General features: G+C 44.9%; 3 protein-coding genes across 3 annotated transcripts; all 3 read right to left on the minus strand.

The window, feature by feature from the left end:
* Positions 1–5,859: 5,859 nt before the first annotated feature.
* LOC141194467 (uncharacterized) lies at positions 5,860–35,003 on the minus strand. Its single transcript, XM_073662391.1, has 7 exons — positions 34,939–35,003; positions 12,642–12,723; positions 12,333–12,512; positions 12,126–12,249; positions 11,945–12,042; positions 11,656–11,746; positions 5,860–9,626 (listed from the first exon to the last, which is right to left on the minus strand). Exons 2-7 carry the CDS (start codon positions 12,717–12,719, stop codon positions 7,525–7,527), a joined length of 2,673 nt encoding a protein of 890 aa, XP_073518492.1. The 5' UTR covers positions 12,720–12,723; positions 34,939–35,003; the 3' UTR covers positions 5,860–7,524.
* Positions 35,004–54,171: 19,168 nt separating this feature from the next.
* LOC141194431 (uncharacterized) lies at positions 54,172–63,788 on the minus strand (the record flags this gene model as incomplete). The annotated part of the gene is made up of 2 exons (XM_073662343.1): positions 54,172–56,281; positions 63,692–63,788. Coding segments are annotated over 2 exons (1,134 nt in total), but the record flags the coding sequence as incomplete, so codon positions are not given.
* Positions 63,789–64,322: 534 nt separating this feature from the next.
* LOC141194432 (oocyte zinc finger protein XlCOF29-like) lies at positions 64,323–66,105 on the minus strand. Its single transcript, XM_073662344.1, has 3 exons — positions 66,037–66,105; positions 64,677–64,826; positions 64,323–64,547 (listed from the first exon to the last, which is right to left on the minus strand). The coding sequence occupies exons 1-3, from the start codon at positions 66,103–66,105 to the stop codon at positions 64,323–64,325; spliced, it is 444 nt and encodes a 147-aa protein (XP_073518445.1).
* Positions 66,106–72,089: the final 5,984 nt, after the last annotated feature.

Raw genomic sequence — 72,089 nt, forward strand, 5'->3', positions numbered from 1 at the left:
GATACATTAGTGGTTCCCCAAACACGACATTGCATCAGCTAATTATTCAAGCAAATTTTAAATTCAGAAAGTCAAATGGTGCTCCTTCCCTTCCGAACCCTGCCATGCACTCAATCCGTGGTTTTGCCCCACATATGGGGTATCGGCTAACTCAGGAGACATTGCACAACAAATGGTATTGTGCAATTTCTCCTGTTACCTTTACGAAAATGCAAAATTGGGGGATGAAAAACATTTTTGTGGGAAAAATGAGAAAATTTTATTTTTATGGCTCAATGTTATAAACTTCTGCGAAGCACCTGGGGGTTCAAGGTGCTCACCGCACATCTAGATAAGTTCCCTGAGGGGTCTAGTTTCCAAAATGGTGTCACTTATGGGGAGTTTTCACTGTTTAGGCACAGCAGGGGCTCCCAGAACATGACATAGCATCCGCTAATTATTCAAACAAATTTTACATTCAAAAAGTCAAATGGCGCTCCTTCCCTTCCGAACCCTGCCATATGCCCAAACAGTGTTTTTCCCCCACATATGGGGTATCGGTGTGCTCTGGAGAAATCGCACTACAAATTTTGAGGTCTATTTTTTCCTGTTATTCTTGCAAAAATAAAAAAAAATGTTTCTAAAGTAACATTTTTGTGAAAAAAAGTTAAATGTTCATTGTTTTCTTCCGCATTCCAAAACTTCCTGTGAAGCACCTGAAAGGTGTCACTTCTGGGTATTTTCTGTCATAATGGCTCCTCGAAGTCACTTCAAATGTGATGTGGTCCCTAAAAAAAAGTTTTTTTTAAATTATGTAGGAAATATGAGAAATCGCTGGTCATCTTTTAACTCTTTGTAGGGTAGCGCTATTCATCACGCTGGGGGTACTCGCTTCACCGGATCAATTAAAGCACACATGCAACATTTTCCGGTAATATGAAGACCAGCAGTTTATTACACATCATAACATAGTCCATCTCAGTGGCTCGCGGGAATGTTACACATGTATCCTAGAGCCTTTTCAGTGGCAGCTATGCCCGCTTGGCTTCAAATACAGACTTCAGCAAGGTACAGCAACAATATTCACTTAAAGCGCCGATTTACCTTTGATGGGTCTCAACTGCTTCTATCAGCTTGGTTCTGCCACAGCTGTGGCTTTAAGGCTTCCCAGACGTAGTCTGTAGGCCACGTGCCTTCCAAGGCTACTGGTATCCCAGACACAGGGATCCAGCCTCTGCCTTCCAGGCTAATGGAGTCCCAGACACAGGGACCAGGCCTCTTGCCTTCCAAGGCTACTGGTATCCCAGACACAGGGATCCCTCCTCTGCCTTCCAGGCTAATGGTGTCCCAGTTACAGGGACCAGGCTTCTTGCCTCACCAGGCCTCCCTCTCTCTCTACTAATTAAAAAAACCCACCAGGATTTATATATCCTTTTGTACACACAGGACCTGTGATTATGTCACAGTCATTTGATCAGTCACCTGAGGGGGGAGGTAAAATGGTTAGCCAGAACACACCCCCTGGACATTTTAGCAATGCAACAAGCCGCTGAATTACACCTTATAACTTAACAAAAAAAAAAATTTGGGTTCAAAACTTGTGCTGATGTAAAATAGACATGTGGAAATGTTATTTATTAACTATTTTGTGTGACATAAATCTCTGATTTAAGGGCATGAAAATTAAAATTTCGCCAAATTTCAGATTTTTTCACAAAGTAACGCAAGTCACATCGAAGAAATTTTAACACTATCATGAAGTGCAATATGTCACAAAAAAATAATCTCAGAATCAGTGAGATCCGTTGATGCGTTCCAATGTTATTACATCATAAAGTGACAGTGGTCAGAATTGTAAAAATTGGCCTGGTCATTAACGTGCAAATCACCTTAGGGGGTAAAGGAGTTAACACAACAAAAATAAAAATTGAACGAAGCAAGTAATATATATCAAACCAAAGGAAAGTATCTACGTATCAGACAATTGTCTAGTACCAATAGGATGGTGATATATCTATGCTAGGATATGAATGGCAGACCATTTGGGAATAATCAGAAACCCAAAGCAGAAACACCAAACACGAGTTTGGTCAAAAACCTTTATTTCACAAGCAATTGGTTACATGGTGGCACTGCAGAAGCGGGAGACCACACTACATAAAATACAGTGATTGTATAATACACAAACCGTTATATGTACAGTAGGTGATATCCAGAAGACTATTGATCCTATTCTGAACATTATTGGAGAGTTTGGTGAATGGTCAGGACTGTCCATTAATCGGGATAAGTCGGTTATTCTACCATTTGAGGATATCCCTGATTCAAGCATATTAGAACATACACAAATACAAATGGTTGAGAAATTCTAATACCAAGTATAAGTATAACAAAAAGATCTCCGGATTACATTGCACTGAATATACAGTACAGACCAAAAGTTTGGACACACCTTCTCATTTAAAAATTTTTCTGTATTTTCATGACTATGAAAATTGTACATTCACACTGAAGGCATCAAAACTATGAATTAACACATGTGGAATTATATACTTAATAAAAAAAGTGTGAAACAACTTAAAATATGTCTTATATTCTAGGTTCTTCAAAGTAGCCACCTTTTGCTGTGATGACTGCTTTGTACACTCTTGGCATTCTCTTGATGAGCTTCAAGAGGTAGTCACCGGAAATGGCCTTCCAACAATCTTGAAGGAGTTCCCAGAGATGCTTAGCACTTGTTGGCCCTTTTGCCTTCACTCTGCGGTCCAACTCACCCCAAACCATCTCGATTGGGTTCAGGTCTGGTGACTGTGGAGGCCAGGTCATCTGGCGTAGCACCCCATCACTCTCCTTCTTTGTCAAATAGCCCTTACACAGCCTGGAGGTGTGTTTGGGGTCATTGTCCTGTTGAAAAATAAATGATGGTCCAACTAAACGCAAACCGGATGGAATACCATGCTGCTGCAAGATGCTGTGGTAGCCATGCTGGTTCAGTATGCCTTCAATTTGAATAAATCCCCAACAGCAAAGCACCCCCACACCATTACACCTCCTCCTCCATGCTTCACGGTGGGAACCAGGCATGTAGAGTCCATCCGTCCACCTTTTCTGCGTTGCACAAGGACACGGTGGTTGTGAACCAAAGATCTCAAATTTGGACTCATCAGACCAAAGCACAGATTTGCACTGGTCTAATGTCCATTCCTTGTGTTCTTTAGCCCAAACAAGTCTCTTCTGCTTGTTGCCTGTCCTTATCAGTGGTTTCCTAGCAGCTATTTTACCATGAAGGCCTGCTGCACAAAGTCTCCTCTTAACAGTTGTTGAAGAGATGGGTCTGCTGCTAGAACTCTGTGTGGCATTGACCTGGTCTCTAATCTGAGCTGCTGTTGACCTGCGATTTCTGAGGCTGGTGACTCGGATAAACTTATCCTCAGAAGCAGAGGTGACTCGTGGTCTTCCTTTTCTGGGGCGGTCCTCATGTGAGCCAGTTTCTTTGTAGCGCTTGATGGTTTTTGCAACTGCACTTTGGGACACTTTCAAAGTTTTCCCAATTTTTCGCACTGACTGACCTTCATTTCTTAAAGTAATGATGGCCACTCGTTTTTCTTTACTTAGAATTTGTATTATGGCAAGAAAAAAGCAGCTAACAGTCTATTCAGTAGGACTATCAGCTGTGTATCCACCTGACTTCTGCACAACACAACTGATGGTCCCAACCCCATTTATAAGGCAAGAAATCCCACTTATTAAACCTGAAAGGACACACCTGTGAAGTGAAAACCATTTCCAGTGACTACCTCTTGAAGCTCATCAAGAGAATGCCAAGAGTGTGCAAAGCAGTCATCAAAGCAAAAGGTGGCTACTTTGAAGAACCTAGAATATAAGACATATTTTCAGTTGTTTTACACTTTTTTGTTAAGTATATAATTCCACATGTGTTAATTCATAGTTTTGATGCCTTCAGTGTGAATGTACAATTTTCATAGTCATGAAAATACAGAAAAATCTTTAAATGAGAAGGTGTGTCCAAACTTTTGGTCTGTACTGTATATCTTCTTCTGGAAAAGTATAAAAAGAAAATCGATGCGTGGTGGAGATTACCATTATCAGCTGTAGGAAGAGGGAACTTATTAAAAATTATATTGATGCCCCAACTCTTATACATTCTGCATAATGCCCCTATTTGGATCCATAATTCCCATTTTCAAAAAATTCATAGCAAGTTTCATTCTCTTATATGGAAAAAGAAATCGGCTAGGATAAAATGTGAATAACTACAAAGTGACAAGGAATCTGGTGTTTTGGCAATTTTTAATGCACTAATATATAGTGGGGAGAAAAAGTATTTAGTCAGCCACCAATTGTGCAAGTTTTCTCACTTAAAAAGATGAGAGAGGCCTGTAATTGACATCATAGGTCGACCTCAACTATGAGAGACAAAATGAGAAAACAAATCCTGAAAATCACATCGTCTGATTTGGAAAGAATTGTTTTTCAAATTTTGGTGGAAGATAAGTATTTGGTCAATTACAAACAAACAAGATTTCTGGCTCTCACAGACCTGTAACTTCTTTAAGAGGCTCCTCTGTCCTCCGCTCATTACCTGTTGTACTGGCACCTGTTTGACCTTGTTATCAGTATTAAAAACATCTGTCCGCAACCTCAAACAGTCACACTCCAAACTCCACTATGGTGAAGACCAAAGAGCTGTCGAAGGACACCAGAAACAAAATTGTAGCCCTGCACCAGGCTGGGAAGACTGAATCTTCAATAGGCAAGCAGCTTGATGTGAAGAAATCAACTATGGGAGCAATAATTAGAAAATGGAAAACATACAAGACCACTGATAATCTCCCTCGATCTGGGGCTCCACACAAGATTTCACCCCGTTGGGTCAAAATGATCTCAAGAAAGGTGAGCAAAAATCCCAGAACCACACAGGGGGAACCTAGTGAATGACCTTCAGAGAGCTGGGACCAACGTTACACAGGCTACCATCAGTAACACACTACGCCACCAGGGACTCAGATCCTGCAGTGCCAGACGTGTCCTTCTGCGTAAGCTATTACATGTCCGGGCCCATCTGAAGTTTGCTAAAGAGCATTTGGATGATCCAGAAGAGTTTTGGGAGAATGTCATATGGTCAGATAAAACCAAAGTAGAACTGTTTGGTAGAAACACAACTCGGCGTGTTTGGAGGAGAAAGAATGCGGAGTTGCATTCAAAGAACACCATACCTACTGTGAAGCATGGGGGTGGCAACATCATGCTTTGGGGCTGTGTCTCTGCCAAGGGACCAGGATGACTGATCCGTGTATATGAAAGAATGAATGGGGCCATGTATCGTGAGATTTTGAGTGCAAACCTCCTTCCATCAGCAAGGGCATTGAAGATGAAACGTGGCTGGGTCTTTCAGCATGACAATGATCCCAAGCACACCGCCAGGGAAACAAAGGAGTGGCTTCGTAAGAAGCATTTCAAGGTCCTGGAGTGGCCTAGCCAGTCTTCAGATCTAAACCCTATAGAAAACCTTTGGAGGGAGTTGAAAGTCTGTATTGCCCAGCGACAGCCCCAAAACATCACTGTTCTACAGGAGATCTGCATGGAGGAATGGGCCAACATACCAACAACAGTGTGTGCCAACCTTGTGAAGACTTACAGAAAATGTTTGACCTCTGGCATTGCCAACAAAGGATATATAACAAAGTATTGAGATGAATTTTTGTAATTGACCAAATACTTCTTTTCCACCAAAATTTGAAAAAAAATTCTTTCCAAATCAGACAATGTGATTTTCAGGATTTGTTTTCTCATTTTGTCTCTCATAGTTGAGGTTGACTTATGATGTCAATTACAGGCCGACCTCATCTTTTTAAGTGGGAGAACTTACATAATTGGTGGCTGACTAAAGAATTTCTTGCCCCACAGTATTATATGGCAGCGCAATTGCAACATTTGGGTGGGTGGCAAAGCGCTGCAAACCCAAATAGTATTAAGGGGTTAATTACCTCAGGAACACCGTGGAATATTCCTATTCATATAGTGGAACTGAATGACCTCGCACACAAGAAATCAATATACCCTACACTTGCTCTACTCTACAAGGTCTGGGATAGGGGTAAAGATATAATGGAAATAGGAGACTGCAATGAATCTACACCTATATGGTTTAATAATAAATATGCAGAGGTCTATAAATTAGAGGGATTCCGGAGTTGAGTGGATAAAGGAATATATACAATATAACACATATATATGATATAAAACATATTGTCTGAAGGAATACTTAAGTCCTTTGATCAATTAAAGGGGGGATTTGGGATGACAAACAATTGTATAAATATCTATAGTTTCGGCATTCATTTAATGCACAATCAAGATGGACGCCCTTTTGGGTAGAAAATAATACTTTTGTTAAGTTGGTATTAGAGAAGGGAAATCCTAAGGGTCGTATTTCTGATATTTACTGAGTCCTTCTTGATAATTATTTAAAAATATTTCCTTCTCCAGCTAGACAAAAATGGATGGAGATATAGGTCCAATTTCTGAGGATCAATGGAGAGCGGTATTAGAACTGGTACCCCAATTATCTTTAAATGAGGCTCAGAGATTTTCCCAGATCATATTAATACATAGGAAATATAAGACGCCTAGATTCCTATGTAACATAGGATACCGGACTGCGGCTGAATGTCCAGGATGTAAAATGGATGCTGCGGGCCTATTACATCCGCTATGGGAATGCCGGGAGATAGGTAAATACTGGAAAGGAGTTCTGTCTATTATAAAGAGGGTATATAAAATAGATATTCAACCAGACCCCAAAAAATGCCTATTAGGTATATTAGAGGATGATATGGAATTTAACCCAATGTCAATAGGGATTTCACATATTTTATTTCAAGCTAGGAGACATATTGCATCCAAATGGATTAACCCCTCGCCTCCAGAAATTAGTGAACGCAAAAATAGGATAAATAATATTATCAGATTAGAAAAAGGGGTATATAAAAAACAAAACTCAATGAATACATATGAGAAAATATGGGGCTTATGGTTGGAAACACCTGGAATGCCATCAAGGGGGATATTGTAGGAGAGACAATGACTTATGGGGGAAGGGGGGTATTGGCGAGGTCTAATGTTTCATTGTAATGTGTATTGGAATTCTCTAACATGTGGTATGGGTAATATAGCACACCTATATGTGTATAGGATTATAATGTTTATTACAATATTATGGTTATATAAGAGATTTCAAGAATGTAGAATGTTAATTGTTAGATATAGTAACTGCAAGTTATCAGACGGTAATGGGCAAGCTATAAGGATATATAGGAGAGATGCATGTATCTCATCCCTATGGTATGTTATTTTATTATTGTATGTACTGGTTTATTGTTTTGTAAAAAAAAAACTAATGAAAAAATCTCAATAAAAATGTCTTGGATTAAAAAAAAAAGAATAGGAAAAAGGCTTCTCCCCTGTGTGGGTTCTCTTGTGTCTCTTAAGAATCATTTTACAATTAAAACATTTCCCACATTCTCAACATGAAAAAGGCTTCTCCCCTGTGTGAGTTCTCTGGTGGCTATTAAGATGCGCTTTCTGGTTAAAACATTTCCCACATTCTGAACATGAAAAAGGCTTCTCCCCTGTGTGAGTTCTCTGGTGCTTAACCAAAGCTGATTTCTGGTTAAAACATTTCCCACATTCTGAACATGAAAAGGGCTTCTCCCCTGTGTGGGTTCTCTTGTGGTTATCAAGAATCATTTTACGATTAAAACATTTTCCACATTCTAAACATGAAAAAGGCTTCTCCCCTGTGTGAGTTCTCTGGTGATTAATCAAATCTGACTTCTGGTTAAAACATTTCCCACATTCTGAACATGAAAAAGGTTTCTCCCCTGTGTGAGTTCTCTTGTGATTATCAAGAATAATTTTATGATTAAAACATTTTCCACATTCTGAACATGAAAAAGGCTTCTCCCCTGTGTGAGTTCTCTGGTGCTTAATCAAATCTGATTTCTGGTTAAAACATTTCCCACATTCTGAACATGAGAAAGGTTTCTCCCCTGTGTGAGTTCTCTTGTGGTTATCAAGAATCATTTTACGATTAAAACATTTTCCACATTCTGAACATGAAAAAGGCTTCTCCCCTGTGTGGGCTATCTGGTGGTTAACCAAAACTGATTTATGTCTAAAACATTTCCCACATTCTGAACATGAAAAAGGCTTCTCCCCTGTGTGGGTTCTCAGGTGTATAACAACAGCTGATTTCTGGTTAAAACATTTCCCACATTCTGAACATGAGAAAGGTTTCTCCCCTGTGTGAGTTCTCTTGTGGCCATCAAGAATAATTTTACGATCAAAATATTTTCCACATTCTGAACATGAAAAAGGCTTCTCCCCTGTGTGAGTTCTCTGGTGCTTAACAAAATCTGATTTCTGGTTAAAACATTTCTCACATTCTGAACATGAAAAAGGCTTCTCCCCAGTGTGGGTTCTCTGGTGGTTAATCAAATCTGATTTCTGGCTACAACATTTCCCACATTCTGAACATGAAAAAGGCTTCTCCCCTGTGTGGGTTCTCTGGTGATTAATCAAAACCGATTGATTGTTAAAACATTTCCCACATTCTGAACAAGAAAAAGGCTTCTCCCCTGTGTGGGTTCTCTGGTGGTTAACCAAAACTGATTTATGGCTAAAACATTTCCCACATTCTGAACATGAAAAAGGCTTCTCTCCTGTGTGGGTTCTCAGGTGTACAACAATATCTGATTTCTGGTTAAAACATTTCTCACATTCTGAACATGAAAAAGGCTTCTCCCCTGTGTGGGTTCTCTGGTGGTTAATCAAATCTGATTTCTGGTTACAACATTTCCCACATTCTGAACATGAAAAAGGCTTCTCCCCTGTGTGGGTTCTCTTGTGGTTAACCAAAACTGATTTATGGCTAAAACATTTCCCACATTCTGAACAAGAAAAAGGCTTCTCCCCTGTGTGGGCTATCTGGTGGTTAACCAAAACTGATTTATGTCTAAAACATTTCCCACATTCTGAACATGAAAAAGGCTTCTCCCCTGTGTGGGTTCTCAGGTGTATAACAACAGCTGATTTCTGGTTAAAACATTTCCCACATTCTGAACATGAAAAAGGTTTTTCCCCTGTGTGGGTTCTCTGGTGCTTCACAAAATCTGATTTCTGGTTAAAACATTTCCCACATTCTGAACATGAAAAAGGCTTCTTCCCTGTGTGAGTTCTCTGGTGCTTCACAAAATCTGATTTCTGGTTAAAACATCTCCCACATTTGGAACAAAAAAATCTCTTGTCCACTGTGTGAATTTTTTGATGTTTAAGAATAGACTTTTCGAGGGTAAAACTATTTTCATTTTCTGAAAGTGAAAATGACTTCTTTCCTTTATGAGCAGTTTGTTTTTTAATGCTTATTTTTTTATTTTGACTTTCCTTAGTAGTCAGTAATGAATCAGAAGACAGGACCTGTTTCAAAGGATCAGATGACAGATCTTTGCTGTGAATGGATGATGGTATATCTGGAGTAATCATATTCACTTCAATTGTATCCTGTGGGATCTCAAGATCATCCGATTTAAAAATCTCCTGTCCCTCTGATCTCCTGGTACAGTCATCTGCCAAGAAAAAAAAACAATTATTAACTTTGAATAAAATATCCTTCAATTTATATTTTTGAACATTTCTTCTTAAAATGTCTGTAGAAATGACAAGTTATTGACAGAATGACAGTTCACAGTCTAATTAAAAACCTCAAAGAATAAACCAGTGGAGCGTAGTGTTCAACTGTTTATTCATTCAGCCTCCAAAATATGGAATAAGAAGCCATCAAAAAATGTTATGTACGTGAAAATTATACCAATAAAAGCTTCTACTCATCAATAAACCGATCCAGCAATATCCGCTCTGCCAAAATCAAATCTCCCCTCCGCTACTGAGCCTTGCGCCCAAACCACATTTATCATCCATGTATTTGGCATTACTATAGTGAGAAGAACCCACTTAATTTATGGTGTGTGTCTCCTGGAGCACAATCTGGGCACTATGTGTTGGGTAATGAAATTATATATTTGTAATTTTCACTCTCCATCATCCACTGCGTGCTAATTTCCGGAAAGTGCCTGTGGAGTCAAAATAGTCCCTACTCCTATAGATTATTTCACTGAGGATTATAATTTCCAAAATGGAGTCACTTTATGGGGATTTCTACTGCTCTGGTTTTCTGCAATTTGGTCACATTAGGGCTTCTGCAAATGGTGGGTCCCATCTCCTCTGGGATCTGCTCCTGCGACGTCTGCTTCTCTCACCAGGAGCCGCCTTATTCATCCTGCAGGTGGCGCTGGTGATGGAGGAGACGTCAGAATCAGAAGCTCTGGGCGGCGCAGGCTCTGTCCAGCCACTAAGATTAGGGTGACTGGGACCAGTAGTACCATCCAGTCTGCCAGTATGGGTGTGTGTGCTGTCCAGCTGGAGTAATCTGCTCCCTGCTTCAGCCATTTGGAAAGCACCGCACCCTACTAAAGCTGGAAGCATATTGCCGGAAGCTGCCAGATACAGCCTTGTTCTCCTCTGGTTCAGTCCTCTGTGCTCAGCTCCCGGCTTGTGTATTTGTTTCCTGTTGTGACCCCGGCTCATTTACTGACTGATCCCACCACAATAAAGCTATCATACAGAATGAACCTGTAAAAAAAAGACAGAATAAAAGATATGTTACATCCCAAACAACAACATATGTAAGAGGGGAGAGCTCCAACACTAAATCGGAGTTGCACTCATTTATGGTGGACCATTGGAGCTACTATAAGTCCTGAGCAGAAGAGTAGAGAAAGTATTAGCGCCCCCATTTCAGGAGAGATTGAGCAGTAATCTGAATTCCTTAGGACTGAAAACATAATGTAATTTATGACGTGGAGTGAATCCATGAAACCAGGGCTGGAGCCATGCCACCACATCTCCTGCAGGCGTGAATAAATGTATATTACAGCCATCAGCCACGCACAGCTTAGAGATATATCATGGCACAGGTGTAATCTTTTCTGTATAGTTTATCACAATCCTGTATGAAGTTAGTTAGTTTTAAAAGATATTGAAAAGTCAGCATAAAGGGAAACTCTGCTGTTATTGTACAGAAATTCCCACTTGGCCTCACTGCACATTTAATGTTGTCGATCATAAAAGTTAAGTTAGGTCAGGGAGACTGGACCTAGTCTTGTAGGGACCATATGAGGACATTCAGCAGCACAGAAGGGAGAAAAGGTAGATTCATCCAATAAGATATCAGGGTTCTAGGAAGCCAACAGCATCATTACCCTCCACTTTCTCTTCAACTGATTTTCTCACTTGTCAGCACATTCTACGTACGCTGTCATTTGGCTTTGTAGTTTACAGATCTGGGCAGGTAAGGGTCAGTGTCTTCTAATCCCAGGGGGTAGGTGGATCCTCAAGTTTGTAAGTCCTACAGAAAAGGTCTTTCACAATTACAAAAAGTAATATGAACATTTTTGGATGGAGGAAAATGTTGTGGTCTAGAGGTAAAATAGTGATCACACAATTGTGACACAACAGCACTACACCACTGATAAAGCAGCCACAGCCGGTACTTGAGAAGAATCTGTGGCTTCTTTGCATTTAGTGGTTACTACTCACCTGGGTAGTCATATGTAGGAATCTCCTCCTTACACCGATCATCATCCCTCACATATGCCTCTGTAGTATTAATATGGGTCAGATCTTCACCCTGAAACAAATATTGTAAAAGTCACAGACAGATGGAGAAGTCACATCTATGATCAGCTCTAATCCTGCCATCTCCACCGTTCTCATTACACAAGTATAAAACATATAATACTGGTGGATAAAACAAGACTGAGCACAAGACCTTCACAGTCATCTACACATCACAGGGGAGAGCTCATGACACCTTCTCTCCATCTACCTGATGATCCTGAGGAACATTGGGATCTTCTTGTTTACAGTCCTGTGGAAGAAGAGGACGGTGACATCTCTCTGGTGTTGACCTCTTACTGGATAGATCTGGAGGAAACACATACAGGGACTGAATTCATTCTTTACATACAGATAATTATAGGCCGTGTGTATTTAGTCCTGTCTATTACCTGGTGATGTGAGGGGCTGGGGAACCTCCATCATGACGAACTTGTACAGATCTTTGTGTCCTTCTAAATACTCCCACTCCTCCATGGAGAAATAGACAGCGACATCCTGACACCTGATAGGAACCTGACACATACAATGATACCGTCATCCCCCCGATCCCTTCATAGCGTTACTGTATAATGTCCCAGCATTCCCAGCAGTGTCACCTCTCCAGTCAGCAGCTCAATCATCTTGTAGGTGAGTTCTAGGATCTTCTGGTCATTGATGTCCTCATGTATCAGGGGGTGAGGTGGAGGTCCAGTGATTGGGCTCAGGGGTCTTCCCCATCCTTCAGACACAGGGTCCTGACAGCGCTCACTAGAGGTCTTCTTCACTACTGTGTAATCCTGGTTATGGAGAGACACATTAATAAATCTCACTACAGACATTTCCAGAGTCCTCACCTCCCCAGTTCTGTCCATCTGTTATTCCCATATATAAGAATGATGTAATGTGACGTCATCAGAATCTCTCACCTCTCCAGTAAGCCGGAAGAGGATCTCTGGGGTGAGGTGTAATATCCTCTCCACCATCTTCCTTCTGTCTCTATCCATTCTTCTATAGGAAAATTATATAGATAAATTATTAGTATCTCATATTGTGTGAATCTGAGTGGATTGAAGATGAGTTGGTGTAAAATATATAAAATTCTGTGTAATAAAAAAAAATTAACAGCATTGTGATGCCGGTATGAAGCAATAATGTGGTAGAGCACTTCATACATCTTCAGGTCAGACAGAGATACCTATGTGCTATCAGTTGGGATTACGGAAGTTATAAAATAATTCAGGTAATTTAACAATATAAAGAAACAGCAGTCTTTGTACAGCCAATAAAATATGTTAATGGTTTATTTGTTTATATCTCACCACTCCAAGATAAGTTCTTCTAACTCCACCACCTTCTCTACACTGTGTGCACAATTATTAGATAATTTGTATTTTTGATGATTACTTTTATTATTTCACATCTCCAGTGCTGTCGGTCAATCCAAAGGGTAATAAACCTGAAACCTGAATATTTAACAAAGTAAACGTGAGGTGTTGTCTTAGCAGAATATCTCTGTCCAGAATTATTATGCAACTATATGAAAAATGAAAATTTTCCATCTTAATTATTTATTTTCATCTGTTATAGAATACATTTCTGACATTTAATAAATATATATCAGTGACCAATATAGCCACCATTCTTCTCAACACCAGTGATAAGCCATTCATCCATGGAGTCCATTCATTTCTTACTCTGTTGACGTTCATCTTTGTGGGGAGCACCAACCATAGTCCCAGACACTGATCAGAGAGGGGACTGTTCTCCTTCACCATAAATCTCGAGTTTAAGAAAAGCTCGAAAGTTCTCAGTAAGGTCTAGGTCCAGTGAGGAAAAAGTCATGTCATTAGTCTTTCATCTTTAAAATATTTCCGGGCACTGAGCAATGAAGACTTCAATGCTGTGATTGAGCATTGTCCCGCAGAACAATCCTGTTTTTTTAAAGATGTAGATTTTTTCTGTACCTCTGCTTAACCCCTTTACAACCCAAGGTGGTTTGCACATTAATGACCAGGCCAATTTTTACAATTCTGACCACTGTCACTTTATGAGGTAATTACTCTGGAACGCTTCAACAGATCCCACTGATTCTGAGACTGTTTTTTCGTGACATATTGAACTTCAGGATTGTGGTAAAATTTCTTCGATATCACTTGCGTTTATTTGTGAAAAAAATGGAAATTTGGCGAAAATTTTGCAATTTTCAAAATTTGAATTTTTATGCCCTTAAATCAGAGAGATATGTCACACAAAATAGTTAATAAATAACATTTCCCACATGTCTACTTTACATCAGCACAATTTTGGAACCAAAATTTTTTTTGTTATGGAGCTATAAGGGTTAAAAGTTGACCAGCGATTTCTCATTTTTCCAACAAAATGTACAAAACCATTTTTCTAGGGACCACATCACATTTGAAGTCACTTTGAGAGGTCTTTATGACAGAAAATACCCAAAAGTGACACCATTCTAAAACTGCACCCCTCAAGGTACTCAAAACCACATTCAACAACTTTATTAGCCCTTCAGGTGCTTCACAGGAATTTTTTGAATGTGGAAGAAAAAAATGAACATTTAACTTTTTTTTACAAAAAAGTTACTTTAGACCAAATTTTTTTTATTTTCGCAGGGGTAACAGGAAAAAATGGACCCCAAAATTTGTTGTGCAATTTCCCCTGGGCACGCACTTACCCCATATGTGGGGAAAAACCACTGTTTGGGCGCACGGCAGGGCTCGGAAGGGAAGGACCGCCATTTGAATTTTCGATTGTAAAATTTGCTTGAATAATTAGCGGACGCCATGTTGCGTTTGGAGAGCCCCTGATGTGCCTAAACAGTGGAAACCCCCCATAAGTGACCCCATTTTGGAAACTATACCCCCCCCTGGGAACTTATCTAGATGGGTGGTGAGCATTTTGAACCCCCAGGTGCTTCACAAATTAATCCGTAAAAATAAAAAAGTGTTTTTTTTCCCACTTTTTCATTCTTACGAATCAATTTGTGAAGCACCTGGGGGTTCCAAGTGCTCACTATGCATCTAGATAGGTGCCTTGCGGGGTCTAGTTTCCAAAATGGGGTCATTTGTGGGGAGCTCCAATGTTTAGGCACACAGGGGCTCTCCAAACGTGACATGGTGTCCGCTAACAAATTGGAACCATGTCGTATTTGTAGAGCCCCTGTGTGTCTAAACAGGCAAGGCAGGCAATCTCCGCAACGTTTTTTTGGCCGCGAAGCATATGGGGCGGAGACTCGAGCATGTCACTGAAATACCCACGATACTCAATGCATACCAGAGCACCCAATGCAAACTCAAGTAGCGAGCACTTGCACTCAACACTAGTCGCCATATCGCCATCTTTTTTTCTTACTTTTGAAAGAGCACAACCCTAAACCTAGCACAACCCTAACCCGAGAGTTTATTTTTTACGCCGTTCCTCTTGTGGTATAAGTGATTAGATGACTTTATTCTTCGGGTGGTGCGAATACAGTTATACCAGAATCATATGGGGTTTTTATGATTGACAGCTGTCACACACTAAAAGACGCATTTTTTGTAAAATCTAGTTTTTGCATCGCCATATTTTGAGAGCTATAATTTTTCCATATTTTGGCTGACAGAGTCATGTGATGGCTTGTTTTTTGTGGGATGACTTGACGTTTTTATTGGTGCCATTTTCAGGCACGTGACATTTTTTGATCGCTTTCTATTCCGATTTTTGGGAGGCAGAATAAACAAAAACCAACAATTCATGAATTGTTTTTTTGTTTTTTTTAAATTCTGTTCCGCGTGTGGTAAAATTGATAAGGTAGCTTTATTCTTCGGGTCAGTACGTTTACAGCGGTACCACATTTATATCGTTTTTCTATGTTTTGGCGCTTTTACACAATAAAAGCTATTTTATAGAAAAAAATATTATTTTGCATTGCTTTATTCTGAGAGCTATAACTTTTAGATTTTTTGGATGATGGAGCCGTATGGCAGCTTGTTTTTTGCGGGACAAGATGACGTTTTCAGCGGTACCATTTTTATTTATATTCGTCTTTTTGATCGCATGTTATTCCATTTTTTGTTTGGTGGTATGATGATAAAGCATTGTTTTTTGCTTTGTTTTTTATTTATTTATTTTACCGTGTTCAATGAAGGGGTTAACTAGTGGGACAGTTTTATAGGTCACGTCGTTCCGGACGCGGCGATACCAAATATGTGTACTTTTATTGTTTGTTTGCTTTTTTTTCATAATAATATTTATTGATGGGTACATTATATTTTTATTTTTGGTGGATTATTTTTTTTTTTAAATATTTTTAAAAAAATTTTTTCCACTTTCTGAGAGTTTTTACACTTTTTTACTTTGTCCCACTATGGGACTTTCACTTATTTTATTCTGATCGCCTCCTCAGCATAGGGATGGAGCACCATCCCTGTGCCATGCAGGCAGTCAGCGCTGCACAGTGAGAACATTGTGTGGTCGTGCACTGCGCAAGACCAAACAATGTTCCTGCTGCCTGGTGACCCGGATGTTATGATGACATCGGGTCGTCATGGCAACACCCGGGAAGCTCCATCAGACAGCGCTGGAGGCCGGAAGAGGAGTTGAGTATACCGATCACCTCCCCTTGCCACCGCAATGTTGCGATCGACTTCGATCGCAGCATTGCGGGGGTTAATGTGCTGGGAGCGGTGCGGGACCGCTCCCTGCACATAACCATAACAATTCATAGGACACGATAGTGCATATGCCCCAAATGGGGTTTATCGTAAATAATATTCATCAATGATATATATATCCATGGAAGGACTAATTGAATCCCATCGTTAAATTTTAATAAGAAGACCAAAGAAAACAACGAAAGAGGGACTACCAAAGATTTATCTTTAGAAATTCATATAAAGTTTATTATTAAAAAATTAATTATTATAAATATAAGGCACAAAAAAGGGGGAAAAAAGGGGGAAAAAGTGAACTTGAGAACAGTGGTAGCATAAAAAAGCTTCTCACAAACACAGTCACTACCCCAAAGGACCCCACATATACCAACTATTACAATCATATGACTCAGGCTTAAAAAGAATACACCAAACTGTTGTTGTCATAGCAACAGTGGTTAATAATCAAAGTCAATAAATATATATATGCATGGTAGTTAAGTAAATCACCTCTATAATATATAAAGAGTAAAATGAGAGGGAATTACTCATCAACTCCCTTCAATGAGCAATCCCTGTAGTAAATGCTAGTGAGTACAGATAAGTATTGATTGCTAATACATACCAGGGATTTCAAGTCACGGAGTTCTATCCAGGAAGCTTGAGACAGGGGGACCCGTGGGGAGAGCACACAAGTGCAGTGAGATGCCCCGACGTGCGTTTCACACTCCCTTCTTCAGGGGGCATGAAGATAAATGGAGCGACAGGTTTATATAGGCGCCAGCCGGCGCTCCATGCCGGAAATAGTGCTGCCATCACCTTGGAGACAGGCAACGCTGTACGGCACTCGCGTGGAGCCGGATGTGACGCATGCGTCACCACGGAGACCAAGACGCCGGCCAGCCTCCGCGTCACATGACCCCCGGCAAGCAATGCATTGCCAAGCGTCATTATAGATACAGAGAGCCGGCGGGCACCCAAGGCACCGCGACGCGCATGCGTACTTGGCTACAATGTTACCTTCTATATTGTGCATATAAACTTCAAGGCATGACTGTGAGAGGTGAATAAAAACACCCATAGTGAACGTGGACATGGAAAAAGAAAAGAGAGGAAAAGAAAAAAAGGGGGGGGGGAAGGAAGGAGGGGTGGAAAGGAAGGAGAGAAAGGAAAACGAGGAGAAGGGAAGAAAAGTGTGAGGCGGACATCATAAGGTATGTTAATGAGGGAAACAATGTCATAGGGATCCTGGCATAGAACAATTGATCATATTCAAAGGGTAAAAAATAAATAAACAATGGTGTAAAACGGGAAACATCCAAGAGGAGGTCCCAAGATTATTAATTAATACCCGCACAGCTTATTTGACCCCAAACTATTGTTAATTAGTCACATATCATTATACCCCCAACATAGCATATCATGCAGGGCAATCCTCCATACAATCGGGTATAAAATTCAATGAAAAAGCAAGAGATGTCCATATCCGATTATTCCTTTTCAAAATTCGCAGTGGTATTTGGTCTTTGGTCATCCAAGAAGAAATCCTCTCACATATCCATAAGAAAGTGTCCACAGTGACAAAGGGGAGAAGAATACCCCAAAAGCACAACATGAATCTATAAAAATTTTATAAAAAACAAAAGTAAATCACATGATAAAAACATACACAAAACATCTAAAACTAAAGTGTAATCCACTGAATCCCATAATTATATTCCTGGGTAACCATGAGCGAATGCCTTATAGACGCACTCGCGCATAGACACCCGGTTATCCGATGACCGGTCAGAGAAAGGGGGAATAACTGATGCTTTCATTCAATCCGTTTGGATATAAGGTATTCAGAGTCCAGATCCATCTGGACACCATCTGGGCCAATCTAAGACCCAGTTTTCCACCCCGTATACCTGGTATAATGCAGTCTATACCTCTTACCTTAAATAGGGAGGCATCACAATTGTGGTAGGTCTTAAAATGGCGTGGAATTGTCTTCACGGTGGATGTGTCCATGTGGTCGACTGCGGCAAAAATGGCCAACACATGTTCCCGGACCCTTACCTTAAATTGGCGGGTGGTCATGCCCACATAGATAAAACCACATGGGCATGTCGCAAAATAGATCACATATTTGGTAGTACACGTGATGAATTTATTAATCCTATATACCTTAGATCCATCTACTTTAGAAAATGTATCACTCCGTTCCACGTTAGGGCATGCTACACATCGACGACACGGTACACACCCACTCCTCCTGGGTTGTCCATCCAAAAAAGTGGTAATACCTGCCGCATTCTCATAGTGTGAATGTACCAAATGATCTCGAAGGTTCCTCGAAAGTCTAATAGAAATAGACGGTCTATCCGAGATAAAGCGTGATATTATTGAGTCAGCTTTAAGGATGTGCCAAGAACGGGCCAAAATATTCCTCAAACGAGGAAATTGGCAATTAAAGTTGGTAACAAAACGTACTTGTTCCTTCTTATTTCTATTAGCCTGGCTCCCATAGACCAAATCATGTCTTGAGGAGGACTTTGCCCTTCTATATGCCTGCTTAATCATTCGCCGGCTATATCGTCTCGCATAGAATCTCTCCTTTAATTCCACAGCCTGTCTCTCAAATTCCGTGTCCGTGGAGCAGATCCTCCGAATATGGAGGAACTGCCCCACAGGTACCGCCTGGATCATGTGCCGAGGATGAGAAGATTTAGCATGCAAAAGCATGTTTGTTGACGTTGGTTTACGGAACACAGAGGTTTGTAGGCAATTAGATGTATCCCTTCTCAGGGAGACATCCAAAAACTCCACTCGATAGGGATCAAATTGATATGTTAAGTGGATATTATAGTTATTACAATTTAATTCATTCATAAAATTTTCAAGAGAAGTGGGTGAGCCCTGCCAGATTATAAGGACGTCATCGATGTAGTGCGTCCAAAAAAGGACACAATCTGACAGGCAGAGGTCCCTTTCCCACAGCCCCAGGAACAGATTAGCATAAGCGGACACAAAGGCCGCGCCCATGGCTGTCCCTTGGAGCTGCAGAAAATAGGACCCCTTGAAAATGAAAAAAATATGGTTCAAGGTGAACTCCAACAGCTCAAGAATCAGGCTCCTCAGAGGTATAGGTAATGATGACGTATCAAGAAAGAATTTGACTGCGGAGAGACCATCAGAGTGCCTTATATTTGTGTATAGTGACTCAACATCTGCAGTCACCAGAATGGCATCCTCCTCAACATAGAGACCACCTACCTTCCTCAAAAGGTCCCCAGTATCCTTGAGGAAGGAAGGCAGACATTCAACCAGAGGTTGCAGATGTGAGTCAATCCACTTGTTGACATGTTCAATCCACTTGTGACAATCAGCTGACAACCGGCGGCGATCGCGCCCGCACAGCCTGTGTGCGCGCAGGATCGCGATGACGTACTAATACTGGTCGGGCTCTTAAAGCCCAGGGCACAGACGCGTATTAATATGTCATGGGCTGTAAAGGGGTTAAAGAAAGTGTCTTCTAAAAACTGGCAGAAGGTTTGGGAGTTGATTTTCCATCTATCTTCAATTTGAAAAGGTCCAACTAGCTCATGTGTAATAATACCAGCCTATAGCAGTCCCCACCTCCACCTCGCTAACGTCGGAGTCGAAATCGAGGTCTGTGCCCATTACTGATCCAGCCACGGGCCCATCCATCTGGTCCGTCAAGAATCACTCTCATCAGTCCATAAAACCTTTGAAAAATCTGTCTTTAAATATTTCTTGGACAAGTCTTTTGTTGTATCTTGTTCAGTGGTGGTCGGTATTCAGCCTCAGCCTTGTCTCTGAGCACGGAACACTTTGTACTTCTGGCCTCCAGGAAGGCTGTAGTTCTGGAATAGGACAGCACAAGAGGATAATATCTTCCTGGATGCTTCACATTTGAGTCTTCTGAAATCTTTTGCAGTTAATGCTATTCTTTTTTTTCTTTTGTGATCATATACACTTTTGAAGGTTCTGTGATCACACCCAATATCTGAACAATTTAAGGAGTGCTGCATCCCTCTGTAAGACTTAACCATTTTTGAGTTTTTATAGTCAGTAAAAACTGTTTTTGGCCCATTTTGCCAGAGAAAAACAAGCTGCCTAATAATTGTACCCCCCTGATAAAGGGTTTCAATATCCATAGGCCACACACCCCTCATTACAAAATACACATCAGCTGATCTACTTCATCCACTAAACATTTAAGTTTATACAGCTTGTATTTGGAAAATCTACATAAAAATGATGATATGGTCAGAATATTCACTAGCCTAATAATTGCGCACACAGTGTATGCTTCAAAGTGATCAAGAAACCTATTTTTTATTCTCACCTGCTACAAGCTATGGGTGCAATGTTCAGGAATCATCCTTCAATCCATAGACCGTGGATTCCACATCTCACCCCTGACAAAGCCAAAAAGTGAAAATAGTTGGGTAATAATCTGAAGCTTGTCTCCATTGTGATTATGATATGTTATAAGCAAGTTTAAATCTCTCAGTTCTTTCAATGTGTATTAGGGGTGCACTGTTTTTTTTATGGTAATACAAAAAGAAACACTGGCATGGTTGCACCTAGCAGGGTGCAGTGTATGCTCAGGTGTTACAAAAAATAAATGATTACAACCATATCCTGTAGAATACAGCAAAAGAGGAGAAGAACCCTATTAGTGGTGTGGGGCACTAAAACTATGGGGGTAACAAAGATGAGGAACATTACTGTATATGTGTCACCCTGGCCTGGATGCCACAAAATGTATTAAAGCTGTGTCTGAGAGCAAGGGGGAGGTTCTCTAGTCAGGCGAACATTAGTATGCAATGCCTCCTGTCTCAGGCCAGTAGGGGGAGCTGGCTGCCCCTATAAAAGCTGGTACTGGGGGCAGGGTTAGAGAGAACTGGATGGCCTGTCTCAGCACTGAGACGTGTCCCAGAGTGGAGCAGGGACAGAAAGTTGATTGCACCTAAGAGGAAGTGTGGCAGGAGGAGAGCCACAAGCCAGAGACAAGAGGCGAAGAGAGCCTGTCTTGGCAGAAACGGACTTAGTTTACCAGACTTTGGTGTCTGAGGCTGGAAGGATTCCACATCCCCCAGCAGAGAACCAGTCCGCAAGGGACTGTATATTCCTTGGCCTAAGAAGCCTGGAGGCCCTGCCACAACCGAAGGGACCAGTAAAGCCGTACAAGGCTGGGAGCAGAAAGGAACCCACGTCGCAGGCCATACAGGCGAGAATACACGGAAAGCTCAGAAACGTGGGCTGTTACTCTATAAGGAGGAGATAGCCAGAAGGAGCGCAGAAAGCACGGTAGGCCTACACCCTCACCCTGACCAGGGCCAATTTCCCCGTTGCTCTCAGACATCCAGGTCCCCTCCTAGCCGGGACTGTTTGTGGGTCAGTTTACCTGTTCTAGTAAAGACCCTGGACTGCAACCTGTTGTCTGTGTGCTCCTTGCTCCTCCAGCGCTACCAGCACTGGGACTCTCACTACCATCACTCCCACCATCCACTATACTGCCCTGGGGCCGCACTCTTCCCGTGGGGAGTCACACTACCCTAGCTGCACACCTCATCAGCCCCAGCGGTCTGCATGCAGCGGCGGTTCCTAATAACCGCAATCCACGGGTGGCGTAGTCAGACATAAACATCAGCACATAACGGACTACCACTGGCCTGACCACCCTGAGCCACGGAACCGGGTTGCCACTACTACTCCCACCGTTTCCCTATTGCCCGGATCCGAGTGCCCCACGGCCCAGGGGGCGAGTCATATATGGTAATGAGGGGGGGGGGGCTAATACTTTATAGGACACTATAGATGGTTATAGCACTATGTGGAAGTGGGGAAAAATAGGCAGGACACCTAAGGAGAGTAATGGAAAAAAAAAAAAAAATATATATATATATATATTTATTGTGAGGGGTCAGCTCTACGGTAGGCGCTGGTTCACACAGGGATGCAGTCCGTAGGTTCAAACAAACTGGTGGTTTATTAAATGTCCATAAACCAGGCAGGAGACAAAAATATCACAGCCTCTTTCAGGTTCCGAAAAGGTATAACAGAACAAAACATCAAATAGCAGTTCCATATAGAGCACGGCCTCAGCCGTTTAAATGCAGATGCTTTTCTCTGCCTCCAGCAGACTCTGAGCAGCACATGCAAGGTCTGCTCACCTTGCACAGCAAACAGCACACTGAGAGAGGCGCAGCTGTCTTAAATCAGGCCTTCCAAGACCTGGACTGGAGGTAAGTGAGCAGCTGATCCCCCCCCAGCTCTTTCAGCTGCTCATAAAACCCAGCCCTTTAATCCGGGCCCATTAACTCCCTCTCAGCACTATGTGTGCTGGAGCCTGCTTCTCCGGGTCCTACATCACCGAAGCTTGGTACCTCGGGGACACATACCTCCCCTCATCCACAACGTGTCCAGCTGCAACCTTACCTACCCCCCCACTTCCTCTGCCCATATATATATATATACATACACACACACACACACACACACACATATATATATATGCAGTACAGACCAAAAGTTTGGACACACCTTCTCATTTAAAGATTTTTCTGTATTTTCATGACTATGAAAATTGTACATTCACACTGAAGGCATCAAAACTATGAATTAACACATGTGGAATTATATACTTAACAAAAAAGTGTGAAACAACTGAAAATATGTCTTATATTCTAGGTTCTTCAAAGTAGCCGCCTTTTGCTTTGATGACTGCTTTGCACACTCTTGGCATTCTCTTGATGAGCTTCAAGAGGTAGTCACCGGAAATGGTCTTCCAACAATCTTGAAGGAGTTCCCAGAGATGCTTAGCACTTGTTGGCCCTTTTGCTTTCACTCTGCGGTCCAGCTCACCCCAAACCATCTCGATTGGGTTTAGGTCTGGTGACTGTGGAGGCCAGGTCATCTGGCGTAGCACCCCATCACTCTCCTTCTTGGTCAAATAGCCCTTACACAGCCTGGAGGTGTGTTTGGGGTCATTGTCCTGTTGAAAAATAAATGATGGTCCAACTAAACGCAAACCGGATGGAATAGCATGCTGCAGCAAGATGCTGTGGTAGACATGCTGGTTCAGTATGCCTTCAATTTTGAATAAATCCCCAACAGTGTCACCAGCAAAGCACCCCCACACTATCACACCTCCTCATTCATGCTTCACGGTGGGAACCAGGCATGTAGAGTCCATCCGTTCACATTTTCTGCTTCGCACAAAGACACGGTGATGAGTCCAAATTTGAGATCTTTGGTTCCAACCACCGTGTCTTTGTGCGACGCAGAAGAGGTGAACAGATGGACTGTACATGCCTGGTTCCCACAGTGGAGCATGGAGGAAGAAGTGTGATGGTGTGGGGGTGCTTTGCTGGTGACACTGTTGGGGATTTATTCAAAATTGAAGGCATACTGAACCAGCATGGCTACCACAGCATCTTGCAGCGGCACGCTATTCCATCCGGTTTGCGTTTAGCTGGACCATCATTTATTTTTCAACAGGACAATGACCTCAAACACACCTCCAGGCTGTGTAAGGGCTATTTGACCAAGCAGGAGAGTGATGGGGTGCTACGCCAGATGACCTGGCCTCCACATTCACCAGACCTGAACCCAATCAAGATGGTTTGGGGTGAGCTGGACCGCAGAGTGAAGGCAAAAGGGCCAACAAGTGCTAAGCATCTCTGGGAACTCCTTCAAGATTGTTGGAAGACCATTTCCGGTGACTACCTCTTGAAGCTCATCAAGAGAATGCCAAGAGTGTGCAAAGCAGTCATCAAAGCAAAAGGTGGCTACTTTGAAGAACCTAGATTATAAGACATATTTTCAGTTGTTTCACACTTTTTTGTTAAGTATATAATTCCACATGTGTTAATTCATAGTTTTGATGCCTTCAGTGTGAATGTACAATTTTCATAGTCATGAAAATACAGAAAAATCTTTAAATGAGAAGGTGTGTCCAAACTTTTGGTCTGTACCGTATAAGACAAAATATAAAAAAACACAAACAATAAATGTTTATATGATTCCGCTTCCCCCCCCCCAAAGTAAATAGCAAAATGTAATACATAATAATAATAAGAATCTTTACTTTTATATAGCGCTAACATATTCCGCAGCTCTTTACATACATAATTATTGCTGTCCCCATCAGGGCTCACAATCTCAATTCCCTATCAGTTTGTCTTTGGAGTGTGGGAGGAAACTGTAGAACCCGGAGGAAACCCATGCAAACACGGAGAGAACATACAAACTCCTTGCAAATGTTGTACTTGGTGGGATTTGAACCCAGGACCCCAGCGCTGCAAGGCTGCAGTGCTAACCACTGAGTCACCGTGCTGCCCAGTACATTAAAAAAATATTCGGTATTGCCATGTACATAACTTCCTGAATTAATAACATTTTGAAATATTTTTTTGCATATGGTACAAATCGAAAAACTAGGAATAATGTTTTTGGCCACCACAATTCCACATAAAAATGTAATAAAAAGCTATTAAAATGTCATATTTCCTCCAAAATTGTATCAACAAAAAGAAGAAAACAAGAAATAATCATTGATTCCGGTCCATCGATGGAAGAATGAAAATAGTTACGGGTCTCAGAAAATGGCGACACGGAAAAATTGTTAGATACTAAATTTTCAGCCCTGGTGACATCACACCTGTAGCGCATTAGACCGCTGACTGGCTGCAGTTATCACACACGCTAAAGACATGACATCACAACTGCAGCCTATAAAGAAGACCCGAGCAGCAGCAGAGAGCCGGCACTGGAGCAGGGGAAGGTGAGTAATGCGGATTATAGTATTTGTTACACAGGCTCGTAGATTGTGTACAGAACACTGATAGGGGAAACCTCTTCTATACTTTCTGCTGTTGGTTCAGGGCACATTGTGATGTTCAATGTTGTAATGAGCCTTAGCCTGAGGACAGACAGGAATAATGATGAGATGGCCTGAGAGCAGAGAGGAACGCTGAGGAGAAGGTCTGAGGGAAGAGAGGAATGCTGAGGAGATGGTCTGAGGGAAGAGAGGAGCGCTGAGGAGACAGCCGGAAAGTGGAGAAGAGTGTTGAGGGGATGGCCTGAGGTTAGATATGAGCACCCATAGGCGGATTATAATGAGGGCAATCCGGGCGACTGCCCGGGGCCCCGAGCCTCCAGAGGGCCCGTGGCTCCGGGCGGGGTGTCTATGTCCGGATTGCCCTCATTATATGTGCGGGCCGCCGCCGCGGCACATACCGGCATCAGTGGCGGGAGGGGGGGCCCGGACCGCTCCCCCAGCAGCGGCGCACGGCCGCTATTTCTTGATCGGCCGGGCCAGCACTGCAGCAGTTAACTTCCCTGTGCTGGCCCGGCCGCGTCACTGCTAGTAGACACGGCCCTGTGCGCGGCCGTGTCTCCTAGCTGTGACGTCATGCAGTGCGCCCCGGCCTGCACTGCTACTTACCACCGGAGAGCCTGAGGACTGGAGCCGAGCCGGGAGATGGTGAGTCTGTGTGTGTATATATGTATGTATGTATGTATGTATGTATGTATGTATGTATGTATGTATGTATGTATGTATGTGTGTGTGTGTGTGTGTGTGTGTGTGTGTGTGTGTGTGTGTGTGTGTGTGTGTGTGTGTGTATATATATATATGTATGTATGTGTGTGTATATGTATGTATGTATGTATATGTGTGTGTGTGTGTGTGTGTGTGTGTGTATGTATATATATATATATATGTGTGTGTGTGTGTATGTATATATATGTGTGTATGTATGTATGTGTATATGTATGTGTATATGTATGTGTATGTATGTGTATATATGTATGTATGTTACATAGTTACATAGTTAGTAAAGCCGAATAAAGACTTGCGTCCATCAAGTTCGACCTGTTAGTTCTGTAATTGCTAAAGTTGATCCAGAGGAGGGCAAAAACCCCAAATGATTTAGCCAATCTTCACCTGAGGAAAAATTCCCTCCCGACTCTGAAACCAGCAGTCAGAATAAATCCCTGTATCAACCTACTATTTTATTCTATTTTTAAGTATATGCAGAAATCTGCCTGGTATCTAGAAAAGCATCCAGTCCCCGCTTGAACTGGTTTAGTGAATCCGACATTACCGTCTCCTCACTCAGTGAATTCCATATTCTCACTGCTCTTACCGTAAAGAACCCCTTCCTATGCTGGTGCTGAAACCTTTTCTCTTCCAGTCTTAGTGAATGCCCTCTTGTTACCGTAATATCCCTCCTTTTGAACAAATCCCGGGCAAGGTCTCTATACTGTCCCCTAACATATTTGTATACATTTATTATGTCCCCCCTCAACCTTCTCTTTTCCAGGCTGAATAGTCCTAGTTTTGCCAACCTCTCTGGGTATTGCAGTCCCTCCATTCCCCTTATTAATTTTGTTGCCCTCCTTTGTACCTTTTCAAGCTCATTTATATCCTTTCTATATATTGGGGCCCATAACTGAGCACAGTATTCCAAGTGTGGTCTGACCAGTGCTTTGTACAGTGGAAGAACAATGTTCTCATCCTTTGCAGCTATACCTCTTCTGCTACATCCCATTACCCTGTTTGCCCTTACAGCAGCGGCCTGACTTTGGGCACTCCAATTTAGTTTGCTATCAATCAAGATGCCCAAGTCCTTCTCCATCTCTGAATTCCCCAATGGTTTCCCATTCAGTGAGTACTGGTGACTTCCATTTTTCCTTCCCATATGTATGACCTTACATTTCTCCTCGTTAAACCTCATTTACCATTTAATGCTCCACCTACCCAGCTTATCCAAATCCCTCTGTAGGTCTTCACTATCCTCTTTTGTATTAATTGTTTTACATAACTTTGTGTCATCTGCAAATATTGATATTTTACTATTTATCCCGTTGACTATGTCGTTAATAAAGATATTAAATAGCATTGGGCCTAGTACAGACCCCTGTGGTACCCCACTAGTGACGCTTACCCAATCTGAGTATATTCCATTTATAACCACCCTCTGCCTTCTATCCTTTAGCCAGTTAGCTACCCACTTGCAGACATTTTCCCCCAGCCCCATCATTCTCATTTTGTATACCAACCCATTATGTGGCACGCTATCGAACGCTTTTGAGAAGTCGAGATACACGACATCCACTGGTTCCCCCTGATCTACTCGAGAGCTAACCTCCTCGTAGAAGTCAATCAGGTTTGTTTGGCAGGAGCGATTCCTCATGAATCCATGTTGGTTCGGGGTTAATAGATTATTAGCATCAAGATGCTCCATGATTGCCTCATTAATAAAGCCTTCAAAAATTTTGCCCACAACGGACGTCAGACTCACCGGCCGATAGTTTCCGGTGTTACTTTTTGCTCCCTTTTTGAATATTGCCACTACATTCGCCTGTCGCCAATCAAGTGGTACAGACCCAGTCTCAACAGAGTCCTTAAATATAAGATATAACGGTCTGTCTATCACATTACTTAGTTCCCTTAGTACCCGTGGGTGTATGCCATCAGGTCCTGGTGATTTGTTTATTTTAATGTTACTGAGGCGTTTCTGTACCCCAGCTTGGGTTAGATTTGTCATACTTAGTGGAGGATTAAGTTTGTCACTTCTCATTTCGCCTGTTAGTTCTTTTTCCTTTGTGAAAGTTGACGAAAAAAATTTATTTAATAGATTAGCTTTATCCTCATCTTTCTCTATGATTTTGCCTTCATCACTTTTTATCGGTCCAATATTATTTGATTTAATCCTTTTACTATTTATATACGTAAAGAACAGTTTGGGATTTGATCTACTTTCCCTAGCAATACGTCTCTCTGTTTCCTCCTTCGCTATTTTTATTTGTTTTTTGCAGGTTCTCGTTTTTTCCTTGTAACACATTAGCGCCTCCTTACTGTTTTCCTGTTTTAATCTCTTGAATGCCTCTTTTTTGCTATTTAACGCCCCTTTTACGTTCTTCTTCAACCATATTGGTTTCCTCTTATTTCTGGCCCTTTTATTCCCATACGGTATATACCTCTCGCACTGAGTATTCAGAATTCTTTTGAAGGTTTCCCATTTACTATTCGTATTTCCTTGATTAAGAACTTTGTCCCAGTCTATAAGTGTGTGTGTGTGTATGTATATATATGTGTGTGTGTGTGTGTGTGTATGTATATATATGTGTATATGTATGTGTGTGTATGTGTATATGTATGTGTGTGTATGTATGTGTATATGTATGTATGTGTGTGTGTGTATATGTATGTATGTATGTGTATATGTATGTGTGTATATGTATGTGTGTATATGTATGTATGTATGTGTGTGTGTATATGTATGTGTGTGTGTGTATATGTATGTGTGTGTGTATGTGTATATATGTGTGTGTGTGTATGTGCAGGCAGATATCATTGTGTGATGTTTGCTTATATGTATTTTTGTGTTTCAAATGTGTTTATGCGTGTATGTATATCTGTATATGTTTGTGTGTGTGTGCGACTGCGTGCGGCCTCCTGCTGAGTATAGATGGCGCCGTGTGGCCTCCTGCTGTTTCTGGGGGGGGGGTACCGTGCGGCCTCCCACTGTGTATAGATGGCACCGTGCGGCCTCCCACTGTGTATAGATGATGCCGTGCGGCCCCCTGCTGTGTATAGATGGCGCCGTGCGGCCCCCTGCTGTGTATAGATGGCGCCGTGCGGCCCCCTGCTGTGTATAGATGGCGCCGTGCGGCCTCCTGCTGTGTATAGATGGCGCCGTGCGGCCTCCTGCTGTGTATAGATGGCGCCGTGCGCCTCCTGCTGTGTATCGATGGCGCCGTGCGGCCTCCTGCTGTGTATAGATGGCGCCGTGCGGCCTCCCGCTGTGTATAGATGACGCCGTGCGGCCTCCTGCTGTGTATAGATGGCGCCGTGCGGCCCCCTGCTGTGTATAGATGGCGCCGTACGGCCTCCTGCTGTGTATAAATGGCGCCGTGCGGCCTCCTGCTGTGTATAAATGGCGCCGTGCGGACTCCTGCTGTGTATAGATGGCGCCGTGCGCCTCCTGCTGTGTATAGATGGCGCCGTGCGGCCTCCTGCTGTGTATAGATGGCTACGTGCGGCCTCCTGCTGTGTATAGATGGCTACGTGCGGCCTCCTGCTGAGTATAGATGGCGCCGTGCGGTCTCCTGCTGTCTCTGGGGGGGGCGCCGTGCGGTCTCCTGCTGTCTCTGCGGGGGGGGGGCCGTGCGGCCTCCTGCTGAGTATAGATGGCGCCGTGCGGTCTCCTGCTGTCTCTGGGGGGGGCGCCGTGCGGTCTCCTGCTGTCTCTGGGGGGGGGGGGCCGTGCGGCCTCCCGCTGTGTATAGATGGCTACGTGTTCTCAATATTGAGTCACACAATTAATGTAAGGCTATGTGCCCACGATACAGAAATGTTCCGGATTTTTTTTTTAGCGTTTCTGCATCTCCCTGGCAGAAAAAACGCATGCGGATTTTAGATGCGGATTGTACATGCGGATTGTACATTCGTTTTTTCTGCTAGGGACATGCGGATGTGAAGCGTTCTTCACAAGCATTTCTGCATGCGGGTTGACAAGCGATTTTAGCATAACTTAGAAAGTGCTTGACAACTTGGTCACACTATATAAATCCATGCAACCGGCAACCAGCATGGATTTATATAGTGTGACCGTAAAAGAATGGTAAAAAATAAAAAATATATACTTACCTTCTGATGGCCTGCCGACGTCAGCGGTCGCATGACCCATCACATGACCAAATGACGTCACGGCAGGTCCTTTTCAGACCATCGCGAGCTGCCGGGGAGCCAGGACGCATCGGATAAAGACACCGGGGGCCATCAGAAGGTAAGTATAATATTTATTTTTTATTTTATTCTTTTTTTTACAGGTTCTATGGTACCCGGGTCCGGAGGAGAGTCTCCTGTCCTCCACACCCGGGTACCATCCGCACATTGAAACGCTTGGATTCGGCATCTACAGATGCAGGGATGCAGATTCCATGCGTTCTAATGCAAGTCAATGGCGGCGAAAACGCCGCGCTTCCGCAAAATAATTGGTAATGCTGCGGATTTTTCCGCAATGATAATCCGCAGCGGAAATTTCCGCAGCATGTGCACAGCACATGGGGATTATCATTGGGGAACATGGCAGGCCTTTTACCAAGCGTTTTTTAAGCATTTCCGTAGCGCAATTGCCGCTGCGGAAACGCTTAAGAAACGCATAGTGGGCACACAGCCTAAAAAAAAAATATAATTAATATTGTGGCAAATTAATTTCACGTGAACTATCACAGGGGATCATGTGACATGTCACGTGATAAATCAGGTGTGTGTTGAGGGGGGGTGTCTGGGGGGGGGGGCCGCGCCTTCTAAACTGCCCGGGGCCCTTGCTACTCTTAATCCACCCCTGTGAGCACCAGTGAGGTATCCAGAGAGCAGAGAAGAAAGGAGATGGCCCGAATACAGAGAGGAGCAAAGAGGAGACGGCCTGAGAGCAGAGCACTGAGTAGAGGTTCTGAAAGCAGAGAGGAGCGCTGAAGAGATGACCTGAGGGTAGAAAGGAGCGCTGAGGAGAGAGACTGAGCGTAAAGAGGAGCTCTGAGGAGACAGCCTGAGGGTAGAAAGGAGCGCTGAGGAGATGACCTGAGGGTAAAGAGGAGCGCTGAGGAGACAGCCTGAGGATAGAGAGAAGCACTCAGGAGACAGCCTGAAGGAAGAGATGAGTGGTAAGGAGACAGCCTGAGGTTAGAGATGAGTGCAAAGGAGGCCGCTTGAGAGCAGAGAGGAACACTGAGGAGACAGCCTATGTGTAGAGAGAAGCACTGAGGAGACTGCCTGGGAGCATAGAAAAGCGATGAGGAGACAGACTGAGGGCAGAGAGGAGTCCCGAGGAGATGGCCTGAGAGTAAAGGAGATCGCTGAGGAGATGTCCTGAGTAAAGAGGAACGCTAAGGAGATGGCCTGATAGTAAAGAGGAGCGCTAAGGAGATGGCCTGATAGTAAAGAGGAGCGCTGAGGAGATGGCCTGAGAGTAAAGAGGAGTGCTAAGGAGATGGCCTGAGAGTAAAGAGGAGCGCTGAGGAGATGGCCTGAGAGTAAAGAGGAGTGCTAAGGAGATGGCCTGAGAGTAAAGAGGAGCACCGAGGAGACGGCCTGAGAGTAAAGAGGAGTGCTGAGGAGATGGCCTGAGAGTAAAGAGGAGCACTGAGGAGATGGCCTGAGAGTAAAGGAAAGCACTGAGGAGATGGCCTGAGAGTAAAGAGGAGCACTGAGGAGATGGCCTGAGAGTAAAGAGGAGTGCTAAGGAGATGGCCTGAGAGTAAAGAGGAGCGCTGAGGAGATGGCCTGAGAGTAAAGAGGAGTGCTAAGGAGATGGCCTGAGAGTAAAGAGGAGCACCGAGGAGACGGCCTGAGAGTAAAGAGGAGTGCTGAGGAGATGGCCTGAGAGTAAAGAGGAGCACTGAGGAGATGGCCTGAGAGTAAAGGAAAGCACTGAGGAGATGGCCTGAGAGTAAAGAGGAGCACTGAGGAGATGGCCTGAGAGTAAAGGAAAGCGCTGAGGAGATGGCCTGAGAGTAAAGAGGAGCGCTGAGGAGATGGCCTGAGAGTAAAGAGGAGCGCTGAGGAGATGGCCTGAGAGTAAAGAGGAGCGCTGAGGAGATGGCCTGAGAGTAAAGAGGAGTGCTGAGGAGATGGCCTGAGAGCAAAGAGGAGCGCTGAGGAGATCGCCTGAGAGTAAAGAGGAGCGCTGAGGAGATGGCCTGAGAGTAAAGAGGAGCGCTGAGGAGATGGCCTGAGAGTAAAGAGGAGCGCTGAGGAGATGGCCTGAGAGTAAAGAGGAGCGCTGAGGAGATGGCCTGAGAGTAAAGAGGAGCGCTGAGGAGATGGCCTGAGAGTAAAGAGGAGCGCTGAGGAGATGGCCTGAGAGCAAAGAGGAGCGCTGAGGAGATCACCTGAGAGTAAAGAGGAGCGCTGAGGAGATGGCCTGAGAGTAAAGAGGAGCGCTGAGGAGATGGCCTGAGAGTAAAGAGGAGCGCTGAGGAGATGGCCTGAGTAAAGAGGAGCGCTGAGGAGATGGCCTGAGAGTAAAGAGGAGCGCTGAGGAGATGGCCTGAGAGTAAAGAGGAGTGCTGAGGAGATGGCCTGAGAATAAAGAGGAGCGCTGAGGAGATGGCCTGAGTAAAGAGGAGCGCTGAGGAGATGGCCTGAGAGTAAAGAGGAGCACTGAGGAGATGGCCTGAGCGTAAAGAGGAGCGCTGAGGAGATGGCCTCAGCAAAGAGGAGCGCTGAGGAGATGGCCTGAGAGTAAAGGAGAGCGCTGAGGAGATGGCCTGAGTAAAGAGGAACGCTAAGGAGATGACCTGATAGTAAAGAGGAGCGCCGAGGAGATGGCCTGAGCGTAAAGAGGAGCGCCGAGGAGATGGCCTGAGTAAAGAGGAGCGCTGAGGAGATGGCCTGAGTAAAGAGGAGCGCTAAGGAGATGGCCTGATAGTAAAGAGGAGCGCCGAGGAGATGGCCTGAGAGTAAAGATGAGCGCCGAGGAGATGGCCTGAGAGTAAAGAGGAGCGCTGAGGAGATGGCCTGAGAGTAAAGAGGAGCGCTGAGGAGATGGCCTGAGAGTAAAGAGGAGCGCTGAGGAGATGGCCTGAGAGTAAAGAGGAGTGCTGAGGAGATGGCCTGAGTAAAGAGGAGCGCTGAGGAGATGGCCTGAGAGTAAAGAGGAGCGCCGAGGAGATGGCCTGAGCGTAAAGAGGAGCGCTGAGGAGATGGCCTCAGCAAAGAGGAGCGCTGAGGAGATGGCCTGAGAGTAAAGGAGAGCGCTGAGGAGATGGCCTGAGTAAAGAGGAACGCTAAGGAGATGACCTGATGGTAAAGAGGAGCGCCGAGGAGATGGCCTGAGCGTAAAGAGGAGCGCCGAGGAGATGGCCTGAGTAAAGAGGAGCGCTGAGGAGATGGCCTGAGTAAAGAGGAGCGCTAAGGAGATGGCCTGATAGTAAAGAGGAGCGCCGAGGAGATGGCCTGAGAGTAAAGATGAGCGCTGAGGAGATGGCCTGAGAGTAAAGAGGAGCGCTTAGGAGATGGCCTGAGCGTAAAGAGGAGCGCCGAGGAGATGGCCTGAGTAAAGAGGAGCGCTGGGGAGATGGCCTGAGTAAAGAGGAGCGCTAAGGAGATGGCCTGATAGTAAAGAGGAGCGCCGAGGAGATGGCCTGAGAGTAAAGATGAGCGCTGAGGAGATGGCCTGAGAGTAAAGAGGAGCGCTGAGGAGATGGCCTGAGAGTAAAGAGGAGCGCTGAGGAGATGGCCTGAGAGTAAAGAGGAGCGCTGAGGAGATGGCCTGAGAGTAAAGAGGAGCGCTGAGGAGATGGCCTGAGAGTAAAGAGGAGCGCTGAGGAGATGGCCTGAGAGTAAAGAGGAGCGCTGAGGAGATGGCCTGAGTAAAGAGGAGCGCCGAGGAGATGGCCTAAGAGTAAAGAGGAGCGCCGAGGAGATGGCCTAAGAGTAAAGAGGAGCGCCGAGGAGATGGCCTAAGAGTAAAGAGGAGCGCCGAGGAGATGGCCTGAGAGTAAAGAGGAGCGCCGAGGAGATGGCCTGAGAGTAAAGAGGAGCGCTGAGGAGATGGCCTGAGAGTAAAGAGGAGCGCTGAGGAGATGGCCTGAGAGTAAAGAGGAGCACTGAGGAGATGGCCTGAGAGTAAAGAGGAGCGCTGAGGAGATGGCCTGAGAGTAAAGAGGAGCGCTGAGGTGATGGCCTGAGAGTAAAGAGGAGCGCTGAGGAGATGGCCTGAGAGTAAAGAGGAGCACTGAGGAGATGGCCTGAGTAAAGAGGAGCGCTGAGGAGATGGCCTGAGAGTAAAGAGGAGCGCCGAGGAGATGGCCTGAGAGTAAAGAGGAGCGCCGAGGAGATGGCCTGAGAGTAAAGAGGAGCGCTGAGGAGATGGCCTGAGAGTAAAGAGGAGCGCTGAGGAGATGGCCTGAGAGTAAAGAGGAGCCATGAGGAGATGGCCTGAGTAAAGAGGAGCGCTGAGGAGATGGCCTGAGAGTAAAGAGGAGAGCCGAGGAGATGGCCTGAGAGTAAAGAGGAGCGCCGAGGAGATGGCCTGAGAGTAAAGAGGAGCGCCGAGGAGATGGCCTGAGAGTAAAGAGGAGCGCCGAGGAGATGGCCTGAGCGTAAAGAGGAGCGCTGAGGAGATGGCCCGAGAATAAAGAAGAGCGCTGAGGAGACTAACAAGAAATGCAGAGGAGATGGTCTGAGGATAGAAAGGAACACTGAGGATACGGCCTAAGTGTAAAGGGGTTGTCCATTTACTTTATGTGTTCAGGGTAGTATTAAATGGCAATGGGTGGTGTTAAGGGTTAGAGGAATGGTTATGGACGTGGCCTAAGATGTCATCATGATGTACAATCTATCCCTCTTTATATTCTCTGACAGTTGGGAGGTCACACAAATGTAAAAATCTAATTATTTTTGTAGCTGCAAAATGCAATTGCAATGTGTGAATAAAGTCTATAGAGAGTGTGAGCCCCAATGGGGATGGTGATATTAATGTGTGTACAGCGCTGCGGAGTATGGAGGCGATATAAAGAATAATGGGGAATCTCCACATACCTCCAAGTGCAGAGCCGCCATCACATATATGGCTGTTCTGTGCGCACAGGACCTGTGATGAGGTCACAGGAGGGGAGGAGTCAGGGGTCACATGATCAGTGGCCTCAGTGGATGCAGGACTCTGCTGTACCCTGCAGGATGGAGCCTGTATAAGTGTTTAGTGTGTGGTGAGCGTCTCTATTAGGTTATAGGCCAGACACTATGTACCACACTTTTAAGTGCAGATGGATAAGGCCGATATAGGGTGCCAGTCACACAGATAATACTACGCAGCCGCCCTTCCATGAACCATCGGTGTGAGTGGTTGTTTCATCTATTTTGCACCTGTGCTGCCTCCGCCTTTATCATGGGGACTGTTGTGTCCTGCAGTGTATTTGATATTGTGTCTGTCACGATTCCTCCGCTCAGTGTGTCTTAGACGCAGTGACAGACAGCTCAGTCATCTAATCTAGTGCAGGGACGTGCTGAGCTGTCGGTACTTTGATTGACAGCTCAGCACGTCCAATCTGAGACTGGGAGGTGCTGAGTTTCCTTCAGGTGTTCCCTGTTCCTAGTGATTACCCAGCTACTTAGCTGAGCTGTAAGTCCCCGATAGCTGCCGGTCGTAGCTTTCAGCTCTATGTGGTTTGTTCCCGCTGTGCTTTATGCTCTGAATTCAGACATTCTGATCTTCTTTTGCCGGACCCTGGCTTTCCCTATTGACTACCAGTTTGTATTACCCCTTTTGCCTTGACACACGCTGACCTTGGAATTCTGACTCTGGACTGTGACCTGACTAGGTCTTTGTCTCTTCCCTCTTTTTATAATGTACCAACCTGGCTATTGACCTCAAACTCCTTGACTATCCTGACTCACGGCTTGTCCGTGAGAAGTGATTCAGGGTCACAGCATCTTGGTTTTGGTAAATATGGCCGCCTTTTTTCCGTGAGGTTTTTTGAATATGTGGTGGGAGAAAAAATAAATATTTCTAATACTGTGGGCTCTACTGGTATCACGTGCTGAGCGTCTCTGCTCTATGAGGACTGATGAAAGCTCGGTCTGAACTGTGTCCTATAGATCAGGGTTCCCCAACTCCAGTCCTCAAGGCCCACCAACAGGTCATGTTTTCAGGATTTCCTTAGTATTGCACAGCTGATAATTCCATCATCAGCACAGGCAATAGTTACATCACCTGTGCAATACTAAGGAAATCCTGAAAACATGACCTGTTGTTGGGCCTTGAGGACTGGAGTTGGGGAACCCTGCTATAGATTACAGCAAAGAGGATAAAAACAACCTCGTTACGGGTCATTCACATGTCCAAGTGAGACTACAATGCATGGGCTGGCCGCGAGTCTCCTGACCGGAGTGGGATGACAGCCTCATATATTTATATAATTGTGAGGTAAAAAATGAGAAAAGAAGCTTTATGGTGGGCGCTGTCATGCTGAAGACAAAGATGAGAAGGTGTAGAAAAACAAAAAACATATTAAAAGATAGCAATGTGTTACAAAATCGATCTGACATCTTCCTAGGGCCATCATAAAGCCTTTTTTCCTCATTTTTTGCCTCCTTCTGTTGACTTCAACAGTGGGGAAGCAGTCTATACGAGGAATACCATTGTGCTACTTCTCTCAGCACAGTTGTGCCTGACCGGCTCAACTCCACCAGGTGGGAAGATTCCATCGACCCTTCCCTGTTTCTTATCACCAGGACTTCATCATGGAGCTGCATATACTTCTATGAAGCCGTCATGCTCAGGTCAGGAGACCCACGGCCAGTCCATACATTGCACAGACATATAAATGAGCCCTTAGTATTGTTGAGCACAATAACTGTGGAGGGGAATAAAGTTGTGCATCATTATTGTCTATGGCAATTGGGGGAGGGGGGTGTATTACTATTACCGCAGGGCTGCCCTGGGCAGGGGGGAATCTGTGTTGGCTCCCTCACAAGTGCTGACCCTCTGTGTGGTTACATATACTGTAAGCCTGTCTATATGTGGGTGTACGTATGGATAAGGTCTCTCTACTTCAAAAAAAGATATAACTTTGTCAATTACATGCTTTATAAGGAACAATCAATTTTTTTAAAGGAAAAACCAATGATGTGGATATACGTATTGTGTCTTATGATGTAAGAAATCACAGGTTATGCAGACATAATGTTTTCATATGTTTGTCATTAAACTCATCTCCTCTCGATCATATATATATTATATATTAAAAACAATAAACACTTAAATCCTTCTCCTTCCTCAAATTCAGAATTTTATTTTAACCACTAAATAATAAATTCTTCTTAATTTTGGTATCGCACCGACCGGGAGGATGACATCGCCGCTCATTCACACCGGACATTTAATGATGTTTTTTTTTCTTTTTTTTCAGTGCATTTTAAAGTGAATTTAGTTCTAAAGCACAAAAATTTTAAATCGCCTGATGCCAAGGGGTTAAATATTCCTAAAAATGGATGAAAACATCATTATGTGGCACCCCAGGGGTCTGGTTGCCACAGTAATAGAAATATTACTGAGAGCAAGTGGGAGGTTTCTCTGGTCAGGAGCCCTCAAACATGCAACACCGCCCGCCCAGACCTGGGAGGGGAGGAATCAGCCCTTATAAACTGGGTCTGGGGCGGGATTAGTTAGTCAGAGCCTGGAGACAGTTCCAGACACAGGGAGAGTTACAGCAGGAGCTCTGTAGGAGCAGTAGCTGAAGACCAGGGGCTGGAGCTGAGCAGAGATATAGCTCGCCCTGGCATTAGAACCTAATAACCGGACACCGGAGTCCGAGGCTGTGGGGACGGATATCCACCCAGCAGCAGAAACCAGCCGGCAGGGGATTCCAGGTCCTCTGGCCATAGAAGCCCGGAGGCTCAGTCACAAGGAAGGGACCAGCACCGCCATCCAGGAGCGGAGGCTAACAGAAGGCCCCAAGTCACCAGCCATACGGGTGAGCACCACACGGTATACTCAGGGACATGGGCTACTTCAACCCGCTTACGGCAAGGTAGCCAGAAAGAGTGCAGATAGATGGGGAGGCCTACAACTCCACCTGGCCAGGGGAACTCCTGTTTGCTCGCAGACTGACCAGGCCCCTTATGCTAGCCAGTACTCCCGGGAGGGTCTGCCTTAATATCACCAGTAAAGACCCTGAACTGCACTGCAAAGACTCTGAGTCGTTCCTGCTTCAGCGCCGCACCAGCACTACTAGTACTGGGACTCCCGTGCACCATCACCCTCACCATCAACTACAGTGCCCTGGGGCTTCACTCTTCTCGTGGGGAGTCACACTACCTAAGCTGCATATACCATCAGCCCCAGCGGTCTGCCTTGCAGCGGCGGTCCGCACTGACCGCACTCCACGGGTGGCGTAGTCGGACATTAAACCACAAAAAAAAACACAAAATACCGCCATTGGCCTGACCACCCTGAGCCACGGGACCGGGTCACCGCCATGGACCCTACAACCCCCAGAAGCCCGGTTCCGGGTACCCCTCGGCCCAGGGGACGAGTCATTTACACAGATTGCGAAGGCGGCAAATGTGAACAGGTGTGAAGAAAGACTAAGGAGAGAGTGAGGCCTGATGGGGACAGTGATAATAATTTGTGTACAGCGCTACGGAGTATGGAGGCGACATAGAAGGAAGAGGAAGAAATAATAGAGCCTAATGGGAAATCTCCACATACCTCGACCTGCAGAGCCGCCACCACATATATGGCTGTGATGAGGTCACAGGAGGGGAGGAGTCGGGGTCACATGATCAGGGGCCCCAGTGGATGCAGGACTCTGCTGTGCTGGTTGTCATGGTGCTGGATGAGCTGAAGTTTATGTGTGGGGTCAGGAGGGGTTTACAGTGTGGATGTAGCAGAGCCGCGTGTGTACGAGGTGTACGGAGCAGAGCTGTGTGTGTACGAGGTGTACGGAGCAGAGCAGCGTGTGTACGAGGTGTACGGAGCAGAGCAGCGTGTGTACGAGGTGTACGGAGCAGAGCAGCGTGTGTACGAGGTGTACGGAGCAGAGCCGTGTGTGTACGAGGTGTACGGAGCTGAGCCGCGTGTGTACGAGGTGTATGGAGCTGAGAAGCGTGTGTACGAGGTGTACGGAGCGGAGCCGCGAATGTACGAGGTGTACGGAGTGGAGCCGCGTGTGTACGAGGTGTATGGAGCGGAGCCGCGTGTGTACGAGGTGTACGGAGCGGAGCCGCACGTGTACGAGGTATACGGAGCGGAGCCGCGCGTGTACGAGGCGTACGGAGCGGAGCCGCGCGTATACGATGCGTACGGAGCGGAGCCGCGTGTGTACGAGGCATATGGAGCGGAGCCGCGTGTGTACGAGGCGTACGGAGCGGAGCAGCGAGTGTACGCGGCGTACCGAGCGTAGCAGCATGTGTACTAGGCGTTCCAAGCAGAGCCATGTGTGTACGAGGCGTACGGAGCGGAGCAGCGCGTATAAGAGGCGTACGGAGCAGAGCCGTGTGTGTTTGGCAGTCCTCGCCAGGGCTGTGGAGTCGGAGCACATTTTGGTGGAGTCGGAGTTGAAATTGGTATAAAATGGACCGACTCCGACTCCTAAAATACACTGCTCAAAAAAATAAAGGGGACACTTAAACAACAGAATATAACTACAAGTAAATCAGACTTCGGTGAAATCAAACTGTCCACTTAGGAAGCAACACTGATTGACAATCAATTTCTCATGCTGTTGTGCAAATGGAATAGACAATAGATGGAAATTATTGGCAATTATCAAGACACCCTCAATAAAGGAGTGGTTCTGCAGGTGGGGACCACAGACCACATCTCAGTACCAATGCTTTCTGGCTGATGTTTTGGTCACTTTTGAATGTTGGTTGTGCTTTCACACTCGTGGTAGCATGAGACGGACTCTACAACCCATAGAAGTTGCTCAGGTAGTGCAGCTCATCCAGGATGTCACATCAATGCGAGCTGTGGTAAAAAGGTTTGCTGTGTCTGTCAGCGTAGTGTCCAGAGGCAGGAGACACTACCAGGAGACGTGGAGGGGGCTGTAGGACAAAAACCCAGCAGCAGGACCGCTACCTCCGCCATTATGCAAGGAGGAACAGGAGGAGCAATGCCAGAGCCCTGCAAAATGACTTCCAGCAGGCCACAAATGTGCATATTTCTGCACAAACGGTTAGAAACCGACTCCATGAGGGTGGTATGAGGGCCCGACGTCCACAGATGGGGGTTGTGCTCACAGCCCAACACCGTGCAGGACGCTTGCCATTTGCCACAACACTAGGATTGGCAAAGTCGCCACTGGTGCCCTAAGCTCTTCACAGATGAAAGCAGGTTCACACTGAGCACGTGACAGACGTGACAGCGTCTGGAGACCCCGTGAAGAGCAATCTGCTGCCTGCAACATCCTTTAGCATGACCGGTTTGGCAGTGGGTCAGTAATGGTGTGGGGTGGCATTTCTTTGGAGGGCCGCACAGCCCTCCATGTGCTCAGCAGAGGTAGCCTGACTGCCATTACGTACCGAGATGAGATCCTCAGACCCCTTTTGAGACCATATGCTGGTGTGGTTGGCCCTGGGTTCCTTCTAATGCAGGACAATGCCAGACCTCATGTGGCTGGAGTGTGTCAGCAGTTCCTGCAAGATGAAGTCATTGAAGCTATGGACTGGCACGCCCGTTCCACAGACCTGAATCCGATTGAGCACATCTGGGACATCATGTCTCGTCCCATCCACCAACGTCACGTTGCACCATAGACTGTCCAGGAGTTGGCGGATGCTTTAGTCCAGGTCTGGGAGGAGATCCCACAGGAGACCATCCGCAACCTCATCAGGAGCATGCCCAGGTGTTGTAGGGAGGTCATACAGGCACGTGGAGGCCACACACAATACTGAGCCTCATTTTGACTTGTTTTAAGGACATTACATCAAAGTTTGATCAGCCTGTAGTGTGTTTTTCCACATTCATTTTGGGGGTGACTCCAAATCCAGGCCTCCATTGGTTAATAAATGTGATTTCCATTGATGATTTTTGTGTGACTTTCAGCACATTCAACTTTGTACAGAACAAAGTATTCAATGAGAATATTTCATTCATTCAGATCTAGGATGTGTTATTTGAGTGTTACCTTTATTTTTTTTAGCAGTGTATATAATAAGTTGGGTACAGTAATTCATTGCAGTTTGTGAGAAATATTTTTATATAAGAATTTGGGAAAGTTATGAAATGTCTTATAAATGCCTGTCCTATTCCTGATCTAAGGGTCTAGACTTTTAGCTGAAAAAATGTGTCCTACCGTAAATTTATCACTTAAACATGAGCCATGTATGAGGGAGTCGTGGAGTCGGTGTCATGGAAATTGATTAGTCGGAGTCGAAGGTTTGGCTTACCGACTCCACAGCCCTGGTCCTCGCTTGTGGGGGCCAATAGCAAAGCCCCCGAGGTGTGAACAACATACAACCCCCTAAAGTGACCCCATTTTGGACACTGTACCCATCAGGGAAGTCATCTGAGGGTGTGCTGTTCAGCTCTTTGTTTAAAAAGACTTTCAGCCATTTTGGGCATTACCTAATGATTATTGTATTGTTGTGCTTTGCTGCCATCTACTGGCCATTGTTATAACATGTATTATTCCTGTGTTTTACCCACAACACCTTTCGGTCTGTAACTCCTCCTACCTCCTGCTCCTCACTTCCTTCTTCTTCACATCCATCTTGACTACACATGCTGCAGGACTGGAGAAAGGATTCTCTTGTTACCACTTTACCTAGCGCTTCTAATACCTACAATTCCTAATCTTTCCTCATCCTTCACTTTCCCTCATCTCACCTCATCAAGAACTGTAAATAAATCTGCTGAATTCATCACTGCATCATCATTCTGGATTACCACGTGCAGGTCATGAGGAACAGAACCGCAGATCAGTGAGTTGACGCTATCTGCCATTGCTTATACAGAGATCTGTGTCACATCCCTGAGACACATCTCGCCCCACGTACATCGGTGGCAGAATAGTAACAAGACACCTAAGTCTTCAGTATCTGTGTGCATATGCATGTCTGCTAGCAAGTCTACCATCTTAGCTAAAGCATGTCTACAAAAGGCACAGTGGATCCATCTGTGGAGAAGCACATCATGTTCCTGACACCACAGATGCTCCAGGAGCAGAGTCCACACTTACTGCAGAGCAGGATGTACGACCACAACGAGTAACCAAGCCAACACAAAAGGTCATAGAGAACCTGGAGACAACCAGAGATGAGCTCCATGATAACATAGATTATTTACGGGGCAGAGTTGAGCACTATTTAGCAGCTCTTCCATGTGCTAACAATGACGCAGCAGATTTAACCGCCAAATTGAAGAGTTTATCTGCCGCCTATGATCGCTACCAGAGACTGTCTGTTAAGTACATTGCATTCCCGAGTAACTGTGATATGGATGATGCCCCAGCAGAGCTGAAATGGAGACTCTTCTCCAAGAAAAGACCGTATTAGTGTGAGATGCCCAGGATAAGGCAGAACTCCGCATCGCACACCTCCAAGAGGTTAGATCACATCGTACAGCCTTGACCAAAATCACATCTCGGTCTTCCAGATCATCTCAGTCCAGGAAGTCAACATTGTCTGACAAGATACTGGAAATACGTGCATCTGCAGAGGAAGCTAGAGTAAGAAGCTCCTTTGCTAGGAAGGAGGCTGAAGTAGAAGCCCAATTGAAAAAGCAGGAAGCTGAGATGGAAACTCAATTAAAAATACGCCAAGCAGAAAGGGAAGAAGCAGCAGCCCTCGCTAAACTGAAGGTCCTTGAACAAGCACTAGTTCAAGATGCTAATATGGACTGCTTTATTCCAGGAGAAATGGAGGACCCAGCTGATCGCACTACAGACTATGTGCTAAAACATTTACCATCTGTACCAATGCCACCTCCAATCCACCACACGGATGCACCCGTAAGCCAAGAAATGTTGCCACCTACTGCCGACAAGGTAACTTCCAGCACTATCCCACAATTTAGGCCGCAGCCAGCAGATCCTATAGAGACTAAACCACAACTTAACCCTCATGCCACATCATTCCGTCCTGACCTGTCTCAGTCATATAAGCCAGAGAATTTACATTCCCCAGGGATACCACAAGTTAATCCTGCAACTATGACTGGGAGGTCGGACATGTCTGAATTCGCCAGATATATGATTCGCAGGTAGTTAATAAACATCAGTCTCTCAAAGTTTGATGATTGTGCCGAAAATTATAGAGCCTGGAAATCAACCTTTCAAGCAGTAATCCAAGACCTTAATCTCACCGGCAAGGAACAACTTGATTTGCTTGTCAACTGGTTAGGCCCTGAATCAGCGGAGCGCATCGAGACAATAAGGGTAGTTCATGAGGACTATTCAGATGCAGGTCTTATTGCAGCATAGGAGAGACTGGAGCAAACCCACGGCAGCTCAGAAGCCATAGAGTATGCCTTATTTAAGAAACTGCAAGCCTTCGCAAAAATAACTAACAAGGACAATCGAAAACTTCAAGACCTGAGTGACCTGCTAAAGGAAATAGAATTGGCAAAATTAGACCCACGTCTTTCAGGACTGAGCTACCTTGATACTGCTCATGGCGTGACTCCAGTAATTCTCAGGCTGTGTGCCCACTATGCGTTTTTCAAGCATTTATGCTGCGGAATTTCCGCGGCATAAACGCTTGGGAAACACTTGGTAATCCGCCCCCCATGGTCCCCCATGACAAGCCGCACTGGATTTTTCCGCAGCGTTTATGCTGCGCTCAAAATTCTGCAGCATGTCCATTAATTTTGTGAACACGCAGCATAATCGCCGCCATTGACTTGCATTGGACCGCGTCATATCCGCATCACTGCATCTCCACAAGCGGATATCACATGGTTCAATGTGCGGATGGTACCCAGGTCTGGAGGAGAGGAGACTCTCATCCAGACCTGGGTACCATTGTACCTGGAAAAAAAAGAATAAAATAAAAAATAAAGATTATATTTACCTTCTGGCGGCCCCCGCAGCGCTTGTTCTCCTTTGTCAGCAAATCGCGAAGGACTGAAGGACCTGCGCTGACGTCATAGTCATGTGACGGCAGGTCTTTCAGTGTACGGCGATCTCCCAGCAGCCAGAACGGAGCGAAGCAAGACACCGGGGACTGTCAGAAGGTAAGTATAATATTTATTTTTTACCATTCTCTCAGGTCACACTATATAAATCCATGCCGGTTGCATGCATTTATATAGTGTGACCAAGTTGTCAAGCACTTTCCAAGTGATGCTAAAATCGCTTGGAAAGCGCTCGACACCCGCATGCGGAAATGCATGTGAAGAACGCTTCATTTCCGCTTGTCCCTGGCAGGAAAAACACATGTACAATCTGCATGCGTTTTTTTCTGCCAGGGAGATGCAGAAATGCTGCAGAAATTTTCTGCTTCATTTCTGCATCGTGGGCACATAGCCTCAAGTTGCCAAAATGCATGCAGGATAAATGGGCAGACCATGGCTCACGGTATAAAGGACAGCATAATGTGTCTTTTCCTCCCTTTTCATATTTTTCCAGGTTCGTCAGTGATCAAGCTTGGAAGAAGAATGATCCCAGCTTTGACTTCACTGAACCTACTCCACCAGCTTCATCATCATCATGATCTACAAGGTATGATAACAATATCACCAAACGTAAAGAGATAAGGAGCACAGTATCTGTGAGAAAGACTGACGTTCCCCTTACTGCACCCTCTTTTAACAAAACAAACGCTGTTGCTCCTAAAACTATCACCCACTTAAGGAATACCGTGGATTCAGGGCAAAGACTTTGCAGGAATGCAGAGATACTCTCAAGGAGCTAGGGATATGTTACAAGTGTTGCACCTCCTCAGACCACCTTGCTAAGGACTGTAAGGCTGTCATTAAGTGCACTGAATGCAGTAGTGACAAACACGTTACATCTATGCATCCCACACCAGCTCCACACAATTCACAATGCAGCACCCAATCCTGCTCAAAATCATGGCGGGGAGCCACAAGTTTCTGATCCAGCTGCAACTGCTGTTTCCTCCTCATATATGGAAGTATGTGGAGAAGGGACTGGTCCTAAATGCTGCGCTAAAGTATGTCTGGTCAAGGTCTATCCAGAAGGACAACCCGACAAGGCCTCTAAAATGTATGCCAAAATGTATGCCATAATAGATGAGCAAAGTAACAGGTCTCTAGCAAAGCCAAAACCCTTTGAGATCTTCAATATAAAAGGACAAACGGCTCCGTAACCCCTCATCACCTGTTCTGGTCATATTGAGACTTCTGGTAGGAGAGCCTCTGGGTACATTATCTCTTCAATCAAGGGGAACATGCACATACCCTTGCCAACTTTAATTGAATGTGACCAGATACCTGATAACATGGAAGAAATTCCCACGCTTCATCATCCCCACTTGAGGCACTTAACTAACGAAATTCCTCCTCTGGACACGAATGCTGATATTCTAATCCTACTGGGGAGAGACATTCTAAGGGTCCACAAAGTGCGCCAACAATGCAATGGCCCAGATGATGCTCCATACGCCCAAATACTTGATCTAGGCTTGGTAATCGTGGGCAATGTATGTCTGGATAAGAGTCACAAGGCATCCGAAGTCAACTCCTTTAAAACGTATGTACTTCAAAATGGTTGCACAAGTCACTTCAAACCATGCTCTCATCACTACGAGGTGAAAGAAAGGTTCTCTGACTTCATCCAAGAGCCTGACATCATTCCCACTCCCTATGGTGACGACTTAGGGAGAACAGTGTTTCACACAACACAAGATGACAACAAGGTCGCCTTATCCATAGAAGACAAGGAATTTATTAAAATAATGGACAGTGGATTCTTCAAGAACAAATCTGACCATTGGGTCGTTCCCTTACCCTTCAAGGGTACAAGGGCCATGCTTGCTAACAACCAAGAACAGGCCTTATCAAAGTTCACCTCACTGCAGAGAACATTGCGAAATAAGGCTGAAATGAAGGACCATTTTGTAGCATTGATGGAGAAGATATTTCGCAATGACCATGCAGAGCCAGCTCCACCCTTGCAAGCCAATGAAGAATGCTGGTATCTACCTTCCTTTGGAGCATACCATCCAAGAAAGCCTAAACAAATCAGAGTGGTGTTCGATTCAAGCGCCAAACTTGATGGTGTATCTCTGAACGATGTTCTCCTCACTGGTCTCAACCTGACTAATAACCTGGTGGGAGTGCTCATGAGATTCAGAAAAGAGCCAGTCGCCATTACTGCTGACATTGAACAAATGTTCCATTGTTTGATCGTGCGACAAGATCACAGAAATTATCTCTGTTTTCTATGGCACCGAGACAATGACACCAGCAAGGAAATAGTTGAATACTGCATGAAGGTGCACGTGTTTGGAAACAGTCCTCCTGCAGTTGCTACATACGGCCTACGTAGGACCGCCTCTGATGGTGAAGCAGAATTCGGGAAGGACGCCCAACAGTTTGTTGAAAAGGACTTCTACGTGGACATTGGTCTCAAATCCCTGCCCACAGCGGACGAAGACATAGATCTGCTCAAATGGACACAAGGTATGCTTTCTAAAGCTCATTTAAGATTGCATAAAATTGCCTCCAATAGTGCTGTTGTCATGAAGGCCTTTCACTCTAATGATCATGCTTCAGAATTCAGAGACTTGAATCTAGGTTCAGACAACCCACCAGTACAGAGAAGTCTGGGCTTGAGATGGAACTTACTAAAGGACTCCTTCAGTTTTCAGGTTAGTGGTACAGAAAAACCATTTACTAAGCGTGGAGTTCTGTCAGTGGTGAACAGTCTATATGATCCACTCAGGTTTGTTGCACCCCTGACTATACAAAGCAAGCTTCTGTTAAAGCAACTTTCAGAGTCTATTAAGGACTGGGAAGCACCACTCCCTGCTGCCAAACAACTAAAGTGGAAGTCATGGAGGGAATCTCTTTGCGCCTTGGATAAAATCCACATACCACGTTGTTACACTCCAGCATCTCTTGCTATGAGTCAAAGGAAAGAGATCCATATATTCTCTGATGCCTCTACTGAAGCTATTGCAGCTGTTGCCTATTTGAAGGTTATAGACTCTAACAATGAAGCCCATGTTGGATTTCTATTTGGAAAGGCTAAATTGGCTCCTAAACCCGAGCACACCATACCCAGACTTGAGCTCTGTGGGGCTGTACTAGCCATGGAGATTGCAGACTTCATACAGAGTGAACTAGCTTTTCACGTGGTTGACATAAGATTCTACACAGACAGCAAGGTTGTTCTGGGCTACATATACAACCAGAAAAAATGCTTCTATGTCAGTAACCACGTTGAAAGGATCAGGAAATCCCCTAAACCTGAGCAATGGCAGTATGTTCCAACCCATCTTAACCCTGCTGACCTTGCTACTAGGCCAGTGTTTGTTGGTGCCTTCGTAAACTCTTCTTGGTTAACAGGACCGGAGTTCCTTTGCGACCAGTGTGAAGAGACTGCCGTTGAAGACAACTTCAGTCTTCAGGATCCAGATGTTGACCCAGAGATCCGTCCTGATGTCAGCACCCTCATCACCAATTCCAAGGAAAAGGATGGCTTGGACTGTCGGCGATTTGATCGCTTCTCCAGATGGACAAGGCTTGTTCGTGTTATTGCAAGGTTAGTCCACATCGCACAATGCTACTGCAATAAGGACAGTAACGCTGAGTGTCGCAGTTGGCACATCTGTCATAAGCCTCTCTCTGCAGAAGACATTATTCTGAGTGAACTGTTTGTGATACATAATGTGCAGCAATGAAATGGAATGTATACTTAAAAAGCAAGATGTCCCTTAAAACAGCCCTATTGTCAACTTAAATCCCGTAATTGATAAGAAGGGTTTACTGAGAGTCGGTGGTCATTTAAACAAAGCCAAGTTGGAGGAGGCAGAAAAGAATCCTCTAATCATTCCTGGCCATCACCACTCTGCTAATATGACATTACCATGAAAAGGTCAAACATCAAGGCAGACACTTCACTGAAGGTGCCTTAAGAGTTGCAGGCCTCTGGATTGTGGGAGCAAAGAGACAAGTTTCCCATTTAATTCATCTTTGTGTTCAGTGTCGCAAGGCAAGAGGAAAACTGCAACAACAACAGATGTCTGATTTGCCTGCTGATAGGACAAGCACAGAGCCACCGTTTACCTATATTGGTTTGGACGTTTTTGGCCCGTGGGAAGTCACTGCATGTAGGACTAGAGGCGGACATGCACAAAGTAAATGTTGGGCAGTGTTGTTCACATGCATGAGTGTACGAGCAATACACATAGAAGTAATAGAATCAATGGATTCCTCCCAGTTTTATCAATGCCTTAAGACGATTCCTCGCCATACCAGGACCAGTCAAGCAAATAAGGTCTGATTGTGGAACAAGCTTTGTAGGTGCCTGTCGAGAACTACAATTAGATTCAACAGCAGTCCAGGATTTCTTGGCAAACAATGGCTTTTCGTGGGTCTTCAACCCTCTTCACGCTTCCCATATGGGCGGATCATGGGAAAGAATGATAGGCATCACTCGTTGGATACTGGAGTCTATGTTGATGGACTCAAACCTCTCGAGACTCAGTCAAGAGACCTTAACCACTTTCTTAGCAGAAGTATCTGCTATTGTAAACTCAAGACCACTTGTTCCCATATCTATGGATTCGGAATCTCCTGCTATTCTAACACCAGCAACTCTCCTCACTCAGAAACTTGGAACCCTTCCTAACCCACCTGAAGACTCTGTGTCCGGTAACAAATATTAGAGACGTTGGAAACACGTGCAACATCTGGCTGTTTCTGGAGTAGATGGAAGAGGGAGTACCTTAATCTTCTTCATGGACAGAGAAAATGGCAACAAGTTAAACCTAGCTCACAAGTAGGAGATTTTGTTCTCATGAGACCAGAAAGCAAAAAGAAACGCATGGCCTATGGGACTTATATCGAAAACCTTTTCAAGTGAAGATGGCAAGGTGTTCAAAGTGGAAGTAACAGTCAAGAAGCAAGGTGACCCCAAATCTTTCATTAGGCCTATATCAGAGGTCATCTTACTTATGTCAGTTGAGAATTAAGGACTATCCATTCAATCATAAGGAACTTTCCAAGAACTGTAACCACTGGATTACAATTGGGTTGGAGACAGTTTGGCCTAGTGCGGCTTGTCCAATCCGAAGATGGGCATCCTTTGGATTGCTTAAGTAACTGTTATAGACATTCGTCTACCTCGTTTGTTATTTGTTATTGTTGCTTTGCATGCATTGTTTGTCTTTCAGGTTGAGGTATCCCTCAGTACTTGAGGAAAACACCTCCACCTCAAGACATTTAATATAGTGAAATCCAGGGATTTCAGATAGGGAGTGTGCTGTCCAGCTCTTTGTTTGAAAAGACTTTCAGCCATTTTGAGCATTACCTAATGTTACATGATTATTGTATTGTTGTGCTTTGCTGCCATTTACTGGCCATTGTTATAACATGTATTATTCCTGTGTTTTACCCACAACACCTTTCGGTCTGTAACTCCTCCTATCTCCTGCTCAGCACTTCCTTCTTCTTCACATCCATCTTGACTACACATGCTGCAGGACTGGAGAAAGGATTCTCTTGTTACCACTTTACCTAGCAACTCTAATACCTACAATTCCTACCCTTTCCTCATCCTTCACTTTCCCTCATCTCACTTCATCAAGAACTGTAAATAAATCTGTTGAATTCATCACTGCATCATCATTCCGGATTACCACGTGCAGGTCATGAGGAACAGAATCGCAGGTCAGTGAGTTGACGCTATATGCCATTGCTTATACAGAGATCCGTGTCACATCCCTGAGACACATCTCGCCCCACGTACATCGGTGGCAGAATAGTGAGTATCATTAATAGTTTAGTTTCTGCATGTATTTTGTCAATCCAAGGTTGAGATGTGAGTGTCCAGAGAGAGAGGTCCTCTTCCAGTTTCATCCACTGCTTATTTTACATAAACCTAAATCAGTCCACTGTTCTCATAAGAATCGAAGATTGATGGGATTTTTTTTTAGATCTGGCAGATTAGTACCCCATTTTATTCTTTGGGACGACACAATATTTTAACACGTATCCTAGGCCTCGATGTTCCCCATACAAACTTGCTGTTAGAATTGTTGAGATGGGAGAAAAAGGTCTGAGGAACGCAGCACGGAACGGTCTGAAATATATAAAGAAGATCTGGTAAAATGCCAATTTTGATCACATTAAAACGTCCAAACCAGGACAAGGGTTTTAAGTTCTAATTAATTAGATTTTGAATCGTTTGTTCAAGGATGGGGGATATAATTTAAATGATACAGATCATCCAAGTTCACCGGAATTTGTATACCCAGGTACTTTCTAGCATCTTTCTGCCACTTAAAGGGAAAGTTAGAAATAAGTTATTGTGTCGGTTCAGCGTTAAAAGTTATGTTTATGGCTTCTGTTTTAGAGTAGTTGACTTTAAAATTGCTTACATGGCCGAATTCTTTTAAATCCTTTATTATAGAGGGAAATGAGATAAGTGGGTTTGAAACATAGAGCAACAAGTCATCTGCATGTAGAGCTAGTTTATAGATATGTGAGTCTATAGTAACTCCACTAGTATCTGGATTTTTACATAACGCTACCGTGAAATGTTCCATCACCAATGTGTATAGGAGAGGTGATAAGGGACACTCTTGCTTTGTCTCATTTTTAATAGAAAATGTGTCAGAATGAAGGCCGTTTACCATATTGCTTTAGGGTCAGCGTATAAGGATCGAATTTTAGACAAGAAAGAGCGCAACCCAATTTGTGGTAAGGTGCTCTTCAAGAAAGTCCAATGCACTGTGTCAAATGCTTTTTTAGCGTAGACAGAAACAAGGCACATTGGGATCCCCTCGGCTTTTGCATGTGAATTTAACAACAATGTTTTATCTACAGTATATTATCACGAGCTTCTCTAACCTTAACAAAACCAACCTGATCGTTGCTAAGAATTGAGGGTAGATAGTGGGAGAGCCATGTTGTAATTATTTTAGAAAATATTTTGACGTCTACATTAATGAATGATATTGGATGAATATTAGGGCAGGTATTTGGTCCTTTTCCAGGCTTTGATAAAACCATTATATAAGCTTCAAGTGATTGGGGGGTAAGGTCTTCTGAGATTTTATTGAACAATTTAGTTAAAAAGGTAATAACAGAGGTGCAAACATCTTATAAAATCTATTATTGAACCCATCTGGCCCAGGGCTCTTCCCGATAGGGAATGATTTATTGGCCTCTCCTATCTCTTGTTCAGTGAAAGCTTTGTCTAGTACCTCCTGCTCAGGGGTCTGTAAGGAAGGAACGGCAGTGTCCATAATATATTTATAAATTTTTGTTTCAAGAGTATTAGTGGTATTGTCCATGAATATTATATAGTGAGCTATAATAGCAATGAAATGCTTCAGCTATGTCAGTGGGGTTATGAATTTATAGCCGCGGTGCTCCTTTTATTTTGGATACGTATGTCCTTTGCATCCGTAGATGTAACCTTCTTGCCAATGAGAGACCACATTTATCTGTGAATTCGTATGAGTACCTTCACATGCGATCTTGATATTTTCTATACGTTTGATCTAGTAAAGACCTTCCCTCCTTTCTTTTTTTCAATCAGATCATTTTTATTTAACAAAAGAAAGACCAACATTTTGTTTTTGTCATATAAACTTTGTGACAAAAAAAATAATAAGAAAGAAAAACCAGTAAACAATACAAGAACCGGTTTACAATGATATAAATCCCAATATCGCTCTATAGTACAATGTTTTGGAATAGTAATTTTACATTTGTACATAAATATCTGAATACTTCCTGACGGCTTATTTTCACTATTGGGACATCAAAAGAAAAAGAATATATCTAAGAAGGGACAATTGTGTGGACTGAGACAATTAATATTTGCTGACACCTTAGATATAAGGATATACATTCCTGGTTTATTGCAGGGATATGTACAAATGATCCAGGGTAGTATTTCTGAAGCAATACCTGGAGTAATTAACCATTGTTCCCATATGTGTATGAATTTCTTGAGAGCGTTCCTTTTTATATAAGATCCACTTTCCAACCATAGAGTGTTATTTATCCTGGATCTTAGTTCTGTTATCGTTGGGGGAGAATTGTCTATCCAATGTAGTACTAACAACTTTTTGTCTTGGAATAATATTCCTGAGCTAGCTATTGCCATATGGGAGTCTGGATCTATGTCCTCTCCCAGGAGTCCTAGGATACAGATTTTAGGTTCCAACTGAAGTAATATCCCAAATACAGATAGTACAAGAGCGATCACCCCCGTCCAGTAGTCGCCAATATTCCCACATCATATGCATCAAGTGGGTAACATTTTAACCACATCTAGGACATGTGTCATCCGTTTGTATTTCAATTTTAAATAAAATACTTGCGGATCTATATACCCTATGAATGAGAAGAATTCGGGACAATCTTTGTGACTCTGACAATGAAAGTTTCGGTGTCAAAATCCAGTATTTCCCCCATTGCTCCTCAGATAAGGGACCCACATCCTCCTCCCATTTTGTCTTAACCATCAAAGGATATTTATCCAAATGTAACATAGTATCATAGTGAGATGTAGGTTTCCATGTAAGCAAGTGATGGCTTATTAAGGAAAAGTCTCTACGGCTATATGTATTGTGTAAAGGAGGATAATACGTACAATCCTTTAAGTCTGGATGTAGTATCCTCCATACATCGACCAGTTGGAAAGACCAGAGCAGGTTTAGCAAAGCTTTTGATTGTGATTTAGATTGGTGACACCAGCCCAGGGACGCGTCTAAACAAGGATCCAAGACAAAATTTAAGTCACCTCCAATGATGATAAGGTCCTTAGCAAAAAGTAAGTATTGACGGCCTGTCTTAATTTGGTCACAATTAGCGAGATAGCCGTTTACCAAAGTCAAAATTTTGGAGTAGATCGAGATCTTAAACACATACCTCCTCTCCGTGTCAGACAGTGTTTCTACAATAGTATGCAGCAGTGATCTGTGGCGGCCTATACTCAGCACCTTAGACTTCAAAACTGCATTTTTCTGGGACGCCAAGATGAATAATATCTGTTAGAAAACTGAGGTATATGATCGTCTCTAAAGTGTGACTCCTGAAGAAAGAGAAAATGTACGTGCTGTTTATGCCTACGATAAAACACTTGAGCTCCTTTCTCTGGAACATTAAGTCCTCTGACATTCAATGAACAAGGTTTGAGTTGTGCCATATTATATGAAAAAAAAGGAGGAGGGGGAAGAGAGAAAGATTAAAAGAAAAGAGGAAGTATAGACGGTAGATAGTAACATCTACCTCTCAGTGTCTAAGAAGTATAGATTATGAATATATCAAAACAGTAGGAAATTGCGAAACAAGCAGATCCCAATGCAAGTCCCTAACTGGGGGTTGTCTTTACAGGCGTAAGTCAAACTTTCAGTTCTAGGATTCCTATTAGGTGGAACCATGGAATATAAAGCAAGTAAAGTAATACAGCCTGATATTACAGTAGTATCATGTGAACTCAACTTATATGCTGGTCTAAGATCTTATATGAACTTAGACATTCTATATAGTGGAAGAGTGGCACCTAATGCTCTATTTAGATATATCTAATTATATGCTTAAAGAAATAAGTAAGCATCTGCAAACTGTCTCTCATCAGGGAAGACAAGATTCATTTCAGGAGCTCATATGATTGGCAGGTTCCTTTCCCATCTGGCTGCATCATCATCAAGTTCCTGATCCATTGAACACCTTCTGTGACGTGCTGGAACTCTCTGTGGCAATGGTGGAGCAGGTGGCCAGTCAGATATATGGATTCTGGGAATGTCTAGGACATCACAGAAAGGTCTCGTCACTTTGATCTTTCAAAGTATACAATGTTCCATTTTTCGGACCTGCAGCTGGAAAGGGTACCGCAGAAGTACATCAGGCCATTTTTCAATAGAGCATCAAGTAGTGGTTTCAATACCCTTCTTTTAGCAAGTGTCATTCAGGATAGATATGTGATCGATTGTATACGTTTTCCATTGAAAATCACCAGGACTCAACTCCCCTGCTTTCCTCACAATGGCCTCTTTTACATTGAAAAAATGTATGTGACAGATAATGTCCCTTGGATGCTCAGGATCTGGGCCATGATTGCCTAATGTATGGTGTTCCCTGTCAGTCTCCAGTTACTTATCAATAGGGTCACCAAGGATATTATTGATTAATGTCAATAGTGTTGGCATGATCGCTTGTGCATTGATGCTTTCATGTATACCCCTTATCCAGATATTATTGTGATTTTCATGGTCATCAACCAAATTAAACAGACTGTTTATTTATGAGCATTTTGATAGCCCACATCTTGTACGACATCCGCCTCTAATCTCTGTACCTCGTCAGTAAGCTGTGACAGGCTAGAAGTGAGGGGACGTATTTCAGTTTTGTATTTGGTCTCCAGCATTTGTATATAATGCTGCATCTATTGTTTAGTAGGGATAGATGCAATATGATATACAAATCAATTATGGCGTTCTCCATATCAGAATTCCCTGTGGCTGGGGGAGTAAATGTCCCTGTGAAGCAAGCACTGCTCAGGCCGACATTAAGAGAGAAGTTGGTGCAGGATTTACAGGCTGGAGCTGTCTGGCATCATGAGGGTTAAGACTGCTTCTTTTACCACGCTGAGATGAGGCAGTAATGGCTCCGGAGCAGGAAGATAAGACCTTCCATAAGAAACGCTGCATACCAGACATGCTGACGGAGGTGGAGGACCTCAGATTAACCTCCGATCTCCTCTTTCTTTCCTATATCGGACGTCATGTTTGAGGCTGTAAATTGCTTATAATTCCCCCAGGAACACGGTCTGAAGAGAGTGTTTTCAGTGTGTGCGTTCTCTCGGTGCTATGTCCATGCCATGGCCTTCCTGTTGATGTTCAATACATCCAAAGGTGGTGTTGATTAGGAGCAGGATTGTGTGATGTAACAACCTTATGTGAGCACTGGAAACGCAAGTTGTGACACCAATGGAACGGTGCCAGAATGGGAGTTGCGTATGATTGTTTTTTATTTTAACAAGGCCAAACATGAGGAATGAGAAGAAGTTGTCCTAGTAGTGGAAAACCCCTTTAAAAAGATACAATTTTAGATTAGAATGAAAAAGGCTTCTCCCCTGTGTGACTTCTCTGAAGTTTAAAAAAAGTTGATTTCCAAGGAAACCATTTCCCACATTAAGAACATAAAAATGGCTTCTCTCCTGTGTCAGTACTTTGGTAACTAAGAAGTGATGATTTATTCACAAAACATTTCCCACATTCTGAACATAAAAAGGCTTCTCCCTTGTGTGGGCTCTCTGGTGGTCATCAAGATGCGCTTTCCGTATAAAACATTTCCCACATTCTAAACATGAAAAAGGCTTTTCCCTTGTATGAGTTTTCTGATGCTTGTTAAGAGTTGATTTATCTGCATAACATTTCCCACATTCTGAACATGAAAAAGGCTTCTCACCTGTGTGAGTTATTTGGTGATTAACCAAAGCTGATTTCTGGCTAAAACATTTTTCACATTCTGAACAAGAAAAAGGCTTCTCCTCTGTGTGAGTTCTCTGATGATTAACCAAAACTGATTTCTGGCTAAAACATTTCCCACATTCTGAACAAGAAAAAGGCTTCTCCCCTGTGTGAGTTCTCTGGTGATTAACCAAAGCTGATTTATGGCTAAAACATTTCCCACATTCTGAACAAGAAAAAGGCTTCTGCCCTGTGTGAGTTCTCTGGTGATTAACCAAATCTGATTTATGGCTAAAACATTTTCCACATTCTGAACAGGAAAAAGGCTTCTCCCCTGTGTGAGTCCTCTGGTGATTAACCAAATCTGATTTCTGGCTAAAACATTTCCCACATTCTGAACAGGAAAAAGGCTTCTCCCCCGTGTGAGTTCTCTGGTGATTAACCAAAGCTGATTTCTGGATAAAAAAATTCCCACATTCTGAACAGGAAAAAGGCTTCTCCCCTGTGTGAGTTATTTGGTGATTAACCAAACCTGATTTCTGGCTAAAACATTTTTCACATTCTGAACAAGAAAAAGGCTTCTCCCCTGTGTGAGTTCTCTGGTGATTAACTAAAGCTGATTTATGGCCAAAACATTTTCCACATTCTGAACATGAAAAAGGCTTCTCTCCTGTGTGGGTTCTCTGGTGTATAACCAAAGATGATTTATGGCTAAAACATTTCCCACATTCTGAACAAGAAAAAGGCTTCTCCTCTGTGTGGGTTATCTTATGTCTGATAAAACTTGATTTCAGCTGTCCCTCTGATCTCTCGGTACAGTCATCTGGAAAGAATAAAACCAATTATTATTTATGAATAACATATCCTTAAAATTTATATTGATGAACATTTCTACTTAAACTCTCCGTAAAAATTCACTTTATGTAAAAGTTATTTACCAAGAAAACATCACAGAAAAATCAGCCTTACCAACACCAAATCAGATAACAAATGCACTAGCAATTTAGTGTTGGTTGGGTGTACTGGGGTGTCTGTCCATGTGGGTGCACTTATATAGTGCTGGGTAGCCCTCCTGATCTAATAGTATGAGCATCATCAATAGGCTAAGCCAGACACTGTGCATCAAACCTGCCTGTGTGACTGGTGTCCTATGCAAGCTTCTTCTGTGTGCATCTAATATATATAATTATCTTATCCCGTCTGTCTGTCCAGGAAATCCCGCGTCGCTGATTGGTCCGGCCGCGGCCAATCAGCGACGCGAGATTTCAGAAAAAGATGGCGGCCGTTAGCGGTTCATCTGCCGCACGGAGGTCAGTGGCAATGCAGCCAGCTGCTGGCAACATAAGTACCCCGACCGGAGGCGCCGCTGACCTCCATTCGGCTACCGTCGGGAGATCAGCGGCAACGGCCGCTGATCTCCCGACGGCAAGTGTGAAGGGAGGACCGGGGAGCGGTGACGCCGGTCCATGAGCGGTGCGGTGCCGGTGTCAGCGCCCCCTCCTCCCCTCCCACTTGCTCAGGGCCCCGGCACCTGGCACAATACTTACCTCTCCCCGTGCTTCCGCAGCAGCTCCTGTCTCTTCCGCTGCTGCTCTGTGACGTCTCAGGTCAGAGGGCGCGGTGATGTTTTTACATTGCGCTCTCTCCTAAGCCGTCACAGGCAGTGCAGAGCTTGAGGAGTCCGGAGCAGCACCAGCAGCAGGTAAGAAGTGAGGTGAGTATTGGATTTTTTTTGTTTTTTTATTGTATGGGGGCATAGGGCATTAAATGGTGAGGTGGGGGGGGGTGTCACATCGTGGAGGGGGCATTATAAGTGAGGGGGGGGGTGACATCCTGCATGGGGCATTATATGGGGGGGAGGTGACTTCCTGCATGGGGCATTATATGGGGGGGGGAAGTGACATCCTGCATAGGGCATTAAACAGGGGAGAGGGTAACATCCTGCATGGGGAATTATAAGGGGGGTGACATCCTGCATGGGGCATTATATGGGGGGATGTGACTTCCTGCATGGGGCATTATAAGGGAGAGGGGGATGTGACTTCCTGCATGGGGCATTATAAGGGAGGGGGGAGGTGACATCCTGCATGGGGCATTATAATGGAAGGGGGAATGTGACATCCTGCATAAGGCATTATATGGGGGGGATGTGACTTCCTGCATGGGGCATTATAAGGGAGGTGACTTCCTGCATGGGGCATTATATGGGGGTTATGTGACTTCCTGCATGGGGCATTATAAGGGTGGGGGGGATGTGTCTTCCTGCATGGGGCATTATAAGGGAGGGGGGGTGACATCCTGCATGGGCCATTAAAATAGAAGGGGGAATGTGACATCCTTCATGGGGCATTATAAGAGAGGGAGGGGATGTGACATCCTGCATGGCGCATTATAAGAGAGGGAGGGGATGTGACATCCTGCATGGGGCACTATAAGGGAGGGGGGGTGACATCCTGCATGGGCCATTATATGGGGGGATGTGACTTCCTGCATGGGGCATTTTATGGGGGGGATGTGACTTCCTGCATGGGGCATTATATGGGGGGGTTGTGACTTCCTGCATGGGGCATTATAAGGGAGGGGGGGATGTGACTTCCTGCATGGGGCATTATAGAGGAGGGGGGAGGTGACATCCTGCATAGGGCACTAAACAGGGGGGAGGGAGACATCCTGCATGGGGCATTATAAGGGGGGTGACATCCTGCATGGGCCATTATATGGGGGGGATGTGACTTCCTGCATGGGGCATTATATGGGAGCGATGTGACTTCCTGCATGGGGCATTATATGGGGGGGATGTGATTTCCTGCATGGGGCATTATAAGGGGGGGATGTGACTTCCTGCATGGGGCATTATAAGGGGGGGGGATGTGACTTCCTGCATGGGGCATTATTAGGGGGGTGACATCCTGCATGGGCCATTATATTGGGGGGATATAACTTCCTGCATGGGGCATTATTTGGGGGGGATGTGACTTCCTGCATGGGGCATTATAAGGGAGGGGGGATGTGACTTCCTGCATGGGGCATTATAAGGGGGGGGTGACATCCTGCATAGGGCATTAAACAGGGGGGGGGTGACACCCTGCATGGGGCATTATAAGAGGGGGTGATATCCTGCATGGGGCATTATATGGGGGGAAGTGACTTCCTGCATGGGGCATTATAAGGGAGGGGGGGGATGTGACTTCCTGCATGGGGCATTATAAGGGGGGTGACATCCTGCATGGGCCATTATAATGGAAGGGGGGATGTGACATACTGCATGAGGCATTATATGGGGGGGTTGACTTCCTGCATGGGGCATTATAAGGGAGGTGACTTCCTGCATGGGGCATTATATGGGGGGTATGTGACTTCCTGCATGGGGCATTATAAGGGAGCGAGGGATGTGACTTCCTACATGGGGCATTATAAGGGAGAGGGGGTGACATCCTGCATGGGCCACTATAATGGAAAGGGGGATGTGACTTCCTGCATGGGGCATTATATGGGGGGGATGTGACTTCCTGCATGGGGCATTATAAGGGGGGGATGTGACTTCCTGCATGGGGCATTATAAGGGGGGGATGTGACTTCCTGCATGGGGCATTATAAGGGAGGGGGGGGATGTGACTTCCTGCATGGGGCATTATATGGGGGGGGGTGACATCCTGCATAGGGCATTAAACAGGGGGGGGGTGACATCCTGCATGGGGCATTATATGGGGGGATGTGACTTCCTGCATGGGGCATTATATGGGGGGGATGTGAGTTCCTGCATGGTGCATTATATGGGGGGATGTGACTTCCTGCATGGGGCATTATAAGGGAGGGGGATGTGTCTTGCTGCATGGGGAATTATAAGGGGGGTGACATCCTGCATGGGCCATTATATTGGGGGGATATAACTTCCTGCATGGGGCATTATATGGGGGGGATGTGACTTCCTGCATGGGGCATTATTTGGGGGGGATGTGACTTCCTCCATGGGGCATTATAAGGGAGGAGGGATGTGACTTCCTGCATGGGGCATTATAAGGGGGGGGGGTGACATCCTGTATAGGGCATTAAACAGGGGCGGGGGGTGACACCCTGCATGGGGCATTATAAGGGGGGGTGACATCCTGCATGGGGCATTATATGGGGGGAAGTGACTTCCTGCATGGGGCATTATAAGGGAGGGGGGGGGATGTGACTTCCTGCATGGGGCATTATAAGGGTGGGGGTGACATCCTGCATGGGCCATTATAATGGAAGGGGGGATGTGACATACTGCATGAGGCATTATATGGGGGGATGTGACTTCCTGCATGGGGCATTATAAGGGAGGTGACTTCCTGAATGGGGCATTATATGGGGGGTATGTGACTTCCTGCATGGGGCATTATAAGGGAGGGGGGGATATGACTTCCTGCATGGGGCATTATAAGGGAGGGGGGGGTGACATCCTGCATGGACCATTATAATGGAAAGGGGGATGTGACATCCTGCATGGGGCATTATAAGGGAGGGGGGGATGTGATTTCCTGCATGGTGCATTATAAGAGAGGGAGGGGATGTGACATCCTGCATGGGGCATTATAAGGGAGGGGGGATGTGACCTCCTGCATGGGGCATTATATGGGGGGGATGTGACTTCCTGCATGGGGCATTATATGGGGGGATGTGACTTCCTGCATGGGGCATTATAAGGGAGGGGGGATGTGACTTCCTGCATGGGGCATTATAAGGGAGGGGGGGTGACATCCTGCATGGGCCATTATAATGGAAGGGGGGATGTGACATCCTGCATGGGGCATTATATGGGGGGATGTGACTTCCTGCATGGGGCATTGTAAGGGAGGTGACTTCCTGCATGGGGCATTATATGGGGGGGATGTGACTTCCTGCATGGGGCATTATAAGGGAGGGGGGGATGTGACTTCTTGCATGGGGCATTATAAGGGAGGGGGGGGTGACATCCTGCATGGGCCATTATAATGGAAAGGGGGATGTGACATCCTGCATGGGGCATTATATGGAGGAGATGTGACTTCCTGCATGGGGCATTATAGGGAGGTGACTTCCTGCATGGGGCATTATAAAGGGGGGATGTGACTTCCTGCATGGGGCATTATAAGGGAAGGGGGATGTGACTTCCTGCATGAGGCATTATAAGGGAGGGGGGGTGACATCCTGCATGGGCCATTATAATGGAAGGGGGGATGTGACATCCTGCATGGGGCATTATATGGTGGGGGGGGACAAGGGACATCCTGCATGGCGCATTATAAGAGAGGGAGGGGATGTGACATCCTGCATGGGGCATTATAAGTCCTCACTATAATTGCCCGGTCCTCACTAACACGGTTCGCTGATTGGTCGCGACCGGCGGCTGCGACCAATCAGCGATATCAGCCCCAAATTTAAACACCGTCTCCGGCCAATTGGCGCCAGATTTAAAATAAGTACGCCACCGTCGGGAGACATATTCTAGAATACCCGATACGTTAGAATCGGGCCACCATCTAGTCTTTAATACTAGGCAACCACACCCTCCATGAATTGGTAGGTTTGTGAGTGATTGCTCCATAAGTATTTTGCACCTGCACTGCCTTTATCATGGGGGTCTGCAGCATCCTGCTAGTGCATTTGTTATATGATTTGGTGTTGGTAAGGCTGTATCTTTTTCAGAGATTTTTTTTTAATTTTGCCCTATGTTAGCCATCATTATTCACCAAGACAATAACAGTTCACAGTCTAATAGAAAACCTCATAGAAAGAACCAGTGGAGCGTGGTGTTCAACTGTTTGTTAATTCTGCCTCCAAAATATGGAATAAAAAGCCACCAAACAATGTTATGTAGGTGAAAAAATACCAATAAAAAGTTCTACTCATCTCACAAAAAAATAAGTCCTCACTCAGGTCCATCATCTGTCAGTGGAAAACCAGAGGTTTCCACATCATTAGTGGCTCAAAGGCTTTTGAAAAGCAACATGGCTTCCATAAACCAATCCAGCAATATCCACTCTCCCAAAGTCAGATCTCCCCCTCGCTTCTGAGCCTTGCAGTGCGCCCAAAACACATTTAGCATCCATGTATTTGGCATTACTATAGTGAGAAGAACCCACTTAATTGATGGTGTGTGTCTCCTGGAGCACAATCTGGACACTATGTGTTGAGCAATAAAATGATATATTTGTAATTTTCACTCTCCAACATCCACTGCGTGCTAATATCCAGAAAGTGCCTGTAGAGTCAAAATAGTCACTACTCCTATAGATTAATTCACTGAGGGTTATAATTTCCAAAATGGAGTCACTTTATGGGGATTTCTACTGCTCTGGTTTTCTGAAATTTGGTCACATTAGGGCTTCTGTAAATGGTGGGTCCCATCTCCTCTGGGATCTGCTCCTGCGACGTCTGCTTCTGTCACCAGGAGCCGCCTTATTCATCCTGCAGGCGGCGCTGGTGATGGAGGAGACGTCAGAACCAGAAGCTCTGGGCGGAGCAGGCTCTGTCCAGCCAGTAAGATTAGGAAGCCTGGGACCTGTAGTACTATCCAGTCTGGCAGTATGGGTGTGTGTGCTGTCCAGCTGGAGTAATCTGCTTCCTGCTTCAGCCAATTGGAAAGCACCACACCCTACTAAAGCTGAAAGCATATTGCTGGAAGCTGCCAGATACAGCCTTGTTCTCCTCTGGTTCAGTCCTCTGTGCTCAGCTCCCGGCTTGTGTATTTGTTTCCTGTTGTGACCTCGGCCCGTTTACTGACTACTCTTGCGTCTTCTGATTTTGTATTTTCTCTGCCCTCATGGATATGACCCGGCTACCTGACTATTCTTCTTCCCATCTCACACCACAGAACAGCAGGTAACACCATGGCCCAAGCCTAGGGGTCTCTGTCTAAGTCCAAATCCATATAGAGGGGTTAAAGGGTGATGAGCAAGGCAAACCCAGGGATCAGGAAAATGGAGTAGATGGCGCCAAGCCTGTTCGTGGTAGCCATCTTTTGAGCTGCCAGGTGACTATGAACAGTGCCCCCAATACATTGTGTCTGCGAACTATTCTATCAAGATCTGCATTCAAATAGCTAAATGGCGCTTCTTCCCTTCTTAACCTGCCATGTGCCCAGACAGTAGTGTACAACCGTATATGGGGTAGTGTCACATTCAAGAGAAGTTGGAATATTATTTGTAAGGTCCATTTGTTTCCTATTATCCTTTGTGAAGAATTCCAAAATTATCACCACATAAAGTGACACACGTCAGATTTGAAAAATGGGCCCTGATAGGAACACAAAACTGGCTGTAGGAAAGGGTTAAATCAGAGTATTTTTGGCACTAATTACTGTAGTCAAAACTGTGAGTATAGACAATAACACATCTACTGAAATGATCAAACTCAACAGTCTCCATCAGTAAATAGTGAGTAACTAGTGGTGAAACCTCTCTGGGGTAATTAGAGTATGGGGCTCGGGGGCTCTTGGCAATCTAAACTATCGTAAGGGCCAATATTTTCTGTCAGATGAATTTCATGAAGAAATATTAGACATTCAAAGAGAACTTTTTATAATAGTGCAGAGCTGAGGTGTCTTAAATTTAGCTTAGAGATACAGTATATCATAGCACAGGTGTAATGTTTTTAATATAGTTTATCACTATCCTGTTTGAAGTTAGTCGGTTTTAAAATAAATTGAAAAATCAGGATAAAGGGAAACTCTGTTGTTATTGTACAGAAATTCACACTTGGCCTCACTGCACATTTAATGTTGTAGATCATAAAAGTAAAGTTTGGCCAGAAAGACTGGACCTGGTCTTGTAGGGACCATATGAGCACATTCAGCAGCACAGAAGGGAGAGAAGGTGGATTCATCCAATAAGATATCAGGGATCTAGGAAGGAACAGCATCATTACCCTCCGCTTTCTCTTACAGACCCATCATATTATTTTTCATCAAGTGATTTTCTAACTTGTCAGCAAATTCTATGTATGCGGTCATTTGGCTTTGTAGTTTACAGATCTGGGCAGGTAACGATCAGCGTCTACTAATCCCAGGGGGTAGGTGGATTCTCCAGGTTGTAAGTTCTATGGAAAAGGGTTTTAATGCTCAAAATCATTTGAACAGTTTTGGGTGGAGGAGAATGTTGTGGTCTAGAGGCAAAATGGTGATCACATGATTGTGATACGGACGGACTACACCACTGATAAAGCAGCCACAGCCGGTGACTGAGAAGAATCTGTGACTTCTCTGAGTTTAGTGGTTATTACTCACCTGGGTAGTCATATGTAGGAATTTCCTCTTTACACCACTCATCACCCCTTACATATGTCTCTGTAGTATTAATATGGGTCAGATCTTCACCCTGAAACAAATATTGTAAAAGTCACAGACAGATGAGAAGTCACATCTATGATCAGCTCTAATCCTGCCATCTCCACCGTTCTCATTACACAAGCAAAAAACACATAATACTGGTGGATAAAACAAGACTGAGCACAAGACCTTCACAGCCGTGTACACATCATAGGGGAGCTCTCATGACACCTTCTCTCCATCTACCTGATGATCCTGAGGAACATTGGGCTCTTCTTGTTTACAGTCCTGTGGAAGAAGAGGACGGGGACATCTCTCTGGTGTTGTCCTCTTACTGGATATATCTGGAGGAAACACATACAGGGACTGAATTCATTCTTTACATACAGATAATTATAGACCGTGTGTATTTAGCCCCGTCTGTTACCTGGTGATATGAGGGGCTGGAGAACCTCCATCATGACGTCTTTGTACAGATCTTTGTGTCCTTCTAAATACTCCCACTCCTCCATGGAGAAATAGACAGCAACATCCTGACATCTTATAGGAACCTGACACATACAATCATACAGTCATACCCCTGATCCTTTCATAGTATTACTGTGTAATGTCCCAGCATTCCCAGCAGTGTCACCTCTCCAGTCAGCAGCTCAATCATCTTGTAGGCAAGTTCTAGGATCTTCTGGTCATTGATGTCCTCATGAATCAAGAGGTGAGATGGAGGCCCTGTGATTGGGCTCAGGGGTCTTTCCCATCCCTCAGATACAGGGGCCTGGCAGTGCCCACTAGAGGTCTTCTTCACTACTATGTAATCCTGGTTATGGAGAGACACATTATTAAATCTCACTTCAGACATTTCCAGAGTCCTCACCTCTCCAGTTCTGTCCATCTGTTATTCCCATAGATAAGAATGATGTAATGTGACGTCATCAGAATCTCTCACCTCTCCAGTAAGCTGGAAGAGGATCTCTAGGGTAAGATGTAATATCCTCTTCGCCATCTTGTCTCTGTCCATATCCATCTTTGATGGGTCCATAAGAAAAATTCTCTTAAATGGAAGACCTTCACTGAGAGGATCTGATATTGTAGGGACCTAAATGAGAAGATGATGAGCCGATGTAACATCATAAAAGTCCTGTGTAATAATACAATTACTGGAGATAATAAAGGGAAACATATGAGGAGATATATTATTTTACAGTATTTAGATTTCTTCTTTACATCTGGTAATAAAACCTATATATTTTAGGCCACAGACAACAAGCAGTTTCTTTCTTGGAGTCTGCAGCTGAACACTTTCTCAAAGATTCATCTTCCATAAAGCTAATTCTCGTCTCATTTACCGACAATGTTTCAATAATCCGCCTCAACGCGTTTCCCCAACAGGTTCATCAGGAGGCTTGATATAAGGATGATAATTCATGATGTTCAGCATAGTGTGCCTAATAGCCAGGTGCCCATGTATAAATATCCCAATTCATCCAAAACCCCTCCCAGACTAGGAGGCTCATTCCCATTCCTAGAGGTGAATTGTCACAGGATATACAAAATGGAGTCTGTCTACAATAATGTACTGCACCTACGCTACTTCTCATGAGCTAGAGGTCCGATAATGTCCATCCCCTAGTGCGATTGTCCAGAAGTGACGTGCTTTATGCTGAAACACCAGATAAACTGATTGCCGCTGCTCCACTCGTACCTGTGACTGTGCATGCCCGTACTTATCATTCCACGCCGGAGCGAATCTAGGATCATTGTCCACGATTGCGCATGCCCAGATGTCTGCGCTCCACACCGGAGTGCATATGATATTGGATCGCATTCCATCAAATGAAAAATCCTCCCTCTGAGATCAGCATCATGGGAGACTAACAACAAGTATTGCACATCCTCCCATCATACAATAAGCATGTAGATCTACTTCTAGAAAATATGGGATGGTGGCCCACAGTAAATTTCTAAATGGTCAAATTTGACCCCTATTGCATAATTAGACATACACAAGGAACACCACACTTGTTAGTTACTAAATAGTATAAGTGGGATATAACTAATAAGAAATAATTCTGATACAGAAGCTCAGATCTCTCGAAGAAGTAAAACAATATGTGAACCCCATTCTCAGGAAACTGAGTAGCAATGGGTAGAATATAAAATCCAAAAATGTAAATCAGAATATGGATGTATTCACACAAAACAGGCATAGGAAATTTGCTCCTCGAGTACCTTAGGGGCTTGTGCATCCAGTCTGGAATCCACTCGCTTTCCTTTTTGATACATCTATTGTGATCACCTCCTCTCACATTGGGTTTAACCGCCGCAATGATACAAAACGAGATGTTTCCGGTTTCACCTCGATGTGCACTGTTCATGAGTCTCACTAATTGGGGTGTCCTGACCATGGCATAAATTACCCAAATGCCCCCTCCCCCACCCTCCTCTTAGACTGCCTCTTGGTCGTTCATACATAATCTAGGGGGCAGGTGCATGTGGCCATATATAAAAGTCCTGAGGTTTTACAGTTGGAATAATCCCTCTGGAAAAAGATTTTACCTGTAGAGGAACTCGAGAAAGATTTACATGGTCTCATCCAATTACATGTACAACTTTATCCACATCTAAAGAAACCGCACACTCTTCTATCCAGCCAAGTCCACTTGGGTGCAGGTTTTTATAGAAACTATGCACTAAACGGTCCCTAATTGACCGACCCTTTCTGAAAGTTATTGTGGGAGTACATCCCACAGCACCCTCAGGTCCCGGTTGGCCAGGGTTTTCTGAGGATATTAAAGATATGGTCACTCTGATTGTGATAAGTTCCTATTACTCGTGTTATCCCATCTTTTTCTTGCTCTCTTGGTTAGGTATGGAGGAATGTCTGTCTCTCCTGATTTTCTGCAAACAATCGTGTGGAATCCAAAATGTATCGTGGGTACCCTTTTCCATGAATCTGGTGTTCATGTCTATTGCCTGTATATTAAACTCTGTGACATTAGAGCAGTCTCTTCTCAATCGTAAAAATTGGCTCTTGGATATTGCTTTTTTTTAATGAGGATGGGGTGGTGACTATCCCACTTCAATAGTTTATTAGTGCTTGTAGGTTTATGGTAGATGAGTGTACCTAAGGTCCCATCCCCTTCATTCTTGATTAGTACATCCAGCAAAGGCAACTGGTAATATTTAAACTCTGACATAAATCTCAGGCTCACTCTATAGATATTGAGTTCCCTGACAAATTCAAGAAACTTTTCACTCGTTCCTGACCAGATGATAAAAATGTCGTCAATATATCTATACTAAACCCCAATATATGGATGCCACCACTTATGATCATCTATGAATATTGTATTTTCCTCCCACCAGCCCAGGAATAGGTTAGCATATGAGGGGGCACAACAGGTCCCCATCGCAGTACCCCTGAGCTGGTGGAAGTACTTCCTGTCAAAAAGAAAGAAGTTATGTGTAAGAGTGAATTTTAGAAGATCCTCCATGAAGTCATTATGTCTGCTACACTCTATTGATCTCGATTTCAAGAAATGTCTTACTCCTCTGATATCATCCTCATGCGGTATATTACTGTACGAAGCCTCGATATCTAGTGAGGCCTGCTCCCCTACATGACTGTATACATGCTCAAGGGTCTATATGTAGGGGAGCAGGCAGAGGGAAAACCATTTTCCAGAGGGATTATTCCAACTACAGGACCTCAGGTGGTACTGGGGAGAAATTATACTGTGGGTGGGGGCATAATACATACTGCATAAGGGGCATAATGGGGGCATTACACTGTGTGGGGTATCATACATACTGCATAAGGGGCATAATGGGGGCATTACACTGTGTGGGGGCATCATACATACTGCATAAGGGGCATAATGGGGGCATTACACTGTGTGGGGGCATCATATATACTGCATCAGGGGCATAATGGGGGCATCATACATCTTGCATAAGGGGCATAATGGGGGCATTACACTGTGTGGTGTCATCATACATACTGCACAAGGGGCATAATGGGGGCATTACACTGTGTGGGGGCATCATATATACTGCATCAGGGCCATAATGGGGGCATCATACATCCTACATAAGGGGCATAATGGGGGTATTACACTGTGGGGGGCATCATGCATACTGCATAAGGGGCATAATGGGGGCATTACACTGTGTGGGGCATCATACATCCTGCATAAGGGGCATAATGGGGGCATTACACTGTGTGGGGGCATCATACATCCTGCATAAGGGGCATAATGGGGGCATTACATGGTGTGGGGGCATCATACATCCTGCATAAGGGGCATAATGGGGGCATTACACTGTGTGGGGGCATCATACATCCTGCATAAGGGGCATAATGGGGGCATTACACTGTGTGGGGGCATCATACATCCTGCATAAGGGGCATAATGGGGGCATTACACTGTGTGGGGGCATCATACATCCTGCATAAGGGGCATAATGGGGGCATTACACTGTGGGGCCAGTAAAGGGGTCCTGTACTATGAGAACAATACGTTTCCACCTTCCTGTCTCCATAGTTGGGTCGTATGTATCTATTACAGGAAACAGAACAAAAACCTTATGATTCTTATAAAGGGGCAACACAAGACCCCAAAAGAGTCTCCGTGCTGAAGGGGTTAATGCCCCCTGCACCCAGTAATGGGGGATCTCCACATACCTCCACCTGCAGAGCCGCTACCACATATATGGCTGCTCTGTGCGCACAGGAGCTGTGATGAGGTCACAGGAGGGGAGGAGTCAGGGGTCACATGATCAGGGGCCTCAGTGGATGCAGGACTCTGCTGTGCTGGTTGTCATGGTGCTGGATGAGCTGAAGTTTATGTGTGGGGTCAGGAGGGGTTTACAGTGTGGATGTAGCAGAGCCGTGTGTGTACGAGGTGCACGGAGCGGAGCCGCGCGTGTACGAGGTGTACGGAGCAGAGCCGTGTGTGTACGAGGTGCACGGAGCGGAGCCGCGCGTGTACGAGGTGTACGGAGCGGAGCCGTGTGTGTACGAGGTGTACGGAGCGGAGCCGCGTGTGTACGAGGTGTACGGAGCGGAGCCGCGTGTGTACGAGGCGTACGGGGCGGAGTCGAGTGTGTACGAGGAGTACAGGGCAGAGTCGCGCGTGTAGGAGGCAAATGGAGTGAAGCTGCACGTGTACGAGGCTTACGGGGAGGAGTCGCGCGTGTACGGGGCGGAGTCGCGCGTGTACGAGGTGTACGGGGCGGAACCGCTCGTGTACGAGGTGTACGGAGCAGAGCCGCGCGTGTACGAGGCGTACGGAGCAGAGCCGCGCGTGTACGAGGTGTACGGAGCGGAGCCGTGTGTGTAGGAGGTGTACAGAGCGGAGTCGAGTGTGTACGAGGCGTACAGGGCAGAGTCGCGCGTGTAGGAGGCGTACGGAGTGAAGCTGCACGTGTACGAGGCTTACGGGGAGGAGTCGCGCGTGTATGGGACAGAGTCGCGCGTGTACGAGGCGTACGGAGGGGAGACGCGTGTGTACGAGGTGTACGGAGCGGAGCCGTGTGTGTATGAGGTGTGCGGAGCCTCGCGTGTACGAGGCGTACGGGGCGGAGTCGAGTGTGTACGAGGCGTACAGGGCAGAGTCGCGCGTGTAGGAGGCGTACGGAGTGAAGCTGCACGTGTACGAGGCTTACGGGGAGGAGTCGCGCGTGTATGGGACAGAGTCGCGCGTGTACGAGGCGTACGGAGGGGAGACGCGTGTGTACGAGGTGTACGGAGCGGAGCCGTGTGTGTATGAGGTGTGCGGAGCCTCGCGTGTACGAGGCGTACGAGGCGTACAGGGCAGAGTCGCGCGTGTAGGAGGTGTACGGAGTGAAGCTGCACGTGTACGAGGCTTACGGGGTGGAGTCGCGCGTGTACGAGGTGTACGGGGCGGAGTCGCGCGTGTACGAGGCGTACGGGGCGGAGTCGCGCGTGTACGGGGCGGAGTCGCGCGTGTACGAGGCGTACGGAGCGGAACCGCGCGTGTACGAGTCGTACGGAGCGGGGCCGCGCGTGTACAAGGCATACGGAGCGGGGCCACGCGTGTACGAGGCGTACGGAGAGGAGCCGCGCGTGTATAATGTGTACGGAGCTGAACAGGGTGTGTATGAGGTGTACGGAGCAGAGCCGTGTGTGTATGGAGCGGAGCCATGTGAGTACGGAGCGGAGTTGTGTGGGTACAGCTGTAGAATCCCCAGGTTCGGTCGTCACCGGTTACGTAGATCTTATTGTTGTATTTTATTAGCAATTTGCTTGCTCGTCAGTTGAGATGGGTGAACCCGAACAGTAAAGTTCTGGGTTTGTTCCAAACATCTAGTGATCGGGCATGGATCCTGGAGACGGACTTCATCTAACAGCGTGAGTCCGCAGCGCTCTGACCAGTGATAACAATCTTACCGCCGATCAGAGCCTGTGTTTCCCACAGATGTTTGGGCCCCCCATTCATATGAATGAGGTTCAGGTTCAGATACCATTCGGGTACCCAAACCAAAATTTTTTAGGTGTTCGGCTGAACCCAAACATCCATGGGTTCGTTCATTACAACTCGTCAGCTAAGGTGCACAAATCTCTCAGGAATTGATGTTTTCATTCAGTTACAGTAAACAGAGGACACGTGCTGGCTGGATCTTATGAATATATAAGGCCAGACAGGAGATAGGTAAAGATAAAGCAATCATTCCATCACTCTCATCAGTGTTTCAGGGGCCTCAATTAAGCTATTCACCCAGTCACTAGGAGGAGATGGAAGCGTGCCCTTCATTAGGCCTTTCAGACGTCAGTGTTGCGTGTACGTGTGGTGTCCGTTTCCACATGTACTGGAGACACTGACACTCGTAGACCCATTAAAATGAATGGGTCTGTGCACATCAGTGTGTTTCCACGGACAGTGTATCTGTGGGCAAAACACGCTGATACGTCCATTTTTTTCTCACAGCACGGCCGCAAAACGTCTTGCACACGTGCACAGTGATGACACATGGATGACATCCGTGTGTCATCAGTATCACACGTACCGGCGCCTGGGAATCAACGGTACAGGTAGCGCTGTTCCCAAGCACCGGGTGCTGAACGCTCCCCTTATCATTGTCCCCCGATCAGCGCGAGCAAGGGACAATCTTGAAAGTAGTATTCTGCTCCCCCTGTGTCCTGGTGTAAAAATAAGAATAAAATTAAAAAATCCTTATATTCACCTGTCCGAAGATGTCCCCCACTGTAATTCACCTGACCGCTCATGGCGGGGAGAATGACTCGCTACAGCGAGCAGGCCCCTGCTCTGGGCTGAGCTCAGCGGGAGCAGAATACTACTCTCATCATTGTCCCTTGCTATCGCTGATCGCAGTGTAAGCAGGGGACAATGATGAGGGCAGCATTCTGCACCCGATACTTGAGAACAGCGTTAACTGTACCACTGATTCCCAAGTGCCGGTACTGATGGGGCACATGGGTAACACACGGTTGCTACACATATCACACACATGGACACGGATATTTACAGTAACGGAAATATCCGAATGTGTAAAAGAGGCCTTACAGAGAGGCATTCTGGATACTGGTGCTAGATTCGTCCTGCTCGCGGGACTTGAAGAAGCAAACCGATTTGATTCTGCATGATTAAACATCAATCATTCATATAGAAATGTATGATTATATTTGATTTTTGATTTTTTTCTTGGGAGTCAAAGAATCTACTCCTTCTGGAAATGATGGAGACAATCAATGTTTCACTGCTAAACACAGTAAGTCATCCTGACCCTCTTTGTCCGGTCTGCAGTGGTCTATAGGCCATCATGTTGTAGCTTGTGATCCAAAAGTGTAATGTGAACATGCACACGAAGACTCAGAAGGATGAACAGTCCAGCTTCTCAGTGTATAAAAAGTCTCCTTACTTTTTAGTTTTCTTCCATTTTTTTAAAAGAGGCAAATTCAGTCTTGTGCCAAACTGCTCCTGAATTCTGTGCCCTTGACATGATATGGGCACATACTGATTCTCTATATGCCCTTAATGTTACAATGAAGTTTTATCTAATTGATTCTATGGTAACAATGTGGCATGCTGCAACTAATGTCATATTAATAATGGAACAAAGCTCCTTGAGAAGACATAAAGAAATATAGAGCTTCATATTTATCAGGTTTCAACGTAATTTAATGCAAACTTATTAAAGGGAACCTGTCAGCAGGATTTTGCTAAGAAAACTACAGGCATTGTCATGTTGGGGCTGTTGCTGTTGTCCTTGTTACATGGAAATTGCTGCTGTCACAGTTTTTGCTGCCATTAGATGGAAGTTGTAGTTATCGTAAATGGATGTTGCTGTTGTGGCCGTTACGTGGAAGTTGCCGTTG

Source organism: Phyllobates terribilis, unplaced genomic scaffold, assembly GCF_046119375.1.
Source record: "Phyllobates terribilis strain yellow unplaced genomic scaffold, ASM4611937v1 Scaffold_71__1_contigs__length_7168151, whole genome shotgun sequence".
NCBI classification, from domain to species: Eukaryota; Metazoa; Chordata; class Amphibia; order Anura; family Dendrobatidae; genus Phyllobates; species Phyllobates terribilis.

What these genes read in the sequence shown, in the direction of transcription:
- LOC141194432 (XM_073662344.1), bottom strand. Translation starts at nt 66,105, where the DNA reads ATGAACAGTGCACATCGAGGTGAAACCGGAAACATCTCGTTTTGTATC. An exon ending in TTGCGGCGGTTAAACCCAAT is followed by an intron (nt 64,827 to 66,036) that starts GTGAGAGGAGGT and finishes CTTCTCATTTAG; the next exon opens with GTCCCTACAATATCAGATCC. An exon ending in TCTTCCAGCTTACTGGAGAG is followed by an intron (nt 64,548 to 64,676) that starts GTGAGAGATTCT and finishes CTCCATAACCAG; the next exon opens with GATTACATAGTAGTGAAGAA.
- LOC141194467 (XM_073662391.1), bottom strand. Translation starts at nt 12,719, where the DNA reads ATGGATAGAGACAGAAGGAAGATGGTGGAGAGGATATTACACCTCACC. An exon ending in TCTTCCGGCTTACTGGAGAG is followed by an intron (nt 12,513 to 12,641) that starts GTGAGAGATTCT and finishes CTCCATAACCAG; the next exon opens with GATTACACAGTAGTGAAGAA. An exon ending in CCAGCCCCTCACATCACCAG is followed by an intron (nt 12,043 to 12,125) that starts GTAATAGACAGG and finishes TGTTTCCTCCAG; the next exon opens with ATCTATCCAGTAAGAGGTCA.